The sequence below is a fragment of the Melospiza melodia genome, chromosome 14 (assembly GCF_035770615.1).
Source record: "Melospiza melodia melodia isolate bMelMel2 chromosome 14, bMelMel2.pri, whole genome shotgun sequence".
Classification (NCBI taxonomy): Eukaryota; Metazoa; Chordata; class Aves; order Passeriformes; family Passerellidae; genus Melospiza; species Melospiza melodia.
In genome coordinates this window covers 19,514,032-19,583,193 of record NC_086207.1, presented here as the reverse complement: position 1 = coordinate 19,583,193, position 69,162 = coordinate 19,514,032, and the positions used below count along the sequence as shown (strand labels likewise).

Genomic DNA, 69,162 nt, shown 5'->3' with positions numbered 1-69,162 from the left:
AATACACAGATTGTTAATTGTGACCTGTGTGCTCTTGCTGAGCTGCAGATCAGCTGGTTTTTTCTCCCTGAGGAATGATTCAGGTGTTCCTTGGCCTCCACTGAGTTCCTTGGGTATCCCATCTCCCAGGAAAGCGGAATTTGATTCCTGGCAGGGAAATGTGCAGCGTGACTGAAGGGAATGTTTAATTCCGTGTTTAGTGACAGCTTTGCAGCCCTGCACGAAGGGTTCTGCAGGATGGAGAATTCAGAATGGGCCCTGCTCAAAGAGTTTGACCCACAGCTCCAAAATTCAGCCCGGCAACCACGGAGAAATTTGGGTTATATCCAATAAACAGCAAACAAGAGCAGCAGGGGGTCAGAATCTTAACTGGTGGTGGCTTTTCTTCTTCCCTGGAGCTTGTTAATTAGCAAATGAAAGTGCAATGAGTTAGCAAATCCAATAACCTGGGATTTCTCTGAGTCTTTGTGAGTCCTTCCCTGCTCCTGCCAGGCTTGGACTGGCTCCACACTCCAGGCAGGAGAATTTCCATGGGAATGGGCTGCTGTTGGCTGGCTCTGACAGCACTGAGCAGCTGAGATTAAAAACTTCTTAAATCACAGCAGAGCAGCAGCAGAGGAAACAAAGAAACCTCACTATAAAAACTCCCTTGTTGTCCTGTTGGGTTTTTTTAAGTCTGAGATAAATTGAAAAAATTAAATTTCAACACCTGACAAGGAATTTGGTCCCTGTCTCTCTTGAGCTCTTCCCGCTCAATTTGGCAAAACATTTTGGAGATCAGTGTGGTTCTCTCTGCCCACAGAATGGCAGGAGGGCTCAGGCTGGGAGGGACCCACAGGTGTCAGCAGGGCCATCCCAGAGCCCAGGGACAGGATTGTGTCCAACTCTGGGACATCCCAGAGCTCAGGATTGTGTCCAACATCTCCAGAACATCTCAGAAATCAGGGACAGGATTGTGTCCATCTGCTCTGGAACTTCCCCACCGAAGAACACCTCACGGGGCTGATTCAATTCTATGAAAGAGCTGTAAAGTCCTGTGGGAATCTTCCAAATTCCTCCCCAGGATTTCAGCAGCAACGAAAGGCTGTCCCCAGCAAGGCTGTCCCAGCACACCTGGGGCGTCCCAGCAAAGTGTCACAGAGTGAGCCAGGGCTGGCTCTGTGCCTGCAGCAGGGATGGCACAGGGATCACACACACTCATTTTCCTGGCCTCATGCCCAGAGATTTTTGCTTGTTGAAGGCTCCTCTTTGTTCTTGCTGAATCCCGGAATCCCAGAATGACTGGGGTTGGAAAAGAGTCCCAGCTGTGCCCCATCCCGACCTTGTCCCCAGCCCAGAGCTCTGAGTGCCACCTCCAGCCCTTCCTTGGACACTCCAGGGATGGGGATCCAACCCTCCCTGGGCAGTTCCAGTGCCTGAGCCCCCTTTCCATGGGGAAATTCCTGCTGTGCCCACCCTGAGCCCCCTTTCCATGGGGAAATTCCAGCTGTGCCCACCCTGAGCCTGCCCTGAGCCCCCTTTCCATGGGGAAATTCCTGCTGTGCCCACCCTGAGTCTGCCCTGGCCCAGCCTGAGGCCGTTCCCTGTCCTCTGTTCCATCCCCACCTGAATCCAAGCTCCAGGTCCACAAGCTCAATTAGCACTGGCCTTAATGAACCTGCAAGGAGGGCTTTTCCTTCCCTGAGATTTCAGAGCTTCCTTGCTTCAGGAAAGCCACGGAGGCTGTGCCTGGCTGGACTCTCTGAGAGCTGCTACCACAGCCTTTGCTGCTTCAGAAACTTCCCCAGTTTCACGCTCAGAGAGTAAAAAAGAAGAAATGTTTCCCTGCTGCCTGAATGCAGAGGCATTTGAGGGCAATGAGGAGCTGAATTCCCAGCATCCATCCCAGCAGTGATGGATTTTCAGGTGAGAGGTGATGGCAGCAATCACTTGACTGGAGCAGTCAGATATGGTTTAGCACCTGCAGGGATGACTCAGGAGCACTCCCAGCTCCACCAGCTCCTCTCATTTCCCCCTGGAATGCTGGGGATGCTCTGCTGAGGAGGTGCCAGCCCATGCAGGGGCTCCCAGGGAGCTGTGGCAGCCCAGGCTCCCCTGGACCTGAGCAGAGCTCGGCCCTGCTGCACTTGCAGAGGGGCTCTCTCCTGCCAAAATTCATTTTTTAAGGCCTTTTCTGCTAAGGCCAAGGCTAATCCAGCAGTAGGTCCTGGTGGGAATAAGCAATGATTCTTCATGAATAACAATAGCACAATCAGGCCCTAAATGAGACATTTATTCAACCTTTCTCATCTCCTTCTGTAAATCACCTTCCCCGTGCTGGCACCTCGTGTCCCTGGAGGGAAGGACTGACTAACCACAGCTTTATTCCAGGAGGCACCGGCAGGAGGAAGGAGGATGTTAGAAATGATATTTCAGGCTCATTGTGACAGCCCTGCTTGGTCCATCCCAGCAGGAGTGGCAGTGTCCTTCAGACAGGGTCAGTGCAGTGCAAATGCAGACAGGGAGGGAGAGAGGAGCCTCTGAGCATCTCCAAAGTCCCTGTCCAGGTTCAGCTCTGCAGTGTCTAAAGGCACACAGAAGTGCAGATTGCTCCTCTTCTTTTCCAACTGAGATGCTCAAACTGAGATTTTTCAGTACCTCATCCTGTATTAATGAAGAATTCAAAGTCTGGTATTAGCTCAATCTCCTCCTGACTCCAGACCTTCCTGCACTTCCCACAGCTTTCCATTTGTTCTTCCCAAATGTTCGCTCCCTCCAATAGGGAAGGAATTTTCTAGGTTAAAATCACAGACAGGTAAGACCCCACTTATCACCCCAGCCTCTGTCTGGGCCATTTCTTGGGGCTCTGCTCCTCCCTGATGCACAAAGCCCAGCAGGTTTCAGTTTCATGATCCATCTGCAGAAGTGTGTGAAACTTCCTGGGTGCAGAGGTTGCACTCACCAAACCACGACTAAAAGGGCTTGAAGGGGAGAGAAATTCCCAGGAAAAAAATCCTTGGGCACAAGGAAAAAAATTCCTGTGTTAATTGAGCTTTCCAAGTGGTGCCAGCAGCCCTGAGAAAAATAAAAATTTCAGGATGTCCCATAAAGAGCAGAGGAAGAAGGAAGAGGCAGAAACCCCTGTGTGGCTCTGGGATGAGGGTGGGGTTAGTGGAGGGATGGAAAATGTACATCACTTTTACATCAATGCCCAAAATACACAGCCAGCTATTTTCTCAAGTGACTAGGAATAGTTTAGAGGGTTTTTTTTCCCAATCAAACAGCACGAGGGAAAATAGTCTGCAGGGGCTGGTGAGGAATGAGGGGATTTTGAGGGAGAATGTTACAGAACATAACAACTGCTCCTTTCTGCCATTTCTGTCCTTAAAATCCAAGCTGCTTTCTGTGGTTTTGGAAGAGGAGTGTCCATGTGAGGAAATTAAAAGCTGACAATGCCTTTGCTCCCTTTGAGCTGACAGGAGCTCAGGAGATAACAACAAACAAACCAAATGAGCCCGAGGAGAAGGGGAGCAGAGGAATTGCTCAGCACCAGCTCCAATTTCTGCAGCTTTGCCTTAAAGCAAAATGCAGATTTTGAGAGAAAAAGCTGAAGAACAGAACCAAATGAACCAGAATAAGCAGAAGCAGCTTTCCCTGCTTCCTGGGGGGGAATTCAACAGCTCCAAGTGGGTTTTAGATCTTGTGCCATTCTCATTCATCTGTGGCCTCCCTCACTTCACACTGTCAGTTTTGTTGAGCTGCTCTGCATGAAAAGTGCTTTTGATGTTTGGCAGGGGACCAGCAGGAGAGAGAGAGATGTCAGCAGCTCTGCCCTGTGGGGATAGAGCTGCTGGATGTGGCTGCTGCAGCTGGGAATGTCCCTGGGCTTCAGAGCAAGCAAAGCCTGCTGTGCAGCCCCCAGCTCTGAGAGGGCTCAATGCAAGCAAACCCTCCTGTGCAGCTCCTGCTGCCCCAGCTCTGAGAAGGGCTCCATGCAGGGAACAAAGAGAGAGAGATCCTGGCCAGGGAGCTGCTCCTGCAGGGATGGGCTGGGCCCAGGGAAAGGAACAGAGGCTGGTGTGGGAGAGAGGGAGAGGGCGCAGGGACTGAGCACTGAAAACAGGGATTGATCACAGGGCACAGGGACTGAGCACTGAGAATGAGGGAGAACACACAGGGATTGATCATAGGGATTGATCATTGAGCACAGAGATTGATCACTGAGCACAGGGATTGATCACTGAAAACAGGGACTGATTAATAAGCACAGGGATTGATCACTGAGCACAGGGAACAAGGGACAAACACAGGGATTGATCACTGAGCACAGGAACTGATTATTGAACACAGGAATTGATCACTGAGCACAGGGATTGATCATTGAGCACAGGAACTGAGCACGGGAACTGATCACTGAGTACAAGAATTGATCACTGGGCACAGGAACTGATCACAGCACAGGGGCTGATCAATGAGCACAGGGAACAAGGGACATCACACAGGGATTGATCACTGAGCACAGGAATTGATCACAGGGATTGATCACAGGAATTGATCACTGAGCACAGACCAAAGGAGAAAAGTCACCTTCACTTGCCCCTCCTGGCTTGGAGTGCTCATCTAAAGAGGAAACTCTCTGGTTCCCTTACCCCACTCCCTCTGCAAGGCACCAGAGCTGCTGGGGATTCCTGCCAGGGGATGCCCCAGCACAAGAGAACCTTCTGCCCATCTCAGCAATGCCAGAGAAGCTCCCCTGCGGTGTTTCTGCTCCCCAGGGAGCTCCTGTGCTGGGGTTAAGGCCGTGTTTCACCTGTCCTTGGCCAGCTTTTCCCTCACTAGAACAGCTCAATGCTCCTTGTCCTGCCCAGGGAGCCACGTGAAGGAACATCCCTGTTCCCATCCCTTTCTTGGGAGAAGCAGAGCAGCAGAAAACACTTCCGTGTCAGATTTCTAATTTTCTGGAGAGGAATGGAAAGGAGAAGGAGACAAACTGCACCTGAGAAGCTTGGTGGGGCAATGCCAAGCCATGAGCTGTGATTAAATGAGAGAAGCTCTGCATGAATGCAGCCTGAGGTTTCTATGGGTTCCACAGGAATGCTGCATTTATTCCCTCTGAAATTCATGCAGGTGGGGCACTAGAGGATCCCTCAGCCCTCCAGGGGCAGCACTGAGGACACCACTCCAGGCTGCTCCTGGGGCTCACAAACACACACAGGACAGATGCTGGGATGTTTGGCACAGGCTGCTCCACTCCAGCTCTGTGGGGACAGGAGGAAACCAGGAATTCATCCCACTCTGCTCAGCCTTGGATCACTCCCAGTTTGGCCAAAGAGAGGTTTCCTTCTCCTGGAGCAAGGTTTCCTGCAAAGGAGAGGAGCTGCAGCCCTGGGGGGACAGTGCTGGTCAGGGACCTGGAGCACCTCGAGCTTGGCACCAAATCTTCTCCTTTCTTCTCCAGTCAGGGAAAATGCTCAGGATTCATTCCCTGCTCCCTTTGCACCATTTTTACCAGCTGACCATTTCCCAGAGCTTCAATTTCCTGCTGAAGATTTAGGTTTTTAAATTTTTGTAATGAAGCTGGTCCCAGAGGTCCAGAAATTCCTAATTAACTTTACCCGGTTTTCAAAATAACCAAATACGTTTTGTCACTGAACTCTGAAGTTTGGAAAGAAGGCCCAGCCCCAGCTGGAGAGGGTGAAGTTCCCTTTTCCCTGATCTTACATTTCCCTCTAGTGGCTGAGCCCTCGAGCATCAGCAGCCAAAGGGAGGAATCCAAGGTTTTCCTGCTTTGCCCTTTTATTTTATTAAACTATTCTCTTTAACCTCATTGTACCCTGTTTGTGTTGCTGTGTTCTGTGTTGAAACTCTGCCCTGCATTTCCCTTCCCAGGGCTCAGGGATAACAGGACACAGGTGTGCTCCAAACCCACCCCGTCTGGGGGAGGTGAACATCCTGTGGTGCCCAAATTTGGGGCAAAGGAGGAGTTAAAGGGGAGTGTGAGGAGGGATAGTTTTGGTTCAGGGCCCTCCTGAGACTCTCAGACCCAAAATGTTGTTCTGGTTGGCCAAGACCCAAAATTTCCTGTTTCTAGCAGAGCTCCCTCCTTGGTGCTCTGCCAGAGAAGTTCCCCAAGGCAAGGCTGGACTTCCAACCTGGGTAAGTTGGATTTCAATTTAGTAAAAAGCAGGAGAAGATTTAAGAGAAAGGATTCACCCATCAGTGCTCCCCTGCCCCGTTTCTCCACTTCACGACAAGCAATAATGTGAAGAAATTGAAGCTTTAAAAAAATACCGTTAAATAAGTTATTTTGGTATTTTAAAGCCACTTTTGGTTATCATACCTTCTAATCAAAGGTTGTTGGGGCAGAGAGAATATAAAGTGTCAATGTCTGGAGCCTGTGGGATGCACCAAAAAAGCTCCAGAGTCATTGCAGGCTGTGGTTCAGGACATGCTGGGCCTGGGACAGCCACCTCCACACTGGAAAATTTTATGGGACAAAATCTGAGCTCTGAGGATTCAGAACATGAGAGTTCATTTCACTCTCTGTTTGAAATGAGTCTCCACAAGAAGCTTTTTCAATGAAAAGGGTTTCTTTCTCATAAACCCTTGAGAGCAGACATGGAATTTCTGCTCACCTCAGGAAGATGATACCATGGCTTTGTGCTCGTGTGTGTATGTGGGTTTTTCTCCTCCTCAAACCACGCTGATTTTGTCAGAACTGCCTGAGCCTGGAAACATTGCAGAACTGAGACTGTGCCTTGGGAATGCTGGGGGACAGGAGCTGAGCAGGGCCTGAGCTGGGGGATGCAGAGAGCAGCAGGGGAGAGATGGGGAGGGTTAATTACATTAACCCTGGTGAGATTTTCAATGGTTGCAGAGATGTTCTTGCTGGGAAAAGCAAAGCTGGGGATGTGTTTGTTTGGGATGTTCCTACTGGTAAAAGCAAAGCTGGGGATGTGTTTGTTTGGGATTTCTTACTGCTAAAAGCAAAGCTGGGGATGTGTTTGTTTGGGATTTCTTACTGCTAAAAGCAAAGCTGGGGATGTGTTTGTTTGGGATCTGCTGCTGGGCGATGAGAAAACCACAACAGCTGACCCAGGGCTGGCAAAGCAGGGCCAGCTTTAACTGGGGTGGGTTTTAGGCAGGGGGATAAAGGGGCTGTGAGCAGGAGGCAGGGGGGAAGGAGAAGCCTCTCCCGTGCAGCATTTCCAGAGCAGCCCTTGCAGATGAGGGCTTGGTGTGCCTGGCTTGGGGTCAGGAGCAGCAGGGAGGGAGCTCGGGGCCTGCAGGGTTTGCCTGAGCTCTGCAGGAGGAGCCTTCAGCACCCCCAGAACAGGGAACCCCAACCTCACAGGGCTTGCTGTGCTTCCAGCAGCCCCCAATGCTCTGAGGGGGATTGCAGGGCTGGTTCTGCCCTGGTGCCACCCCAGTTAATGGGGAAAACCCCTGGGAAAAGGAGGAGATGCTGGCTTTGCTCGAGCTGTTGTTTTGTGCCTTTGATTTCTCTCGGAGAAATGGAGTTAAGGCCACATTGTGCACACATTTTTTGTGTTAACACAAACCACAGAACCCCTGAGGTGGGAAAAGCTCTCCCAGCCCATGGAATCCCAGCTGTGCCAATCCCCACCCTGTCCCCAGCCCAGAGCACCAAGTGCCACCTCCAGGTGACACTTCCAGGGATGGGCACTCCAAACCTTCCTAGGCAAGGCCTAAGCACCCTTTCCATGGATAAATTCCTGCTGATCCACCCTGAGCCTGCCCCAAAAAAATAGCAAAGCCAGGTCTCTTGAGGCTCTGGCTCCTGGCAGCCCTTTGGGCACAGAGAGCTACAGGGTGGATGCCCAGCAGAGCCTTGGGAAGGGGCACAACTGCCCAGAGGCTTCTGATTCAGCCAAAAACCTGAACTGAATACAGGGAAAATAACAGAAAGGGGAAGTAGACTGAAGAAAATGACTGATTGTACATTTTTTTAAGGAATTGCTCTGGAGCTTGTTCATTCTGAGATGAATTGGGAGCTTCAGCCTTGCCAGTGAGATCACCCTTGGTCTGATCTCTAATGGGGATTTATCCATCAGAGAGTGCCCTGAAGCTGCTGCACTTTCTGTGAAGCTCCCCCTGGCAGCTTCATCAAAGCTGGGAGTGAATTTCTGACTCAGAGGTAAAAGACACAATGTCATCCTCAATGGTGGAAACTCTTTGTTGCGTTTCTTTCCCCTTTTGAAAGTTATTTGCCTAAAAGAAGAGACTGAGGTTGTAACTGGAGCACATGACAGAAACAAATGGTGTGGTTGTGTTCCTTTAGTCAGGTATCTCAATCTTTCAGTATTTTAATTGTGCAATATCAAATGCCCTGGTAAATCCCCCTGGGACTGTGGGAGTGTCGATGTGAAATTCTTGGAGGGAAGGTGAAGATGATTGAATGAGGTTATTAAAACAATGAGGGGAGTTGCAGAAGTGCAAGAGGGAAGTGGTGCCATTTTCTGCTGTAAATTAGCTCTTGATGCACTGAGCTTGGACAGCATTGATGCTTTGGGTGTCTCTGAATGTCAGAGCCCATCAGAGGAGCCTGGAGTGCCAGGATGAGGGGGAATGGCTGAATTCTGCCTGGCAGTGCTGGATGGGACATTGGGAATTGGGAATTGTTCCCTGGGAGGCCCTGGCACAGGGTGCCCAGAGCAGCTGTGGCTGCCCCTGGATCCCTGGCAGTGCCCAAGGCCAGGCTGGAACACCCTGGGACAGTGGAAGGTCCTTTCCCTTCTCCTGTGCTCCCCATTCCTCTCTGTTTCTGCCTATTCTTCCAAAACCGCACATCTGCCACAATGAGAGAAAATCTCATTCCATCTTTACCACGAGTGCAGGCTTTCCCCTCTTCCCAGATCTCTTATCCCAGAGGTCCCCCCGCCATGGCTGGGCTGTGCAGGACAAAGAGCAGTGGGATAAAAAGACCATTTTAACTCCTGGCATGAACTGTGTGCCCTTTGCAGAGTGCCCAGAGCCAATCCCCTTGTCCAGAGCAGGTTCCTGGGGTTCATCCGCCCAGTTCAGTTCTTTTGGTCTGAGGCTGGGCATGAACAATTTTTCATTTCCTAAAAAAAGCCTTGGCAGGACTTTGTTTTGATGTCATCTCAAGGCCCTGCAGACTGGCACTGGGTCATGTGAGGTTTGTTGGGACCAGGAGTGAGACTTGCAGTCATGGTGGGAAATGCATTCATTGCCCAATTTGAATGTCAGCAGCACAGCTGAAGTTTCTGATGGCAGCAGTGACCTCAAAAGTCTTAATGAGGTCAGAGCTTGGAGAAAATATTCAAAGTTTGGATAAACTGCAGCTTCTCTTGGGCTTTTTTGGAAATCACCCAGCTTTGGGAGGGTCTGGCGGAACACTGCAGATGAAACACAGGGTAAACCAAAGCCTGGCATTAAATACAAGGAAAAGTTAAAAATGGGTGTAAAGTATATAAGTTTCAGGCAATGTACATGATTCAAGTCAAGTGTTTCATGCAACTTTATTTTTATTTCCTTCACAACAAAGGAGGTTGAGCTGGATGCCCTTGAGGGAAGGGAGTGTGGAGGGAATGGAAAGGAAACACAGACTCGGTGTGGTTGGGAATTTCAGACATTCCACGTGGGAATGGAGGCCAGGCTGTGATCAGAGGGATGAGGAGGGGATGGGGACAGGGACAGAGTGGGCACAGGGAGCAAGGCCAGCCCAGAGCAGGTTCCTGTCAGGGAGAGCACTCAGGAACAAAACCTCTCATTGCAGGGGTGGCCACGGCTCCTCCCTGCCCTCTTTGCTGTCCCTGTGGTGGCTCTGCCCCCTCTGGGGTGCCCAGAGGCTCCTGGTGACACAGGGACAACGTGACCCGCTGGGACTTCCGTGCTTTCAGTTTGGGTTTGCTTTGTGAAAGTGCCGCGAGCTCCCGACACAGCAGCACCAAAACTGACTGAAACCACAAGCCCATTACTGACTGTGGGTAAAGCCCAAAGGAATGACTTCCCTTGGAAGGGCTGCTGAGGATGTGGGGGATGGAAGCCACACAGCTGCAGTTTGTAGCAGAGAACTGGTGCCTTTCTGTCTAATTACAAATTCTATTGAAAAAATCATCTTCACACTTTATTCTGATGTTTTACTTTGCCACCAGCTAAGCACTGATGAGAATTTTGAGTTGTGTACATTTAGCTTTGCTTCTTATGAAATTAAATCCTCCTTGTTTGTATTTAATCTCCACTTTAACTCCCACGGCCATTCCCCAAATCTCAGGTATAAATAACAGGAGGGAAATCCTGACCTGGGGAGTTAGACACAGAGGTTTTGTTCATTCTGAGTTAAATATTCTGTTATTTAAATGAGTAGAAAGAGAACTGCAATTCTTCAGTACCTGGAAACCAAATCAGCCAAATCCAAAATTCGTGCCAGTCACCATCCATCGATACAGGACTGTGCTGACGTGGAAAATATGTGACAAAAATTGATTGATCAATGTCCAGTGGAAACGTGGTGGGGATTTATGTCAAAGGGAAGCATTGGGAATTCATATTTGAAAAGGTCTCCTTAACAAATAAAGAAAATCAGTTTCTTTATTGTGGTCTGTAATGGTAAAACCAGTGCTAGCTATGCAGAATGTGGCTCAGGGTGGGCATCAGCAGGAATTGCTGCATAGAAAGGGTGCTCAGGCCTTGCCAGGGGGTTTGGAGTGCCCATCCCTGGAGGTGGCACTCGGTGCTCTGGGCTGGGGACAGGGTGAGGATCTGGCACAGAATGGACTTGGTGACCTTGGAGGTCTTTTCCCACCTAAATCCTTCAGAAGGCGGCAGCAGCACAGAGAGTGACTGCTGTTTTCCCATCAGTTTAGTGGGATAACTGGCAAGCGATGCCTTTTTTAGTTTCTGGAGTGCCTCTGTGTGGCTGTTGGGTATTTATGGGCAGCCAGGTTAGGGGAGAATGGCACGTGATGAGTTTCAGGTGCTCTGTTCCTCTGGAGATGTTCAGGTAAAATGCCTTGGCAGAGAGAGCAGTGACTGCACAGCCCAGAGCTCTTTCCCCAGAGATGTTTGAAGGTGTGATGGGCTGGGAGGGCAGCACAGGTGCCCACCCTTGGCACACACAGTGACAATGACAAGCGCTGCCTCTGCTGGGACAGCAGCCAGGGTCAGCCTTGTGGCTTCTGAGGTCAGGCCAGCTCTCCCAGCCCGTTCTGGGGGAAGTTGTGCAGGCAGCATAACAGAGCTGCCCTGGGAGCCTTGCCTGCCCCTCTGCCACCCCAGCATGGGCACAGAGCTGCCCTGCCAAGGAGGGGCAGCCAGGGAGCTCAGCAGAGCAAGGAGAGAGCCAAACTGGGGCAGGATTCCCAAACAAACCCTGGGAATGGCAGGGCTGGTCCTGGGGGCAGTGCCAGGCTCAGGGGGGACCCCACACACAAACCCAGGCTGGGGCTGGGGCTGCAGCAGCACCTCCCTGCAGGCAGCCACACGTGGGTTGTCCAGGGGCAATGCCAGGGTTATCAAGGCAGCAATTCCAGGGTTATCCAGGAGCAATTCCAGGGTTATCCAGGCTGCAATTCCAGCATTATCCAGGAGCAATTCCAGCATTATCCAGGAGCAATTCCTCCCAGGAATTCCAGGAAAGGATGCCCAGGGGGTTCTGCAGCCCCCATCCCTGGAGGTGGCACTCAGAGCTCTGGGCTGGGCACAATTGGACTCCAGGCTCTGGGAGGGCTTTTCCAGCCCCCTGGAATTGCTGGGATCTCTGGTCCTGCCAAACCATCACAGTCTGGGCTGTTCCTGGCTGAGGACACGTGGGGTTACCTGGGAAATGCTGCCTCTGCTTCCTCTTTCCCTCTGTGGTTTCAGCACAGTTTTACATCTCCACAGGTTTGTAACAACCAAAAATGCTGCCGAAACTCAGAGCCAGGGAGTTTCTTTTCAGTGAAATTGTGAGTGAAGGTGGAATTTTCTGCTTTTTACCAAATGCTTCATTACCCCAGAAAGTCCTCTCTAAGGGGAAAGGAGATCCAAACATTTGGGAAGAATTTTCAATCAAAACTGATCAAGGTTGGAACCACAGGCAAAATGGATTGGAATGGGTTGTGTTAGCAGATTGCTTTTAAGTGCCTAAAAGTAAGATTGCTCAAAAGTAGATTTTGAAGTTTTACATAAATGTTTCTACTTTTCTTTCTTTCTGTTTCTTTCTTTATTTTTCTTTCTTTTTTTTTTTTTCTTTATTTCTTCTCTCTGTTTCTGCTTTCTCTATTTCTTCTCCCTCCCCAGATCTGTCAGGACAACTTTGAGTGCTTCATGTTCTAATAATTGTGGTGAGACTATAAACTGTTCCCCAGGAAATCTAAAATCCTTCGTGTCTCTGCATGGCCATTTCAGCTGCCCAAACCTGAACTGATTTGAGCAAATTTCAGCACTTTTCCCTTTCAGCCCAGCCCAAACCTTTCTGAAGGGCAGAGTTCTCCTGGATGTTTGTGCATCCACACTGCTGGGATTTATTGATAATTAATGGAAACTTGCAAACAGCCTGAGCATCCCCTGGAATTTTAAATTAATTAACTTAAAATTAATTTAATTTTAAAGGAATTTAAATTATTTAATTTTAAGTAAATTATTGGGATAGTGCCTGTTTTATTCCCCATGTGCTCCAGTGGGATCCTGGGGGATTCCAGCCCAGCTCCCAGCCTCCTCCAAGGGCTGCAGGCGCCCCTGGGATGGTTTTGCTTGCGGCTGGGATCAGGGTGAGGAGCCCTCAGTGCCACATCAGCCGTTCCTGGAGCACTCCCAGGGATGGGGACTCCACCCCCTCCCCAGGGTACAACAAAGGGGATTTTCAATTTTATTTTTTTTTCCTTTAGTTTTGACCAGGATTCCCCTTCCAACTGAAAATCTCAGTTCTTTTAAGAGAAGTGGCTTGAGATTTTCCTCCCCAGACACTGAAGTGGGTGGTGAGGAAGGTTCATTGAGCTGCTTTGAACTCTGCTGGATTTCAACACCAGGGCTGGTGGGGCTTTTATATAAAATGAGAAGTGGAGGTGAGGAGTCTCATGGTTTGTCTGCAGTGACGACAGAGGCTGCACAGGATCCCACAGAGCTCTCTGCACCCTCTCACACGTGGTGTTACACCAGGGACTTGGAGCTTTGTTCTTCCAGCCACATTTCTGCCTTGCAGGGCTCTGATTTCCCAACCCAGGTGCCTCTGCTGAGCTCTGAGCTGGGCCAGTGCAGTGTGAGGCAATGGCACCTTCAATCCTCCATAAAAATCAAGGTTATTTAGCAGAACTTGTGGGTTTCTTCATCCCCATCTTTCCTTTTCTTTGGTTTATTAAATAGAAATAAATCTGCAGTGCAAGTGAGTGAAGTTCTCTCTCCCCTGCTCAGCCACAGATGCTCGAAGGAGACATTTGTGCATCAGATTTTGCAACATTTATGGGGTCCCTTTCTCCCCATTTCTCTCTCCATGAACAATTAACTGTCAGGAAGGGGCAGTGCAGGTGCAGCCCCTGTAATTAAATGGTAATTACAGAGTTGTGCTGCTGGGAACCCAGGGCTGCTCAGGATCTGCCTGTTCCCAAATCCTGGCTGTGCCTTTGTGAACAAAGGTGTGGAGCCACCTCCCCGCCCGGAATAAACTTTGCCCTGGGTTATTCCCATCCCTGCTGCAGGTCAGAGCTTTGGCTTTCCTTGGAATGCCACCCCTGGGGCAGGATTCTGGGCAGGGCTGGGAGGGGACCCCAGGGATGGGGTTGGCTTGGGTCACATCCCATATCCCGGGGCTGTGGTGGTTCTGGCTGGGTCCCTGGAGCAGTTTGGGGGTCCCTGGAGCAGTTTGAGGGTCCCTGGAGCAATTCCAGATCCCTGGAGCAGTTTGAGGGTCCCTGGAGCAGTTTTAGCCCCCTAGAGCAGTGCCAGGCTCACCCAGCCTGCCCTTGCAAGGGGATTGATTCCCTGCAGCCCCAGGTGGAAGCGCCCTTCCCTGAGGATGCTCAGAGCCCTTGAGCAGAGTGTTTGATCAATTCAGCTGGTTGAGGAAAAACTTCTCCTCCCCACGTGCTCCATCCCCTCTGCACAGCAGGAGCTGGTTTGTACTGGGCTGGTTCAGCCTTTCACTCTCTGGTGAAATTGTTTTCTGCTGAGCTCCCCAGGACTGATGTCAATCAGGATTGAAGCTGATTTGCTCAGAGCAAACAAGAATTCCTTTGCCAAAGGTATTTATGGCTGCAACTGCCAGACCAGAGCTCTCTCCAATGGTTCCCAATCTCAGGCATTAATTACGGGTGCAGGAAGCTGACCCAGGACGTTTGAAGTTGACATTATTTTTATTACAGGTGCAAACAAGTGTTGCATAAGAATATCAATGTTTAACTGCTGAGCTTGTCCCGGGTGTGTTCCTGGGGAGGTTCTGCAATGCAGGGCTTTTCCTGCTGCCTCTCCTGGCCTCAGGAATTCCAGAACTGAGGGAGCCAGCCCAGCTTTCCCTGCAACGGAAACAGATGGGACCCTTGATTTTGTTATGTAGGAAAGCTGAATGTTTATTGCACAGCTCATGTTTTTATAGGAATATTAGAAGGATCTGTGTTAATCCAATTGGTCAAGTGAACTCCAAAAATGTATATTTCATAACAATTCACTGACAGTTTATTGCTCAGTAAAGGGGCAAGGTGCATGTTCCTTAAACCCCTCTATTTATGGTTAGTTTACATATTTTCTTCATGGATTCTTATGGGGTTTTTTGTTTTTCTGTTAGAATAGGTTATTTAATTGTCATTCTCTTAATTCCTTCTCAGGGTAACTTAAGCTGGTTACTAGCTGTACTGAGCTGAAGCAAGGCTTGAGCTGGGGTTTTACAAAGCTTTTCTTTTGTAAGGTCCGTAGCATCAGAGGAGTTTGGGGTGTGGCAGTGGCAGGTGAAGCCAAGGCAGGTGCTGGGCTCACTCTGAACCCCACGGTGGCTGCCACCACGGAAGGAAGTCGTGTCCCTTGTGGTGGAAGCCACTCTTGATTGACTCCCTGCTGCTGGGGAAGCTCTGGTGGAGATCCAAGGGAGTCCCCAGCTCCTGGGTCACTCCTGAGCTCTGCGCACAGGCACTGGGGCTGTTTGCAGCACTGCCAGCACTGTCCTGGCCAATTCGCCTGTAGGAATAGGCAGGAAAAGCCAGAAACATAGGGGAAAGTGGAGTGATGAGTTTGTGGCTAAAATAGCTCGTAAACAAATGGATTTGGGGGCAAATGAGTCCTTGTGCTCTGCAGCTGTGCCCTGTAAGTTAGAAAGAGAGTTTCATTCAATTTCCAGCTAGAAATTGTGCGGATTGTCCCCCCAGTCCTTCAGAGCAGTAGGAAGTGACAGAGCAGAGCCCACACTCGCTGCGTGAGAGCTGCAGGGCTCTCACATTCATTTACTGGCCAGGAAAAATCCTCCTCCCCCTGCAATCTGCAAGTTCCAGTTTCATTCCTTCATAACCACAGTGAGAGCAGAACCCAGCAGAGATCTCCTCTCCTGGCACGAGATCAAATGAGCTCCCAGATGTGCAAACAGCAGTGAGGTTTACTTGAATTGTGTTTCCCTAGCCCTGTGTACAGGATCATCCCAAAAAAAAGGCATCATGTTCAATTTTTTTGGCAAAAAACAGTCCAAAATAGAAATCCATGAGCATTTCACATGTGAAACACTTCCTTTACTTGTTTGTTTGGGGTTTTTTTCCATATCTCCTCAGGCAAATCACAAAATTCCTGCTCAGCTCCAGGAATTTACTGGCATGAGTCAATTATTCCACCTGGGTGAAGGACACTTTTCTGTGGGGCTGTTGGGGTGTTTAATCAGGGCGATGTCAGAGCTCAGGGAGGAGCAAGGCAGCACAATTCCCAAAATGAGCAACTGCAGGCACATCCTCGTGCTGGCTGCCCCCAGCAGGAACAGATGTGCTCACTCCAGGCAGGAGTTTCATCATTCTCCTGGGAAAGTCCTTGCTGGAAGTTCCCTCATGCAAAGCCTTCTCCTCACTCTGAATTATTCACAGCCTGGTGCCACCGAGCTGCAGGAACAGGGATGTGCTGCAGGAGCAGCCCTGGGGCACCCCAGGACAGGGAAATGGGAGAAATGGATTTGTAAAATTCTCAAAACCTGACTGGAAGCTCAGCCAGCCTTGTACATGTGTGTGCAAACTCTGAGGTGAGCTGTGCTGCCTTAGGGAGGCCATGGAATGGAGATCACATTGTTGAGAGAGAGAGACTGAGCTGGAAACAAGCTTCAAAAGATGGCCTTGCAAAAAAATCAGATATTCTGGAGAATTAGAACTGTGAGAGATGCATTGTAGCAGATGTGGGGTAAAAATATAGGTGATTGGTGTTAAATATAGGTTAAAATACAGGTAAAACTATAGGTGATTTGTGTTAAATATAGGTAAAAAATATAGGTGATTGGTGTTAAATATAGGTTAAAATATAGGTAAAAAATATAGGTGACTGGTGTTAAATATAGGTTGAAATATAGATAAAAATATAAGTGATTGGTTTTAAATATAGGTTAAAATATAGGTAAAAATATAAGTGATTGGTGTTAAATATATGTTAAAATATAGGTGGTTGGTATTTAATATAGATAAAAGTATAGATGATTTGTATTAAATATAGGTTAAAATACAGGTAAAAGTATAGGTGATTGGTGTTAAATATAGGTTAAAATATAGATGGTTGGTGTTAAATATAGGTTAAAATATAGGTAAAAGCATGGGTGATAGGTGTTGGAAGTAACAGCAGCATTGTGTAGCAAAAGCTAATAGGCTGAAAAACATTTCTAAGGTTTTGTAACCAGGAATAGAAGAGATAGAATGGTGTTAAGTTTTACATCTCTAATGTCTCACCCTTCATTGAGACTGATAATGGAATAAAACCTTTTAAATGCATCTCAGTTCCCTGTCTCTGTAAAAGCTGGGAAAACCAACAAGGGGCCATGGGGATTGTCCCAATTCCTGAGGTTTTGGCACCAAAATCTGCCCTGTCCCAGTCAGAAATGTGTGGCAGCACCAAAGTGAGCTGGAGGAGGATTTGCCATTGCACAATCTCCCATTTCTGCTGAGGGTCCTGGAAACCCTCCCCTGGCAGAGCTCCTGATTTTCAGTTTTAAGGGGTTGGTAATAGCATTGTCCATTTGTTCCATGGCTTAGAGGGGTTACAGCAGTGGGTGTGATGTCACAGGGCAGCCCTGGAGTAATTCCAAAATTTTCTTTGGCTTTCAGAAGTTCAGGAACAAATCAGTGGCTCACTGGTGACAAGTTTTTGCTTTCCAAATAGGTCTTGTATGATCTCATTCCCTCAGTCATGGGAGGCATCAGAGCTCTTATTACATTATTTAAAGTTTCTTTTCCCCACCTTGAGGAACTTGGAATTTTCTGACAGATAAAAAATGGTGTAACAAGATGCCTGGATCCTGCTGGGCATTGAGTGTTCCTGTGAGCTCCTGAATCCCTTCTCCTGGTATCCCATCCTCAGCTGTGTCCTCAGGCTTTAGCATGAGACTATTGATGCATTAATAATTAATAGCAAAATAGGAAATTGTCACAACTTCCTTTTTCTTCCAGGTATATCCCTGAGAGCTTTAATTACAGAATAATAGAACATTCTGGGCTGGAAGGGACCCTCAGGGATCATCAGTGCAGCTCCTGGGCACCCCAATGGCCCCAGCCTGTCCTTGAGAGCATTGTCCAAACTCTCCTGGGACCCAGAATGGCCTGGCTGGGCTTTGTCTGAAAACTCCTTTTCTAGGAGCTGTCAGACAAAGAAAATGCTCCTTGAATTTCAATGAAATGAATTTGCTGGGCTTTTCCCTTGACTTTCAGTTTGCAATGTTATTTCCCCACCCCCAGCACTGTAACACAGCCCAAGCAGAGAGCTGCTGGTGGAGTTGAGAGTTACAACATCCCCAAGAAATGAGTGCAGCTCCAGAGAAGAGCCCAGCTTGCAGCTGGTACCAGAGGAGCAGGGATCTGCACTTTGGAGCAGCACTGAACCATCTCCCTGTGCATGCCCTGCGAGGAGCCTCCTCAGTTCCTGTGCCAGAGAGGACTGATAACTCTAATTCTGCAATAAATCTAACAGAAATACCAATTGCCCTTGGATCCCTGCCCCACGTTCCCGAGCACCTGTAAAGATTTGCAAAAGCATCTCGTGGAATTAAGCACCCAAACCCCATTGACTCTGCAGAGTCATTTACTGCAGAAAATGAGATTTAGCTCTTAACCCCTTTTGGAAATGTCACACCTTGCTTTCCCTCTCTTTAAAATTCCTTGTGCAAGGCACTCCTGGCTCTTCCTGCTCCTTTTTCCCCCTGGGGCTGTCTCCAACCCAGGGGTTTGTGCAGAGACCCCCAAACTCTGGGGGTTGCACTCTGTGGGCTCCTGGGGCAGCACCATGAGCTGAAATCCCCTTTTCCCTTCCCTCGGGGGGCACCAGCTCCTCTCCATGGATCCCAGGTGCCATCCTGGGCTGGGCACAGCTCCCACCTGGGTTTGGGAGCTGCATCAGCCTGGGCTTGGTTAGGGCAGAGCTCAATGGTGTCCTGGCCATCCTCCTGTCCCCTGACCCCAGCAGGGGGAGAGTCCCAACATCCCCATCCCGGCCGGCTGCTCCAGTGCTGCCAAAACCAAATCCATCTCTGGCCCATAGAGCTCCTTGGAGCTTTAAGCTGGATATCTTTTTTTTCCCGTATTTTGTATTTTTCTGAATTAGTTTTTCTCACTCGGTTAAGTGATTCCATGGAGTGGCTTAATGGGAATTTTTTAGGAAAATTCATTGGTGCGCTAATATAACACAGTATTTCCTGATGAGTTCATATAAATGGCTGAATTACAGATTAAGAATTATAGAATAATATATAGATTACAGATAAAGAGCAGTGTTCCCTTCTCAGTGCTACTGCATTAAAAATCCTGGGAACAAAAGTTGATCTTTGGCATTAATCTGCCAATGGATGTCCGTGGAAAATGGACTCCAAATAGAGGAATCATACAGATTATACCCTTTTTATAATTATTCCTTTTCCTTAAGTTACACGGGGTTTTTTCCTGGATTGGGGTGATTTCTTTGTCATTTCATAAAGCAAAAATGCTAAAAAAGGAAACCTCTTTTCAAATGGGCCTTTTCTGCCAAAAAGGAGTTTTTCCTCAGCATTAACCAAAGCACAGACAGTGTTTGCACATTCTCTGTCAGTGTCAGAGGGGAAGCAGAGTGAGGAGATGGGGAGAAGCTGCTCCCCTCCAAATTTCCCCTTCAGAATCAATGAGCTCATAGTGGAAAACCAGGCTGTCATCGAAAGAGCTTTTCACAATCTCTGTGTTTTAATATTTAAAAATTCCTCTGGTGGATCACAGGAAACCATCCCATCATGGGAGTTCCACCCAGATCTGTCTGAGCTCCAGGGCTGGTTTTTGGGATCCTTAGCATAAAGTTTGGGCACCAAGTCACTCCACGTGTGCTGGGACCAGAGCTGAGCCAAGGGAATTAGGAGGGCTTGATGCAAACACACACTGAAAATGTGCATTTGTTTGTATGAATGATGAGGTGTTTATTTGTATTTGTCCATGTTCCAGCAGTGAGCAGGCACTTGAAGGGCTTTGCTGAGCTCTGCATTAGTCACTGTGACTACAGAGACGTGCAGCCATGGAGGCAGAAAAGGGATGGTGAGCAGGAAATGTGCCCACGAATTCACTGCTGCCCTTATTTGAATCTGGGACTGACCTCACTCACTGCCTGTCCCTGCTGGCTTGCTGGAATCCCAAAAGGGGTTTTGGGTATTGCAAATTGTCTTAAATGGGGACAAACCTGTGCCCAGCCTGGGCTGTGTCTCCCTCGTGCCCAGGCTGTGTTTGCAGCACCAGGGATGGGGTCCCTGCCCCCTGAGCTGCTCCTCGCTCCACAGTGGGCTCTGGGCATGGGGACGAGCAGGGGAGCTGGCAACGGTGCCCAGCACAGCCTGCTCTGAGCTGCCCTCAGAGGCGACCAGGGTGACAGGGGACACCTTTGGCACCTGCAATGCTTCGGGAGTGCCCAGAGCTCCGTCCTGCCCATTCTGGCACTGCCACAGAGCTCAGGGGGGCAGTCAGGGGCTGCTGCTCAGTTCTGTGCCAGGAATGGCCCCATGGCCCCCTCTGAGCCACATTCAGCATTTGGGATGGAAGGGAGCAGTTTTTGGGATAGGAAGGGAGCACTTTTTGCGTTGTTCAGCATTTGGGATGGGAAGGGAGCAGATTTGGGGTTACTCAGCATTTGGGATGGAAGGGAGCAGTTTTTGGGATAGGAAGGGAGCAGATTTGGGGTTACTCAGCATTTGGGATGGAAGGGAGCAGTTTTTGGGATGGGAAGGGAGCAGATTTGGGGTTACTCAGCATTTGGGATGGAAGGGAGCAGTTTTCTCCTCCCCTCAGCCCCGGTGCTCCGCCCGTGCCCAGCTCTGCCAGCAGCTCTGGCGCAGGGAATTCCCGTGTTTGAGGAGCAGGCTGGGCACCCTGGGATGGGCACGGAGTCCTCAGGGCCACCTGGGCATGCAGGGCCTGGGGTTGTGTCCTGGGGCATGGCAAGGAGTCACAGATCAGCCCCAAAGGTGGGTGTGACCCCGTTCAAGCCACGTTTCTTCCTGGCCCCACCTGGAGGGACAGGACAGGGGAATGGATCCCCGTGCCAGCGGGCAGGGATGGATGGATGGGAGATTGGGAACTGGGAATTGTTCCAGGGACACATCTCCCAGAGCAGCTGTGGCTGCCCCTGGGTCCCTGGCAGTGCCCAAGGCCAGGCTGGGCAGCGCTGGGAGCGCCTGGGACAGCAGGAGGGGTCCCTGCCATGGCAGGGGTGGAATAGATGACTTTTAAAATCCCTTCCAACCCAAACCATTCTGGCATTCTCTAGCAAAGGAACAGGATTCTGGCACTACAATCCCTGCACTGTGGGAATCCTGCCCTGGAAAGCACCTGGAATTGAGTTGTGTCTCTCCATTAATTCCTAGAGTGAGTGTGTCAGGTTGAGTTTAAACCCGTTTTTTTTAAGCAGTGTTTGCCTGGCAAATAATGAGAATTGTGTTCAATTACTTCACAAACAATAAAAGAAAAATCCACACAGCCTTTCCTCATTTTCAAAGGCCATGTGGAGCACAGGGCTCTTCTTATGCCTGAGGTCTAAAAGGAACACCAGGTTCAGGTTATATTTTAAATCTGCAGCAAAATAATGTGCAAATATCAGGTGTCTCTAAGCTAGAACTAATTGTTTATTTTCTGGTTGACTTAAGTCTCAATTCATAGAACAAACACAAGTCAAAACCAGCAATTAAAAATTAATATTCCTTTTCCTGCTGATTGATGTGGGAGCTGGGATTAGAGGTCATGTAATTATCTCATGCTTATCAGGTAGAAAGAGTTTTAGTTCATTGAACTTTCTCTTTCTGTCTCCATTCTGTGTTTCCCATCAAACATTTGGGAGTTTATTATCTCCTCACTCTTCCTCTGTGGTGAAGAGACAGAATGAGAGACAGAAAACCAGCAAGGAAAGGAAATGACTCTGGCAAACCACTAAAGGTCGCTTTACAATCTCATAATTTCATTTCCTCCTTGAAGTTTACCTGGGAGTCCCAAATAATTTTTTTTTTTTGGCTGTAGCTGTGGCCCAATGTGAAGTAGGAACTGCAGCCATGTGTTGCAATCCTGTGGTATTGTGGTGACAGGAGGGTTTATAAACTCCCCTTTCCTCTGCAGACTTTGGGACCAGAACTTTGTTTCCTCCACATCTCAGAGCCGAGCTCCAGCTGCAGCTCCAGCCAGAGGCTCCCCAGGAAACGGTGAGAACTCATTTCTTCTTTGTTCTAATGCAAATTTAGCATTATTTAACTGAGAGTGGATTGAAATAGTCTTGGGGACGTTTTCCTCAGGGCAGTGTTTATGACCTGATAAAGTTTAGCACGTGCTGTGCACCTGTAAATTCTGCTGGGGCTGTACCCTGTGTCACCCTTGGCAGTAACAATCTTTTATTGACCAGGGTTGGTGTTGTGGGCTGGCAGTGCTGCCAAACTCCTTTACCTGGCTGCTCTGTCCCATTGGCTCCTGCCTGAGCTGGGGCTGGCCCAGGTGAGCTCCAGAGGTTCCTTCCTGACAGGAATCCTTTGGAGATCCTCAGTGAAGGAACCTGGGCTCAGCCCCAGCCCTCGAGCTGCAGAGGGGACACAGAGGGGACACCGAGGACGCTCTGTCCCTGTGCTCAGGTGGGACCCCACCTGCAGAGCCTCCTGCCTGGGGTCTCCAACATCAGCAGGACCTGGGGCTGCTGCAGAGAGCCCAGAGGAGCCCCAGAGCTGCTCCAGGGCTGCAGCCAGAGCTGGGAATGTTCACCTGGAGAGGAGAGGGATCCAGGGACAGCTCGGGGCCTGAAGGGGCCCCAGGAGAGCTGGGGGGGCTCACCTGGAGAGGAGAGGGATCCAGGGACAGCTCAGGGCTTGAAGGGGCTCCAGGAGAGCTGCGCAGGGACTGGGGACAAGGATGGAGGGACATCACACAGGGAATGGCTCCCAGTGCCAGAGGACAGGGATGGATGGGACATTGGGAATTGGGAATTCCTGGCTGGGATGGAATTGCCAGAGCAGCTGTGGGTGCCCCTGCATCCCTGGCAGTGGCCAAGACCAGGCTGGACACTGGGGCTGGGAGCACCTGGGACAGTGGGAGCTGTCCCTGCCATGGCAGGGGGACACTGGGGGGGATTTGAGGTCCTTTCAACCCAAACTGTTCCATGACTCTGTGATTCCCTGATTCCCTGAACATTTGGAGCTGGAATATTCTCATTTCTGAAGTGCTCGGGCACTCACTGGTGTTGTTCAGAATCTGAGCTTACTTCTGATTAATTTTTCAAGAAAATGTTGAGATGGGGGAGGGATCCTCTCCCACATCTACAATGTGAATCATTTCCATGCAAATTGTTGACTGTTTTCATCAAAAACCTGAATCATGCAGCTTCTCCCTCAAAGAGGAGAAACTTTTCTGTTTTGGAGGCTTTAATTGTGATGAATGGAAGAGAAGGCACAAGTCCCACTGCTCTCCCCCAGTCTGAGCTGCTGTTTTGATGTTTTGATGTTCAGTTTCAGGTTTATGAAGTGTGGTGACCAATTTCATGTTTCTGTGACAGAAACCAGCAATTTTCAGAAAGTTGCCAAATGAATCTTTCTGTTGGAAATTCCAGCTAATCCTGCCTGAAGTCTAAGAGTGTAATGAAGCAGTTATTGGCACTGCTAATAGGACATGATAGATTTTAGAGCTTTTTTCCAAACCTAAACTATTCTGTCATTTCTGTCCAATAATAACTGGCTTTTCCGTGAGCCTTGTGCCCCTCTCTGAGCACAGCAGGAGCTGCTGCCTCTCCTGGGCACTCTCCAGACACTTTATTGGAGCTTCTGGTCCCATTAAGAGCTGGGTAAAATCCAAAGGGCACTGGATGATTTGTGACCAGGATTTAGGATGCTCAGAACAGCAGGAGCTGCAAGGAACTGATCAGGTCAGGAAGACACTGTGCTCTCCAGGAATCAGGAGGGCTGCTCCTCTTTCATTACAAAAAGAGTGGTTTGGGAGGAAAAAAAAACAACTCAAATCACTTAATTATGTGTTTTTCACCTGCATTCAGCCTTTCACTGTAGTTAGAATAGGCTTTGAAAACGACATTTACCATCTCTTTCTTGAAGAGATTCTATTTCTGTTAATTTGGTTTACTCTCAGTTTGAAAGGTCTAGAAGTGCATCTAAATAACTGATTTTTAGAGTTAAAAAATAGAATTTAAAAAAAATAGAGTTTTTATGCACCCAGTAGTTAGGACAATATTTGGCAAAGGTGTTTGGTGTTTTATGGAGAGTTCTGGTGGTATTTGGGACGAATTCAGGAGAAATATCCATTTGTATGTTGGACATAGAGCAGCGATGATCTCCACTCCCAGCCCTTCCTGCAGACAGAGCTGGGCACTGAACCCAGCAGGAATTTTGCCTGGAATGGTTCACAAGCTCAGACTGTGAGAGCTCAGGAGGATCCCAGAACCAGGAGCAGAACTGGAGCTGGCCCAGCTCTGCTCTGGGCACTGGCCCTGCTGTCACCTGCTCAGAGATGGAGACAGCGCCCAGCAGAACCTTCAGCAGCTCCTTGGGCTCATCCTCAACCCTTTGCTTTAGTGGAACTGCTGATGAGCTGGGCCAAACTGGGCTTTGGGTGGGTGGAAGGTGATGCCTTTGATCCTTCAGGGCAGTGCCCTGGCCATGGGGAATCATGGAATCACTGGGGCTGGGAAAGAGCTTTGGGATCCACAGCCCAGGCTGTGCCCATCCCCAGCCTGTCCCAGTGCCACCTCCAGGGGTGGGGATCCAAACCTGCTGGGCAGCCCCTGATCCTTCATCCAGTGCCTTTTCCTTGGGATTGGCCTCACTGGACCAAGCAGGGCTTTTCCTGCACGAGGAGCATTTAACAAGGGACCAGCCCAGAGCCACTCACACAATTCCCCTGGAGTGATTCCTTCTCTGAACTGCCTTGGCATCAGAATCCCAAGTGGATCAAAATCAAGGCTCCAGCTCAAATCTGAGATTCCCTTTTTAAGGGGAACCCGGAGTTCTCAGAATGGGAAGATGCTCCTCAGCTCACTGGACTCATTTTGTGTCCTTGTCACCCTGCCCAGCCCCAGCCTGACTTTGGAGCACACTCAGCCAATCTCAGTAAAGTTTAATAATTGTTTTTTTCTCCCCTACAGATGTCTCACCTCTTCTGTGCCTTACTGTCCCTGTTTTCCTTTGCTGCCCTACTGGAAAGTGCCCAGTGGAAATTGCAGGAAAATGGTAAGGAAATCTCTGCTTAGACCTAAAACTTTGGAATTATAATTGTGGCCACTAGCACAGGATCTGTGAACTCCAGTATCTTAGGCTAAGGCCATATGTTTATTTCTTTGACCATAATTAATTGGAGTTCATGGAAAAACATTTAAAAGTCCTAAAATGTCTTCCAACAGCGTATTTGCAATATTTGCATTAGCAACTGTTTTATTTCCTATTCCTTCTCCTCATGTTCAAAGTCTCAGTCACACAGCCTGGATGCAAAAACTGTGACTAAGGGAACAGCCCTAAAAAAAAAACAAGGGAAGAATTAGTTGTGAAAAAGAAAATATATTTATATATTTCTGAGTAAAACTTAAAACCTAGAAATAGTTTATCAACCTCTCTGGTAAAGATATAAATATAAATAATAAATATAAATAATAAATATAAATAATACATATAAATAATAAATATAAATAATAAATATAAATAAACAAAATTATTGTTTATTACCTACCCTACATTTTCACAAATGTAAATCCATTTGTGAAAATATAGGGTAGGTAATAAACAATTATTTTGAATAATTCATCAGAAAATTGGGCTAAATTCAGATTGTCTTCTCTTTCAATTACTTATCTTCACATTAAAAAGAATATTTATCCCGGGGGTTCCCTGGCAGGGATTTGATGCTGAAAGCAGCAAATCTGTTACTCTCAAGCATTGAGAGTAAACTCTGAGTTTGAAGATTCCCTTTGCCCGTGTCCAGAGGGAGTTTGGGAGACTCCTGAACGTCCTAGAGCTGAGCGTTCCCTGCCAGTTGGGATGCCATGCTGGACAGGTTTCTCAGGGTTTCTCCTCTGTGGAAAAGCCTCCCTGGGGAGCTCAGGGGCGCAGGCAGGGCTCAGCCTGGTCAGTGTGAGCAGCTCCTGACGTCTCCTCTGCCCTGCCCAGTGTTTGTCATCGACTCGCGGTGGGACGCCGAGGCCCCGGCCACCGCGGTGGAGCTGAGCTGCAACAGCCCCGAGGAGGCCGTGCTCTGGAGAAAGGACTCCAGCCCCTTCCAGGAGGGGAAGCAGAGAGGGAAGACCCTGAGGGTGGCAGTGAAGGAGCTCCCGGACGGCGGCAACTACAGCTGTGTGAGCCAGGAGAGCCTGAGGGTGCTGAGCTCCAGCCTGCTGCTCATCGCCAGGATCGGCCCTGACGGGACCATCCTCAGGGACATCCTCAAATCCTTCCAGGGTACGGCCCCAGGGCTAGCATTGTCCTGCTCAGCTTGTGGGAATGGCCTTGCAAAGGTGCTCTCTGTGCTGGCAATGCCAGAAAATCATCCCTCCTGTGGCTCTGGGCAGTGCAGCGCAGGAACTGGGGCCATGGGATTTATTTGGGATTCTCCAGGCTGATAGGGTGGAGGGATGGGAGGAATTCCTGGTTTGGAAAATCAGGGCTATGTGACAGGACACAGGGAAGGGCTGGGGCTGGGCCAGGGCAGGGTCAGGGTGGATTTTGGGAAAGGTTCTTCCCCCAGAGGGTGCTGGCACTGCCCAGGCTCCCCAGGGATGGGCACAGCCTGAGGCTGCCAGAGCTCCAGGAGGGCTTGGACACCACTCCAGGGATCCCAGGGTGGGATTCTGGGGCTGTGCAGTTGCACTCCATGATCCTTGTGGGTCTCTCCAGCTCACGAGATTCCAGGATTCTGGGATTTGGCAAACCTGGCCCAGGTTTGAAGTGCTGCCACTTGGGCCTCTCCATTCAGGAGACAAACCTGGGATGTTTTGCATTTTCTGCATCAGCCTCACTCATCTGAGTCTCGTTTTTGAGTCCCTCATGGTGCTGGCAGGGAATCTGTGAACTCAGGAATTGTTTCTCTCTGCCTTGGCCATTTTGGCAAACAAGAGTAAATAACTCCCGATTTCTGTCTGTCTAGAGCCCAAAACATTTTTGAAGTGTGAGGCAAGGAACTACTCTGGAGTTTTCACATGTTCCTGGATGACAGAAAATAATCCACATGTGAAGTTCACCATCAGAAGCCTGGAAGGGTAAGAGTTTGTACTTCCCTTCACAGGGCAGCCCTTGGTGTTATTCTGTGTAGGATTTCAGGCTGTTAGGGGCAGGCAGATGGGGGGAAATCTCTTTTCCAAGTTTGAACATCCCCAAAATGTTTTGAGTCATTACTGGGACAAAGTTAACTTTGAAAGGCCATGGAAGTCACTCAGAAATTATTAAAGCCTTGAAAAAGGAATGAGTCCAAGTGGGCTGGAGTAGCCACTGGGTAACTTAAGCAATAGCAAAAGAGTCGGTGCAGGGCAGAGAGGAAGTGGAGCCAAGGCAGAAAGAACCACAGCTCCCAGGGCAGGAGGAGTGGGAGGCTGCCCCCACTGCAGAGCACATGGCCCCGACAAGGCTGGGCTGAGGAACCCTGCAGAGACCTGTGCTGGGAACCCTGGGGGGATTTCCTGCCTCCCACTGCCCCGGGGCTTCTCCAAAGCAGGGAGTGCTCCAGCAAAGGTCACCCCAGCCGGCTGGAGGAGAAACAGCTGGCTGAGAGCAAAACAGGGCCAGCCTCAGGTGGTGCTTTGCAGCTTTTGGTGTTTGCCCTCCAGTGGAGACCCCTCAGGCCTCATTCCTTCAGCAGGGTTTGGGAGAGGGCAAAGGGACTAAAGAGGAAACTGGAGCTTGCCATGGGATGGTGGAAGTGGGAGATCCTGGTTTAGGTTTAAATATTAATTCCTGCTGCTGAGGCTGAGAATTGCCATTAACCCATCCCACAGCACTGGGAGTGTGGCAGCTCCCACTGACCCTTTTCTGCAGCGGACAGACTTCAGGCAAACCAAAGCATTTCCTCAGCAGTGCTGCTGCTGTGGCAGCCACTGCCCGGACAATCAGCATTCCCTGAGCCTGCCCCTGCTCTGTTCCAGCCCCCAGGGAGATGTGTCCTGCAGCAGCCCCGTGGCTGTCACCGAGGGGGCCCTCACCACCTACACTGCCCAGTGCCACAAGGAGAACTTCTGTCCCTTTGCTGAGGAGCACCAGCCCATCGACATCCTCCTGGAGGCCATTGATGAGGTGTTGTATGAGAACTACACCGCCAGCTTCTTCATCAGGGACATCAGTGAGTACTCAGCAGTGGGGGCTGATTCTGGGCTTTGTTTTGTTGGGAGTCAGGGCTCAGCCCAGCCCTGGGAATCCCTGCCCCGTGCTCTGTAAATGTCCACCAGGCCCCAGTTACAGGAACAGGGGATGCCAGGACAGAAAAGGATGAGGAAGTGAAGCAGCAGCATCTTCCTGGCTTGTGACCTGCAGTACCCCAACACCCACAGGTCCCTGAGTGTCCCCAAAGGATGGACGAGCTTGGGAAGGGCCAAGGCAGAGAATAATCCAGCAGGCTCCTCTCTGAGAGCTGCTCAGGCTGTGGGTGTTTCCCTCCTCAGCCATTCCCACATGGGCAGCCAGGGCAGGTTCACAGACAGGCACAGGAATGAGAGGGCTCTGAGTGTGGCCACAGGGCACAGGAAAATGAGACAGCATCCCACAGAAACAGAGCTTTTCCTAAATGCATCAATGGTCAGCAGGTGCTGAAGATATTCCTGTGTGACCAGCAGAGCCCTCTGCAACCCTCCAGGCCAAAAAAAAAAGAAGGATCTTATCCAGATTGAGTCCAGGAATGTACTTAATTTTCCATAAAAAGCACCCAAGGCAGCTATCACAGCTCAAGGCTGCTTCTCTCTTAACCCTGAGGCTCCCAAAGCTCATTCCCATAAAAGTCTCACCAGTAACACGCCAACATTCAGTTGTGAACATGAATTAATCCCCTCTGTGTTTTCTCCTGCAGTAAAGCCTGACCCCCCCCAGTGCCAGCACGTGGCCACCAATGGAACAGTGACCTGGACCTACCCCAGCACCTGGAGCACCCCAAATTCCTACTTCCCTTTGACTTTCAAGGTCAAAGTTAAAAGCACAAGGAGACACAGATACCAGGTAGAAACACAACATTTGAGACACAATTTTCTTGCCTGAACAGTGGAAATAATTTTTGTATGCAAGAATAATCAACAAAAATTTAAAAAATGGTGCTGAGCCCCAAAAGTGGCAAATTGTATCCTGGCAGAAAAAGCCTTTCCCAGGTCCATGAGCAGGAAGATCCTTGAGGCAGCTGAGGACAGAAAATCCTGTCCAGCATTGCATGGTTGTGTTTACTAATTCATGAGGAGGCTATGCAGGGCCTCATGAGGGAAAATCCCAATTTCCAAACCCAGAATTCCAGGATCTGTGACACAAATTTCCTCCTGTGTTGTTCATGGGCAGCCAGCAGCTGTCTGGGCAGCTCAGGCTTTATAGGTGAATTGGAAATCAGAGCTCAGTGACTCATCTGGAAGCATTTCTATGGAAATCTGGTCTTTGCCCCCTGATTTCCAGTTAATTAATGGGATTAATTAACTGTCTCAGGGTTAAATCTCCAACGTGTGCCCAAATTACCTCAGACACACAATGGCCTGCCTTAGAGGCAGCGTCTACAATAACAGAGCTTTTCCTAAATGCATTCATGGTCAGCGGGTGCTGAAGATATTCCTGTGTGACCAGCAGAGCCCTCTGCACCCCTCCAGGCCAAAAAGCGAAGGATCTTATGCAGATTGAGCCGAGGAATGTGCCTAATTTTCCATAAAAAAGGGAAAGCCTCTTGCCCACAGGGCAGCTGGCAGTGCCCAGTGCTGCCCTTCCTGGGTCCAGCACTGCAGGCTAGGCAGCAGGAAGGGTTATCCCGGGTTAGGAATGGTTATTCCGGGGGAATCCAAAGGCACCAGGGGATGTTTCCCGCTGGGATGTGTCCAGCCCGTCCAGCAGATGGGGCCGTTCCCCCGGGCTCGGTCCCGGCTCCTGGAGGTGAAAATTCCTGCAGCCCTTCGGGAGGGGCTGGGGGTGCTCCTGAGCAGGAGCAGCCTCTGGATCTCGGGGCTCCTGCTCTGGGAGAAGCAGGAAAAAGAGAAAAACCCAGATTAACAAACCACCCCTTTGTTTAATGAGTGTTGGCTTTGGGGTTTGGGTCATTTACAGCACCAAGCTCAGGGGGTTCGGGTCATGTAGAACATCCAGCTCAGTGGGTTTGGGTCATGTAGAACATCCAGCTCAGAGGGTTTGGGTCATGTAGAACATCCAGCTCAGTGGGTTTGGGTCATGTAGAACATCCAGCTCAGTGGGTTTGGGACATTTAGGACACCAAGCTCAGTGGGTTTGGGACATTTAGGACACCAAGCTCAGGAGGTTTGGGTCATTTAGGACACCAAGCTCAGTGGGTTTGGGACATTTAGGACACCAAGCTCAGTGGGTTTGGGACATTTAGGACACCAAGCTCAGTGGGTTTGGGTTATTTAGAGCACCCCCTTCAGTGATTTGGGTCACTTTGGGACACCCCCTCAGTGGCACCTGAGCTTCCCAGCTCTTTCTGCTGAGCTCAAGTTCTCCCAAGCCCCGGGACTTTGGGGCCTTTGGGACCCCAGGCTCTGGTGGGGGCTCAGGACCCTCGCTGGTGCCCTGTGGGGGTCCCGTCCCCCCTGAAGGAGCTGTGCTGTCCCCAGGTGTACGACACGGAGCAGCAGTCGGTGCAGCTGCCCCCGGGGCCAGCTGAGGTGTGGGTGCAGGCCAGGGACCGCTGCTACCTCAGCTCCTGGAGCTCCTGGTCCTCGCTCTGCAGGTAAGGACCCAGCCAGGCTGGGCAGAACCCAGAGTTCTGAAGGAAACCCACGTGGAAATGACATTTCTGATGTTATTTCACAGATAACCTGCAAGGAGGGTGGTACAGTGCTCCCAGAGAAAGCAAAGAATGAATTAGCACAAGAACAGAAGCACAATTAGAAGAGAAATTTCCATTTGAGATTCTTAAGAAGCCATAACTTTTTTATTTTTTGTGACAGTTGAATGTGGTCCTGACTTTGGCAGCTTCCCAGATTCAAGTTACACTTTTAGCATCCATCATGTTACATGAACATGATTTTGACATGTTGCTGGCAGCTATTATTGTATGTCCTTATATGATTATTGCGCCTTTATTTACTGTATGTCCTTATATTATTATTGTGCCTTTGTTTATTTAATATTTATTTATTTATATGCTATTTATCTATTCAGTATTTATTTAGTATTTAATAATTCTTTATTTAATTTTATTTATTTATTTATTTATTTATTTATTTATTTATTTATTGGCTTTGCAAGGCCAGTGGATGGCAGTTGCTGTTCAAACCACTGCATGTGTTAACTTATTTGGAAAGTCACTTCCTGAAAGAACTGTTTAAACCTTCCATTATTTAATGATTTGTTTGTTTATTTGATATTAATTTGTATTTTTTTTTTTCTGTGGGGACAAGCACAGCAAGCCCTGGCTGCCTGAGCAGCTGGGTGTGGGGTGCCCAGGCCACCCTCACCCTCCAGGACATTGGGGTAGAGAAGGAACTGCAGCAATTGCAGAGCCCTGGGGATGGCTCCTGCTGCCCTTGCCAGCTCTGTGTGCCCACAGCTGCTGATGCCCAGCTGGGGAGCTCTCCATGAGGGATCCGTGGAGCACTGGGAGCACTGGTGTGAAGGCAGCTCTGAGCCTCCAGGAGCTGCATTTCTCACCTCCCAAAGAGCCTCCTCTGCTCCCACTGCTGGGCCCTTTCCTGATCCACCTGTGCCCAGGGCATCTCCAGCTGTGGGATTCAATCGAGCTGTGCCCAGGGCATCCCCAGCTGTGGGGTTCAATCCAGCTGTGCCCAGGGCATCCCCTGCTGTGGGATTCAATCCAGCTGTGCCCAGGGCATCTCCAGCTGTGGGATTCAATCCAGCTGTGCCCAGGGCATCCCCTGCTGTAGAATCCCACAGGAGCAGCACAGGGCACAGTCAGGACCCCCCCAAGGCAGCTGGGGCTGCACCCCGGGGTGTGAAACCCTGCAGAGTGTGTGTGAATGTTAATGATGCCATGAAATCAGATTTTTAGAGCAGAGATTTCTGTAGCCCACGTTGCCAGTGTGCCCCACCCTGTGTTGGTGTGTTCCCAGAACCTCAGGGAAACTCCTCCTGGCACAGCCAGGGCCCAGCTCTGGGAGGGAGCAGAAGCAGGAGTTGAAAGTTTTGTATTTTCCATGGAATCCTGGTATTGTTTGGGTGGGAGGGACCTTGAAGCTCATTTATTCCAGGGCAGGGACACCTCCCACTGTCCCAGGGTGCTCAGAGCTCCACCTGGCCCTGGGCACTGCCCGGGATGGATCCTTTCCCAAAACACTGAGCCCTGACTTCCAGGAGGACAAAATACTCTGAAATATCTTTGAGGATTCAGGCCTTAGCCTCTGGTACAGAATCACTGACATGAAAGTCTTCCATTGCAACCATGTCTTTGCCATGGGTGGTGATTTAAGATATTTAAACACTGAAATGTGTGAAGTATCTGATATTTCAGAAAACTGCTGATAATTTATTTACAAGTCCTGTTGGTATTTATTAAGTTTACATGTCTTATTTTGGCTAGAAAGGCAACTTATGTGCTTGTTTACAAAGGAGCTAATAATAAACACACCTGAAAACAAGAAAATTTGGTTTATTTGTGGTCTTTCAAGAATGGTTTGTGTCAGTATTCACTTTTGTACCAGAGGATCAGACACTATTTCCGTCTCAGTGTCTGCAGGGCAAATGAATTATTACTAATTAATAACACCAAATTCCCAGCCTGTAAAAGTGCAGAGATGGCCCAGCCAAGGGAGCAGGGTGTGCCAGCAGCACTGCCTGCAGGAGGGGAGAGCTCTTTGTGCTCTCCAGCTCTGAACTGAACCCACCTGCCCCAGATCTGAGGTCACAGAACCCTCCTGACCCTCAGGGTTTCATCCTTGGCACCCTTGAAACCAATCCCTGAAACCTCTCCCGAGCTCGGGCCCAGCCCAGTCTCCATTCTTGGAATATTCAGCTAAATTTTAAAGCCTAAATTGATCTTTGCCTTTCAGGATTGCCTTTCTGTGGCAGAAGATGAGAGAGGCTTCAGGGGGAAGGCACTGGCTGGGTTTATTCAGGAAAATAACAGAGCTGAGCCTGGAGCTGCCCCTCTCTCTGCAGGAATCAGCTCACTGGCAGCTGGCTGCTCCCTAGGGCATAAATTGGCTTTGATCCCCAGTTTTCCATTCCCTGGGCCTTCCATGGATCCAAGAGCCTGGGAATGTCTCCTGTGGAATTGTCAGGTTCCCATCTCTGCCTAGATTGGATAAAAAGCAAAAAATATTCCCTGTGGTGGCTCCACACGCAGGAGATCACTTCCTAACATGCTCCATCCATCCAAGAACATAACAATTGATGTGTCAGTCAGCCCCTGGGCTTCTCTTCTTTCTTTCCTCTCCTTTTGCACTGTAAATTATCTGGAAACCTCTGTAAAGTGCACAGACTCAGGCTGCACAATGTACAAAATTCCTCCCCCTTGCCCAAAAAAAACCCCTTTGGACTGCAAAATCTGAGCTTCTGACATCAAATTTTAGATCTGATTTATTCCTGAGAGAGGAGAGTCATTGACAGCATAAACCCCAGATTTTTCTGCTTTTTTTCCCCGCTCCTTTTCCCAGGCCCCACCGTTGCCTGGGAAGGGGCAGCTCCTCCAGCTCTCCCTTCATCCCCATCACTCACCCCTGGCTTTGGGCTGGGTACCACACCTGCCCTGAACAGAGCCTGACTAATTCCCCCCAGGCCTTTCTGTGGGTGCTGCTGGCCCAAGGAATGCTGCCAGATAAAGACGCCGTGTCCTTAATGAGGCACTAATTGGTCACGGTAGGAATTTGCTGTTCTCCAAGAGCTTCAGCCCCTGAGCTGGGCAAGCAGGCACTTGCTGAGAGCAAAAGGGGGAAAAGCTAATGTTTAATTGGGGGTTCTGGGGGAGAACACAGATTTCAGCTCCAAATTCTTCATATCCACCCCTGCTCCATGCTGGTCTTCCTCCCACCCCTCTTCTTTGTAAGTTGTAGCTTCTCTTCTAGAAAAGTTTTATTTTTAATAAAGGGAAAACCAATGCACATCCTCCAACCCTGCTGTGAGCCATGAAAACATTTCTTGAAATGTCACTTTGATTGACTTTGGTGTGACAGAAGGGCAAAGTCCAAACACCAGGAAATTGCATCTTGAGGCGATTTCAGATCTGTCCTTTTCAAAGCCCATTCCGTGGAGGTGTTAAACCATTAATGCTTTGTTTTTGTGAAGAATCAGCTCAGAACATCAATGGGTTGATGTCTTGTGAAAGCTGAGCTAGAACAGAGACCAGACAGAGCTTCTAAATAATAGAGCAGGGATTTATTAGAAGGATCTCTTCCATGGATGCACCTTGGGCAGCACAAGAGCCCAGCCAGGCCAAGATGACCCAAAATGGTCCCAAAATGCACAACTGCTCCAGGGTCTCTCACTTTGGTAAGTTCTGCTCCATTTGCATCTTGGTGTTAATTGTCCAATTCCAGCTTTAGGTTATCAAGTCCCATCCTTCTTGTTTTTCTCTCTCCAGCCCACGGGGTTTGTGCTCCTGGGCTGAGATTTGGATCATTTGTCCTTGGTGCCCAGCTGGAGCAGGAATTGTTTTGTGTCCCTGCTCTGTGCACAGAGCTCACCATCCCCTGATGTGAGCCCAGACCCACACACTAAAGCAGCACAGAATGTGAAAAATAGAAAAGCTGAAACCTGAGGCATCAACAGGACACAGGAATCACAGGATCCCTGTGTTGCCTGCAGGATACCGGAACCACTCCTGGCACTGTGTCCCAAAGAGATCAGCAGGGACAAGGGAAACAAACATCAGCTCCAGCCTTTGCACAGCCTGCTGGGTTTACTTTTAGCTTCTGAGACAACACATGAGGCCTTCAGCAGGGCTCTGGCCTGGCCTGACACCCCCAGTGCTGAAGGAAGGCTGTGATCTCCCACAGGGGTGGAAACAGGGAACTCACTGATGCCTTCAGGGGCTGCCTGGAGCAGAGGCTGGGCAGAGCTAAATGAATAAATAGACTTTTATTAAAAGCCCTTTACAGGATCCACCTTGGGCAGTGCAAGACCCTGACCCAGATGGATCCTGGCCACGAGTTCTCACACTTTGATAAGTTTGGGTCCATTTCCATGCTGGGGTTCGGTGTCCAATCCCAGCTCCAGGTGATGCAGTCCCACCCTCCCAGGTTGCTCCCCTCCATTCCCTGTTGTTTGCACTTCTGGGGCTGAAGCTGCAGCGGTGTCCTTGGTTGTGGGGCTGGGAAAGGATTGTTCTGTGGGACTGAGCTGGGAGCAGAACTGCTGACACTTTATGTGGAGTGCAGAGTCACACACTAATGCAGCGCAGAGTCTGGGAAATAGGAAAGCTCAAACTGAAGGCATCATCTCCTTTCCCAGGCAAACACCCAAAGGCTGTGGCACAGCCTGAACAAAGGCAGCCCTTGCTTCTCAAACCCTGCATTGAGCAAGACTTCAGAATCTGATGCTTTAATTGCACCTGGGCGGACAACCCTGAGCCACCCACCCTGGCTGGGGCTGGGGATGAGCACGCCGGGGATACCAGGGAGGGGAGGGCCCCCGTGACTGCTGCAGCCCTGGCTGGAGCCTCCCTCCTGTGACAAAGGGGCTTTTTCACCTTTCCCACGTGCTGCTCGTCATCTCTGTGGATGCCCTGCATGGGAGGCTCTCCACGCACGGGTGGGAGCAGGTTCCTCCTCTGGAATGCAGCCAGGGAACATCCTGCCATGCACTTAACTCGTGACCTGCTGTGGCAGCATTTTTGGCATCCCAGCGGTGCTCCAACCAGGCCTCCAGAGCTGAAAGCAATCTCAGATTTGGAATAAATAGTAATTGGGAAAATTTTCTTACCCTCAGAAAAATGCACACTAATATTTTAGCACATGTAACACTGGAATTGCTTTTTCTGTTTCAACAGATCAACTTGGAGGGATAAGAATTTGGGAAAAATCCAGGATATAATGGCAAAGGTAGAAAATTACAGGAGTTCCACAATTAACTTACAGGTTTGCTGATGAGGGCAAAATTGCACTCACAATTCTTCAATATAAACAATTTATTTACCATATTATCTTAAATTTCAGAATGAGTTCAGCAATTATTCCTTACTCACCCAGCTTTGGGAAGCAGCTGTTCCTATACACATCCCAACATTTGTTTTCCAAAGAACTTTTTTTCCATGGTGGCACTTCATTGCCCATGTTTGCTTTGTCAAACGTTAATTTATGAGGACAAAGACACCGCAAGGTCCCTGAAAATGCCAGCAACACTTGACATTCTGCAGTGGGAATGGCAGACCCAGTTCCACTGGGACGGCCCACGAGGTGACCTGGCTGCCCACACCCTCTGTGGCCCCTTTAGGACAGACCCATTTTCACAATCTCTGGGATCTCTGTGGGTAACCTGCCTCCATGGCTGACTCCTCTCATGGTTGTGAAATTTGTTTTGCTCCCATCTAATTGGAATTTCTCTCCCTGCAATTTGCTCTGTCCCCTCTTCCTTTCACTCTGCAGCTCCAGGAGGGCTCTGGCTCCCATGCTTTGTGTTTCCTCCCTCTCCCAATGGAGCCAACCCCTTCTCCCAAGTTTTCCTCTGAGTTTCACCCCCTCGGCACCTGGTGCTCCCCCATGGGCTCTGCGCCAGCATTTCAGTGCCTTTCCCTGCCAGGGAGCCCAGAACCGTCCCAGGGCAGCAGCTGCAGCCTCGCCAGGGACACCTGGGGAATTATGGACTGAAATTCAAGTGCTGGAAAATCTCCCTCCATGAACTGGGCAGGAATTGTGTTCCCTGAGAGGGATGGGATGGGATGGGATGGGATCCAGGGGATGGGATGGGATCCATGGGATGGGATGGGATCCATGGGATGGGATCCATGGGATGGGATGGGATCCATGGGATGGGATCCATGGGATGGGATGGGATCCATGGGATGGGATCCATGGGATGGGATGGATGCTGGGGCTGCATGCCCGGGGACACTGGGAGCCCTGGGCTGGGCCCTTTCCTCATGGATCAGGGTCAGGATCTCCAGCTGCAGTTTCAGTGCCAGGACAGCCCCGGGGGCTGTGTGTGCTCCAAACCCTCCGGAGCAGGAGGAATTTCCGGCACACTTTGGGTTCTGCTCCTGTTTCCTAATTGCTCATAATTGTCCATCAGCCACGGACGTGTCCTGAATCCTCCCCACGAGTTCCTGCAAGCTCCTTGCCAGGGTTTTCTCCAGAAAAGCTCCCCAGAAATCAAAGTCACTGACAGCCCCAAGCAGGGGGGTCCAGACCAAGGCCAGAGCAAACCCCACCCTGCCTTTTGTCCTCTCAGCCCTGCAGGAACACATGTCCAAATTAAGGAAAAAGAAAAAACTGAAGGGCGTTCAAAAGATAAAATTCCAGGCCTCCAGCTCCAACTGGATCTTTGCTCATCCTGGAATTTGGATTTGATGGCATTTATGTTTTTTGTCCTGTTAAGGGACAAGAAATTCAACATTTATTGATTACCTATATTCTTTAAAGACAACATTTTTCATATCCCTCTTGGGATGAGTTAGGGGGGCCCAAGGCTTACCTGACCTATTGAAATCTTTTCTGTAGGAGCCTCCAGGCCCTTTTTTACTGGAATGAGCACCTCTGGCCCCAGTCCTGCACAAAGAAAGGCCTGGGCTGCCCTGCAGTGAGGGAATCACTGAAATACTGGGAATTGAGGTGGTGGGCAGGGATTTTTCTTGTTGAGATTTTTGCACATTTAGATGGTAAATCACTGAGAATGCAATTCTGGAAGGAGGGATTGAAACCAAGCTGTCCCCTCCAAACTCCACATCACTGTGGATTTATGAAAGTGGAGCCCCAGACCTGAGTGTCCCATGGGGACCTTGCCATAAAAGACAGAAATTGCTGCTTTTTGGTTAAGCCACCAATAAATGCGAGTTTGTTAAAGGAATCCCTCCCGCTGTGTGGAAACAGAGAAATGGGAGCACAGGAACCTCCCCTGTGTCCAAGGCTGGGCAGGAGCTCAGGGGATGCTCAGGGATGGGAACTCCTGTCCTGTCCTGGCCAGGCAGTGCCCTGGGCTGCTCTGCTGCCCCTCTCCCAAAACATCGGTTCTGACCCCAAAATGGGCATGTTTGAAAGGAAAAGGAGCCCTGGGGATGCTCTGGGCTGGGTGTGAAGGGTTTCTCTCCCTAAACATCACTTCTGACCCCAAAATGGGCACATTTAAAAAGAAAAGGAGCCCTGGGGATGCTCCGGGCTGGGTGTGAAGGGTTGCCAGCAGAACACAGATTTCCCAGAGCAGCTGGAGGGCTCAGTGCACGGCCACAAGCAGCTCAGCTCAAACCACAGCTCAGAAGCAGCTCCAAAACGCCCCAAAGAATAAGAATTAAGCCCTTCTGGGATGAATGCTTTGGCAAACACCCAGCCAGGATGATTCTTCCCTGGGAACTGCATTCAGCTGTGAGTCCCCACGGCAGTAGCAGAGCAGGCAGCCCTGAGTCAGCCCTGGCTGCTGGGGCTGGAACAGTTAATTGCATGAGGCTGGGCTCCGTGCAGGCAGGACCATCCCTGCCCCATCAGCAGCGGGACACGCAGCCCTGCCCGTGCCAGGACAGCCCTCCTGCCCTGCCCTGCCCTGGGCACCTGCAGGGCATTGCATCACCAGCCTGGCTATAAAGGTGCCATGGCCACGCTGAGAGCCCTGGCGCTCTGCAGGCTTGGGGACAGCCATGAAGGTCGCCCTGGTGCTCCTGGCAGTGGCAGCTCTGTGCCTGGCGTGTGAGTAACCCCCGGGCTCCTCAGCTGGTTCCTGCACTGGGTGGGAGGGAGGGAGAAAATGGGATTTTCTGGCTAAAATCCTATTATTTAGCACCATAATAGCTTAGAACCCAGCTGGGGCTGGGGTGGGTGGGAGCTGCTCCTTGCTGGGTGTACTCGGAGATCTGTTCTGTGGTGCCTCAGAACCACCTGGTTTTATCTGTTTGTTTTAAAATTTCCATCTGAGAAGGGAGCTTGGAGCTGGTGAGGTCCTGCCCTGCCAAGCTGACCGAGCAGGGGACAGCTGATGATGCTCAGGCCACATAAAACAGCTGGGAATGCTTTTATAATCTTATTTTCCCAGGCTGCAGGGAGATTTGAGGGACATGTTGCTCTAAAAAAGAGGGATCTGGGAGGAATTTCTTCAGCCTTTACCTGGCAATTTTATTTTTACTAAAAACTTGCAGTAAAAATGTATTTTTAGAGAAAAATAAGTGCATTTAAAAAGACTGAAAGACTCCACACCTCTGCAGGTAGTATAGAAGTTTAAATGCATTTTGAACATTAAAGATGCAAAATAATGCAGCATTATGAAACAAAACAATCTTTTGAGTAGCTCTGAAGAAGCTGCTTTGAAATTTGTCTCAACCCCAAAATTTTTATTAGAAACAGAAGTTTAAATGAAACATGGTGGAAATAATTCATTGTGTTTCACTAACTGCAGGGAAATAAAGAAATGTTCCTTCCATTAGAATTCCAGGAAATCTCTTCCTTGAACTTTCTGGTTTATCTTGTCTGCTTGAAAACTTCATGCATCAGCACTTTCTGAGCCACACCTTTATTGCATTCACTCCGTTTGCAGAGCGGCTCCCAAAAGTTCACCAGAGAAAAAATCAGATGTGAAGGGTTGGGAGAAGAGGAATAAATCGAATCCAATTCCAGAACAATGAAATCTCAGTCAGCCTCTGGTGACAGAGATAGAAACCTGACATGGAGCTTTTTTTCTGCTCATTTTCTTTACACTGAACAACTGTATTTGATGTGAGGGTGTAAACAAGTTTATGAAAGGAAGTTTTTGTGCAAAGTTTAACCTTCGAAGATCAAAAAAAGCCAAATTTATTCCAAAAGACAATTATTAGAGCTCTGCTCCAGAACACATTTGGAAAGTTTAACCTTTAAATATTAAAAAAAAAATCCAAATTTAATCCAAAAAGCCCAAGTGCTGGAGCTCTGCTGCAGAACAGATCCCTGCTCCTTCTGCACAGAAATCTCTCCCTGGTACTGTTACCCCTGGAAGGCCCAGGATGTGATTATGGGACAGCAGCGGGGCAAACACATTCCTGAGGAAAGCAAGGAATGTGTCAGCAGCGTGGAGCCACGCCAAGGAGCTGATTGCTTTGTGGGAGGTGTAATTAGCATTGTTTGCAGGGAGCTCCTTGAAGCCCCACCTGAGGACAGGGCTCTGCTCCAGAGGAATGAGGTAAAAATAGGAGCCAGCCACCTTAAAATCCACATTGAAACAAGGGAAACACTTCCTACATGGGATTATGAGCCAAATTGTATTATCGCTGTTATTTACAGTCAATATTGTATTTAATTCTCATTATTGACAGGAAACACAGATATAGAAGGGATTTGTGGTTTGTTCACAGCCACATGCAGCACTTGGTAAACTCAGGATTAAACCCCAGTCATGCTCAACCACCAGTTAATCCAGGACAATAAATATAAAATAACATGTTGAACAGTAAATATAATATTGACTGCTGGGCTGCCAGAGGTTTTGTGGTGAACAATGGCTCCATTCCCTCCTCCAGCAAAGGCTGTTCCAGCAGGTGACAGAAGTTTCTAAGGTAAATAATGCACCAAAACCCACTTGGTCAATAGGGTCTGACACCTGGGCCTCACTGAACACTGCACAGCTCTCAATATTGACATTGAAGGAGGTAAAAGATTCAGTGCTGCTGAGTGAAATCATCCTGGTTTGCACCTGAGTGTTCATTAACTGTGCATTTCCATTTTCTCTTTTGGGATTCAGTTTCCACTGCAGATGCTGCCACACAGAATGAGGTGAGTGATTTCCTTTTTCCTAAATAAAAATATAGACTATGAGATAAAAAATTATAATATAATAATAAGGTCAGAAAATAAGCATGATAAACTTTAATTAAATGCTGCCAATTTATTGAGGTTTCAGTCAAAGTTCCTGAGCTTGGGATATGGGGTTTCCATAGAGTTGTTCTGACAGCTTCCAGATGTCTTTACCTGTTTGGCATTATGGGCAAGAAATTAGACAAGGAGAAATTTTAAGCCAGAGAAATCTAGATTTTTTTTTTTTTAATTATTTAATGATGACCCTATAAGGATTTTCTGATTAGTTTTAGCTCCTAAATCAGGTACCTGGAGATTTTCACTCTCTGAGTACTCTGGGGTCAATGTCTGGAAGAAGGGGGGAGGTGGGAGTCCATCCCTGAAGGGTCCAAGGAAGGGCTGGATGTGAATTGATCCCACCTGGATTTACTGATTGTTGTGACCAGATAATAAAATCCCCACACTCTGCTCCTCTGGGGCTGTGCTGTTCCTGCCCATCCCTGTCACATCAGCCCCACTCTCGCCTCTGAGCAGAAATATTTCATTTCTGGGGCTTAGCCTCTGCCCAGAGAGGTGGTGCCCCCTCCCTGGCTGTGCTGCCCCAAAATTGGATATATTCATGATTTCTGTACATGGAAGGTGTGTCACAGTAAAGCAGACAGGGCTCCGTTTCTTCATGCAGAAAATGCCAATTTTTATTCAGTTATCTCATATTGATAGGAATTCAAAAGGCACTGTGTTAAACTCCATTGGATAACAATACACTGTCAGTCCATTGGTCAGTAAATGGAATTTTGTGCATCCATCAAACCTCTTTATTCTTGGATTGTTTACATATCTTCCTCACTGATTCCCATTGCACCAATTTCTTGGTTTTGCAGGTGCAAACTTATTTTTCTCACCAGAATAAATTGTTGTGCTGACTTTTCATTCTTCTGATTTTTCTCACGGGAACAAGCAGATTGAGGAGCTGCCCCCAGCCCCAGCAGCAGGCCTAAGCCATGATGTTATAAATCCTTTATTTTGTGAGCTTTTTCCCCGTGAGGTCAGGGGTGTGAGACTCAGGGCTGCCCTCGTTGCAGGTGGACTGCAGTGAGTACAAGAGGCTGGAGAGAGGGAGGCCCATTTACTGTGAGAGGCTCTACCAGCCCTACTGTGGCTCTGATGGCAAAACCTACAACAACAAATGCTCCTTCTGCAAGGCTGTGCTGTGAGTACTGAGCTGCCACGGGCTGAGCAGCTGGGATTCCCACCCCACAAACTGCTGGGCTTCTTTAGGGTTGGCACTTCTCTGCTCCTGTGCTTTACCTTTACACCATCATTGTTCCTCCCACTGATAATGTCCAACTGATCTAAAAAACAAATGATGGTGATGTTTGGGTGAGAACTTCCTATTCTGGTAGGAAGTGTAAAATAGGCAACTAAAAAATGACCCAGATATTCAGGACTGAACTTCCTATTCCAGCAGGAATTGTGGAGTTGGACACTAAAAAGTTACTTGGATATTTGTGTGTGCAACTTCCTATTCCAGCAGGAAATGTGAAATTGGACACTAAAAAACAACACGGATATTTATGTGAGCACTGTCCTATTCTGGCAGGAAATGTAAAATAGTGAACCAAAAAATGACCCAAATTGTTGTGTGAGCAACTTGCAGCAGGCACTGTAAAGCTGAACACTGAAAAATGATTCCTGTTTGTGTGAGAAACTTGCTGCAGGTGCTGTAAGATTCAGTCACTAAAAAATACTCTGACATTTGTGTGAGCAGCTTCCTATTCCAGCAGAAACTGTGAATTTGGACAGGAAAGAGTCCAATGAGCAGCAGAGACCTGACAAAGCACCAGCAGGTCACACAAAAATTCAGAAGTGGCGTTGGCAATGTTTTGGGTTTTTGGATGAAATGTGTAATTTTGCAAGGAAAGCTGTTTAAGGATAAGTGCCCCGATGTGTGCTGTGAATGTTTCGGTGTCTCCCCTGTCAGCAGAGGGTTCCAGAGGTTTGGTGCAGTGCTCTGTGTGCAATGCCGTGTTTTCCCTTGCAGGAGGAGCAGAGGGGCCCTGCACATGAAGCAGGCAGGGGCGTGCTGAGGGAGCTGTGCTGAGGGCAGCTCCCCTCTGCCTCTCCTGCCTTTCCTCATCTGCCCTGCCGAGCCCAGCCTGGCGAGAAGAGCCAGCTCTGCCGTCCTGCTCCGGAGCTGGGGCTGACCCTCCTGTCCTGTGCCTTCACCAGCCCTTCCTTGGATGTTTGTCTCCGTGGCTGGGGTTCAAATCCCCTGACAATGCCCCCAGTCTCCCCACCTCCTTTATCAAATGTTTTCTTTCCTTTACCCAGAAACTTTAGCAGATATTTTTTTTTTCCTAAAGGTTTTCAGCTTTCCCAGGCACTGCTCTGACTCTCCCAGTTTTGTAGTTGAATTTTAAGTGCTTATTTTTCATCCCTTTCTGTACAATTCTGGTTCCTGTATGTTGTTCAGCTACCCAGCATGCTTGTTTATTAAAATAAACCTTCACTCTTTTTTTTTTGTCCATGGTGAACTTTCTAGAGAATTTATTGCATCCAAGACTAACAAGTATTTCCCAAATTACAGAAAACTGCAGTGGAGCAGGGCTGAGTCCAGAGGTAAAAATCCAAAGCTGGGATACAAAAGCTGTATATACTGGAATTTACCCTCCAGTCTGGCTCTATTTTACTTTAAATGAGACCAATCTGGTAAAATGTAAGACTGTAGCAGTCTGTTAAATCCTGTCATTTAAATGGGAACATTCAATAATCTTTTCACTTGACAAATTTCAGAACCTAAAGAAATTTATGTCCTGCTCTTAAATTCTGATTATCTTCACTGTTAAAGAAATTTATGTCTTTTACTCAATACTTGGTCATGGGAATGTATTTTCCCAGAATTAAAATTGTGAATGATTGACCTTATTGGAGGACAATTTTGGAGCAGGTGGACACAGAACAAATCCAGCCCTATCCTTAATTCTGTTTATCTGGAAACCAGGTCCCAGCAATTAGGCAGCAAGAATGAAAATGAGGAAGGTAATAGAAAAGCTCCTCATAGTTCAGAGGCTTCAGTAAAGAAGTTCCTAGAACAGATCACCTTGATTAAAAGAGATAAAAATGAGAAAACACAGGGAATCTCTGAGGTTTCCTCATGGTGTCAGAAAAAGCTGATTTGTGGATATTTGCTGCCTTCCAGCCTCATGGATATTCCCATCCTCTGCTTTTTGTTGGGATATTTAATGGGCTGTGCTTGTGCACCAAACCCAGGACACCAAAACTCTCCTGCAGCCCAGGAGTGATGCAAGGAGCTGCAAGTCAGAGGTGTAAAGCACCGCTGCATTTCCCTGGCCCTGCAGTCTGTCCATGTCTGATCATTCCTGACACGGAATCCTGGGCAGGAGCAGCAGGAGAGCAGGACCTGCCCACCCGGGACCTTCTGCCCACCCGGGAGCTTTCCCTCAGCCCAAAGCTGGCAGAGCCAGAGGCACAGCAGCTCCTGCCACATACCAGAGCACAGAACATCACCTGCAAACTGGTGCGAGTGACACCTGGGGAAAATGCTGGAGAGGCTGGCCAGGCCGGCCAGTCGGGTCTGTGGGATGGAGCAGAGCCATGGAAATGTGGGCAAGGGAAATGAGCAGAGCCTGAGCGAGCTGAGCTCGGGTTCTGTGAAACAGAAAATAAAATATTGGTGTGGAACAGGAAACAGAACAGATCCTGCACTCAGGGAAGACCAGAGTGCAAAACTCTGCCCTGGAAGGGTTCCTAAATACCTGGTGTGTCTTTATAACTGATGTATTTACAGCTGAGGGACAAGGAAAGGTTTTCCTGAGGTCCTACAAAACATTTATTTTGTTCTAAGACAAAAGGTGATGAAATCTGGAGATCAGCCAGTGGGATCCCTGCAAAAGTACAGCCAGTGCCTGAATAAAGCTGGCTGGGGTTAGCACAGCACCACTCTCACCTGTGCTCGTGCACCTGAGGCCTTTGGCTGCTCAGATCTTCTCTTAGAAGCTTTAATTTTGGAACACTGAGGTTCTGCTCCCTGCAGAATTAATTGTTGTGTAATTAATGTCTCCTCTGGTGATCAGGAGTGCCCAAGGATGGAGCTCTGGGACCGTGCGAGGGTCCCTGCCCATGGCAGGGGTGGGTGAGACCTCTGAGGTCCCTCCCAGCCCAAACCATTCCATGATTTACCATCAGCTGGGATGGAGAACATTCATTCCCTCAGAAGGTAAAAGGTTAAAAACATCTCCTAGGGATGCTGCTAAGCACTGACAGTTTGTGGGGTGCAGAACTTGGGTTTTTAAAGGAAGGCATTAATCCCTCAGTCCTTTTATTTTTGATTCAGCAATACTGTGTGGGAGAACCAGGGTTCTGAAACCTCCCTGAAGTACAAACTGTGTATGTCCAAAGAGCTTCCACCAGCAGTACATGAGAAACAAGAAATGCAACGTTCTCTTTAGTTTTGCAGCTGATCAAGACCAGAACAGAATTGTTATTGATGACTGTTCAGCATCCCTGATTGTTTTCCTTTGGGCTTCAGTTCAGATATCCTTGGGTGACTCAAATTCTAAATTTTCCCACATATAGCAGTGCAGGGAGAAAGAAATGGAGCAACCCAAAACCCTTCAAAGATTCACAAACCACTGATCTGTGGGATAAATCACAGGGTTTCTGTTAGGAAAAAATGGGTGGTTTTGGTTTCTGCTGTCTTGTAACCACTTCACCATTCACATTCTGTGACTGTTTCAATGACAGCTCAACCCAAGGCCCTGCCCAAGTTCCTTAATTCCACTCAGGTCTCCTGTGTCCTTCAGGCAGCCTCCTCCTGCTGCCACCTGTGTCCCCTGCCTTGGGCCGAGGGAGGGCAGGACAAGCTCGGCTGGACCTGGCTCTGCTCCTCCCACAGGAACCCTCACCTGTGCCATTTTTGGGGCTGATTTTTTGGATGTTCTGCTGTTTTTGATGCTGTGTTGCTGTCACAGGTTGGACTCAGTGACCTCTGGGGCCTTTTCCAACCTCAGTGATGCTGTTGACACATCCAAAATCCACAGGGATTGCCAAGAATTTATTTTGTTATTCCTACTCTGCTACAGAGCGTTGTGGATTCCTCTGGGATTGTCACTAAACAGCAGCTGAGTCTTTGCACACCGTCATTCACAAAAAATAACTCACCAGCAGTCTGCTGGCTGATGAACCAGCCTTGTCACCCAATCCCTCGGGGCTTGCATGAAACATGACTTCAAAACGTTGAGGGAATTGTGATTTCTGCTGGGATCCACCCAAACACAGCCATTAAAACAAGGTTAAACTGCAGACCTGCACAATGCAGCAAGTACACGTGTGGGGCCAGGGTGAGGACTCTCCAAGGAAATCACTTACAAGCCTTGCAGAGCCTCCAAAGGAGGGACACGGGGATGGGGAAGGGTCTGGAGGGGCCATGGAGGAGCAGCTGAGGGCACCGGGATTGTGAAGCTGGAGGAGGCTGAAGGGAAACTCCTTGGGGGCTCCGATCTCTGGGACAGGGACAGCACCCAGGGAAGGGCTGGGGCTGGGCCAGGGCAGGGTCAGGGTGGATTTTGGGAAAGGTTCTTCCCCCAGAGGGTGCTGGCACTGCCCAGGCTCCCCAGGGATGGGCACAGCCTGAGGCTGCCAGAGCTCCAGGGATGCCCAGGGTGGGTTTTTGGGCCTGTGCAGGGCCAGGAGCTGGGCTGGATGCTCACTTTGCCGTGCAATGGTTTGGGCTGGAAGGACCTTGGCGCCCATCTCACCCCGCCCTGCCAGGGGCACGTCCCGCAGCCGCGGCGCTCCGAGCTCCATCCGCTGTGTCCCTCAGCTCGGCACAGGCGGGGCTGCAACCGCGCCAGCACCTCCAGTGACTCCCCTGGCTGTCACTCTGTGCTGAGCGAGCCCAGCCCCGATCGGAGTCCCGAACGGAGCCCTCAGAGCCCCCGGGTCCCTCAGAGCCGCCGGAGCCCTCAGCGCCCCCGGTGCCCTCAGCGTCCCTGGCGCCCTCAGAACTCGCGGTGCCCTCAGAGCCCCCGGAGCCCTCAAACCCGCGGAGCCCTCAAACCCCGGTGCCCTCAGAGCCCCCGGAGCCCTCGAACCCGCGGAGGCCTTCGAACCCCGGTGCCCTCAGCGCCCCCGGAGCCCTCGAACCCGCGGAGCCCTTCGAACCCCGGCGCCCTCAGCGCAGCCCGGGCGGTGCCGCCCCCTCTCCCCCCCAGCCGGGCGGGGCGGGCCCGGTCGCGGCCGGAAGCGGAAGCGGCGCGCAGGAAGCGGCGGCGCTGGCGGAAGGGGCCGCGCAGGAAGCGGGGCCGGGCTGCCCCGCGGCCGCAACCGGGGCGAGGGCGGCGAGCGCAGCCAGGGCAGGTGAGGGCAGCGAGCGCCGGGGGCGGGCAGCGAGCGCCAGGGGACGGGGGCGCGGCCGGCTCGGCCCCGGGGCGGGCATTCGGAGGCCGCCGCCGCCTCCCGGCCCCGCGGGCTCGGGCCGGCCCCGCTGTCACAGGCCCCGGGGGCCCCCGGGAGTGACCGGCGGTGCCGGGGCTGTTGGGGAACCTGGTTTTCCTTGGCTCATCTCGGCACAAAGCACCGGGTCCCGGCGTTTTCCCCGCTCCGGGAGCGTCCCTCGGTACCGGCGCTGCCAGGCCGGCCCCGGCTGCTCTCGTCGTGTTTTTCCGCATTTCTCGCTGCTGCGGAGTCTCCCTGTGGTTCTTTAGGCTTTTTAAGGTCCGTGGGGTGTTTATTCATCAAAAACAGAGCACGTCGAGCTGTTGTTTCGTGTGACGTTCATTGTCGGAGATAAATTGAGGTGGGGGCCGCAAAATCCCGTTTAATTTACTGACTGTATAAAGCTCTTCCTGCGGTGGAGATTTGTCTTTTATGTTTAAATGAGGTCAGCTCGCTGATGCAGAATGAGGTGTTACAGCTGTGCTCATTAGCTCAGAATAACCCCAGGAGGAGCTTTAATTGTGCAGAAACTGCAGACTCATGGAGACAAATCCTTCTTCTCCCCCTCCATGGCAGGGGCGGGTTGTGTTGGTGTCATTTGTGTCTTTGTGCAGGATTTTTCCTGTTTGGCCTGTTAATATTTTCATTTCTCTTGCCTTTTGCCCCAGTGCTTTGCTGTTCTCTTTCCTGCTGGATTGTTCCCAGCACGTGGCTGTGCCAGCCTGGAAGGTTTTGGGTTGTGTTGCAATGCTCTGTTCAATCTGAGTTATCCCAGGTGACTGGGGATTGATGTTTTCCTCGGAATTCAGTCTATAAATAGGTAATTTTGGGCTTTACGAGGTTGATCACCCCAAACTTCCAGCCTACCTCAAAAAGAACAACAAACACAGGGTCTTCACTCCTGGCTGGAGAATTCCCCCAGTCCAGAGGAGCAGAGATCCAGTCAAACAGTAAATCCAGGTGGGGATTTATAGTTTAAATATCCCCCTGTAAAATAAAATCATGGCAACGTGCGGGTAGTAACTTAAAATGCGCCCAAAATGTGTGGCACCATGTGTTTTGCAGTAATTAGATCACAGTGGAGCTGTCAGTATTTCAATTTTTGGCATCACAGGGAGGCTGCAACAAGGCCTTGCTAAAAGCTTTTCCAAAATCTGCCCTTTTTTTACCAGTTGTTTTTCCTCAATCCCCTGAATTTTGGCACCCAACCTGTTTAACAGGTTCACTGAGCTGGTGATGCTCTGCCCTCCTCATTCCTGTTCTTCTGTTAGAATAAAATAAATCTTTGCCAGGTACAGTCATGAAAGGACCTCTCAGCATGTGTAGAAGGTGATTTTCTGTGAGCAGTGAGTTCATCTTTGTTTAGTTGCTGACTTGTTGCTTCCATGGTAATTGTGGGTGTTTTTACACGAAGCATTGGAGCCCCAGAGCCTGGGAGTGCTGCAGAGGGGGGACACAGCTCAGGGAGAGGATCCTGCACGCTGCTTCCAGTGCCCCCCAGCTTCTCTGTGCCTTTGATCTGTAACTCAGCACCCTGAATATTTTACCTGCTGTTCTCACCTCCAAGAGGAGCTGGTTTGAGGGCTTTTAATGGGGCATTTTTGGAGAGTGATCAGCTGGAGCCCGTTTTTTCCAAAAGGAACAATAAATCATTTTTCTGCTGGGCAGACGTTGGAGTTTTATTTTGCACTGAAGCGTTGTAGTTGGTGCTGAGCTGGTGATCCCTGCGCAGCTTCCCTGTGACTGCCTTGATCTCAGGGTGGCATCTCTGAAGGTTTTTTATTCATAAAAGGAGCTGATCTCTGGTTAAACCTGTGGTGACATTTCTTCATCACTCCCTCAGCTGGGAGGGTTTGTCTGATAATCCTCAGGTTTTGTGTGAGCCCTTGTGTCTAATGAAACCACAGGTTGTTTTTTGCAGCTTTTGCTGTTCCCTCTGTGTTTCAGGTGCCTGAATTTCATGACTCTGTGCCCGTTTCCTCGCAGCAGAGATGGGGCCCCGGCGGAAAACTGTGAAAGCAGTGAGCAGGGAAGGGGCAGAGTCTACCAAAGCTGAGGAGCCAAAAGATTACATGAACCAACTCTCCCATGAAGTGCTTTGCCACATCTTTAGGTGAGCAGCCCGGCAGAAATCAGTTCACTTCTTATTTTAGAGTTATTTTTTCACCTGTTTGTGACACAGTAAACAGTGGCCATACCATGGGTGGAGTGGTGGATAAAAAGGGATGACAAATGTTTTTTTCAGCCTCCAAAATTCATTTGTAAACTGAAAATTGATTTATGTGTCATGAATGTTAGAAGGAAGAAGAAATAAATAAGTGATTTGATTCTGTTGTAAATACTGATTTTAGAGCAGAAATACACTTTGGGTAGGGCACAGTTGAGATGATTGTTTTGGAGTTGTTGCATCTGCAGAAGGGATCTGGGATGAGGATGTGACCTCCCCTGCAGGAAAGTCCTTCTCCCAGATGTTCACTCAGCCCTGTTATCCAAAACATAATGCCTCACCCACAAGTTCCTGGTAAACAGCAGCTCTCCAAAACATTTGGGAATTGAGCTTGCAGTATGTGCTAGAACAAAAAAGTAACTTAACCAAACCTGTTGATGGAAATGGCTTGGTCAGCAGGGTTTGGGTTGGTTTACATTAACTTTAAGGAAGAAATTATTCCCTGTGAAAGGGGACAGGCCTTGGCAGCCCAGAGCAACTGTGACTGTCCCTGGATCCCTGACAGTGCCCTAGGCCAGGCTGGAGACACCCGGGACAGTGGAAGGTGTCTCTGCCTGTCACAGCAGTGGCACTGGATGGGCTTTAAGGTCTCTTCCAACCCAGCCATTCTGTGATTCTATGATATACCAGAGAACCAAGTCATCTGTGCGTTTAATACTCCATTTATGTGACTGTTCCATGTTTAGTGTCAGGAATGCTGAGTCACTGCTTAGCAGAACTCCGGATTGAGCTCCAGGCAATTCTGTGTGAGAAATGCCCCAGTGCTGCAGGCAGGCTGTGCTTGGGCCAGCTGGGGCTGTCTGTGTGTCCCCAGGTACCTGTCCCCAGGTACAGGCCATGCTGTGGGCCAGCTGGAGCTGCTCAGGGCTGTCTGTGTGTCCCCAGGTACCTGTCCCCAGGTACAGGCCATGCTGTGGGCCAGCTGGAGCTGCTCAGGGCTGTCTGTCTGTCCCCAGGTACCTGTCCCCAGGTAGCCCAGGTACAGGCCATGCTGTGGGCCAGCTGGAGCTGCTCAGGGCTGTCTGTGAGTCCCCAGGTACCTGTCCCCAGGTACAGGCCATGCTGTGGGCCAGCTGGAGCTGCTCAGGGCTGTCTGTGTGTCCCCAGGTACCTGCCCTTGCAGGACATCATGTGCATGGAGTGCCTGTCGCGGAAGCTGAAGGAGGCGGTGACGCTGTACCTGCGCGTGGTCAAGGTGGTGGATCTGTGTGCGGGGCACTGGTGGGAGTACATGCCCACAGGTGAGCTGCTCCCTGCCTCTCCCCTCTGCTCAGTAACCCTGCACTTGCTTGGATCTCCCCTTCCTTTGCCTGGCTGTCCTGGGGAATGTCTTGCCAAGTCTGTCTGTGTGTAAATACAAATTTGGCATTGCTGGATTAGGTCATAGGTTGGACTTGATGATCTCAAAGGTCTTTTCCAAGGCAGTTCATTCTGTGATTGTGTGACTGGGAGTGCTCTGTAGGCACCTGGCAATACAATCTGTGTTTGTCTGATTGCTGGAAGGGAGTTTATCCAGGGGTTATGCCATGAAGAGGGTGTTTGCATGCAGGCAGCAAAAAATACAATGGAGTGAGAGAGCAACTCATCTGCCAGCACTTAACAATGTAAGGATAAGATTTGATGTCACACCTTGAGTCACCTGCATATCAGTAGATAAATTTGTCAGTCTGGGTGAGCCCTGTACCAGGATTTCTGTTGGGTTTAAATTGCACTGCTGAGATTTTGTGGGGGACACAGCTAAAATGAGGGAATTCTGAAAATGAGAGGATTTGCAAATTGAGATTGACTACGGCTGGTATTAAGCAGATGTTTAGACCTAACCTAAAATTGGTGTAAATGCAAGTAACTTAGCCAGTTAAAATTCTTTTCATATGCTGTCTTTCACTAGAATAAAATAAACCTTTGCTTTAAGAAACCATCCTGTTTCTGTGAGAAATGTGAGCTTTGGTGAATAGTGAACTGGAATAAGGGATCCAGCTGAAATTTTTTTGACCTATGGAGTTGATAAATGGAATTCCAGGAGAAATAGACCCACAAAGCTGCATGTGAGGAGGGAGAGAGCCCAGTGAACCCTGGAGCCATGCAGCTCCTGAAGGAAACCTGTAGCAAACCTGCAAAATTGAAGGCAGAGGAGTATTTAGGTCATAATTTCTAGAATGTGGAAGTAAAAGAAAAGCTATTGCTTCACCAAGTACATCTTTTCAACACCGCAGAACTTGTACTGCCACATAAGGAGAGAAGTGTGTTTGGCTTCCCCTTCAGAGCCAAGTGTCTGCTGCCACACCAATACCAAATGTGTTGTTGTTGTCTTAGGTTTCACTGATTCCAGCTTCCTAACCCTGCTGAGGAAGATGCCAGACATTGAACAACTTTATGGTCTTCATCCCAGGTATCTGGAAAGGCGCCGAGTCCGTGGCCACGAAGCTTTCAGCATTCCTGGAGTTTTAGAGGCTTTGCAGGCCTGTCCAAATTTGCTGGTGAGTGGCTGGACTTGGGAGAGAACCTCCCTCAGCACTGTTAAAAGTTGTGACAGGGACTTGGTGCTTCCAGGGCTTTGGTTTAGGCCTGGCTGCACAGGGAGGAGTTAATTGTGACCCTGTTTGCTGATCACAACTATTTTTAGTTGCACCACTGGGAATCCCAGGTGCTCTTAAGCCCAGCAAGGAATTAAAGCTCTGATCCCTCTGCTTTGAAACAGACAAGTCTTGCTAGAAATGAAAAGTGAAATAACGTTGCATTCTGTAGTTTACATGGTTAAGAGGATGTTGTTGTTGTTGAACTGGTGTTAGAGCATTTGCTTTGCTTCCTTTTATCCAGGGTGTTGAGACCTCTCATTTAGAGCTGGTGGAAGCTATTTGGACATACATGCCCCAAGTCCACATTTTAGGGAAGTTTCGTAATCGTAATGGTGCTTTTCCAATTCCTCCTGAGAACAAGCTGAAAATTCCTATAGGAGCTAAAATTCAGACTTTGCACTTAGTAGGTGAGTGTGGTCGTGGTGAAGTAGTTGGCTTCAACACAGGTGGCTTTAAAGGCTTTGAAACTCTGCAGATTTGTAATTATTTGGAGGAGAGGGAGTTTGGGCTGTGGCATCTTGGAGATCTTAGTTGGATATTTGATAGCAGGTGCAGAGGGCAAATTCTAAAGAATTATTGACAAACCAAGGTGAAGAACTTGTGTTTCAAGGGTTCACAGCTTTTCTCACTTGCCACAAAGCACAGAAAAGCTTCGTTTTGAAAGCCAGGAATTTGTCATGCAGAGGATTAGTTTGAAGCTTGTTTAAAATGTTTGTTTGTTTTGTTTATGTATTATTAGGGGTGAATGTCCCTGAGATTCCTTGTATCCCAATGCTGAGGCACCTTTATTTGAAGTGGGTGAGACTCACCAAACCACAGCCTTTTAAAGATTTCCTTTGTATCAGCTTACGTGCTTTTGTCATGAGGAACTGTGCTGGTAAGAGGGATTCTTCCTGTCTGAAGGGGATGGTAGAGCATGGAGGCAGTCTGGTTCTGTTAAAGTCTTGGAATTTCACATTCCGAGAGCAGCCCTTGTTTGATTTGTGGTGTTGGGCAGAAATCTCCCCCTGTCCTGTCCCTTACTTGGTGCTGTGTGCTTCTGTTGACTTCCTGCTCTAGAGGGATTTGTGTGGATGTGTTTTAGTTTTTAGTTCTTCTGTGGGATAATTCAGGGAGAAGTGAACAATCTGCTCTGTCTTTCTGGCCTTGTTGTGTGCAGGACCCACAAACTCTCTGAAGTATGTTCCCCTGGTGACAGGCCTGGCTTCTGCCAGGAATCTGGAGCACTTGGAGCTGGTCCGTGTTCCATTTCTTGGAGGACTTATCCAGCACGTGGTAGAAGACAGCTGGAGATCTGGTGGGAAACTCCTACTCCCTCATAAATAAAAATAAATAAATTAATTAAAGCTTTAGCAAATTCTGGGGGCTTTTTGTATGTAGCATGTTCTTTTTTGATTGTTTGAAACTATGGTCATAGTGCTGAACATGCTCTGTATTGGGTGGAATTGTGATATTCTAACTGCAATTAACTCTTAATGAGCTACATTTGTTGATGAGCAGAACCAGAATTGGAGGAGTTAGGTGCAAATATTTGTTTTCTTCATTTGCTGAAAAAGGTTAAGACAACACTGGTGAAAATGTGTAGGGCTGAGGGCTGTGATGTGAGGCTGGAGTGTAAGAAGACTGTTCTTTATTTGCCAGGTGGTTTTAGGAATTTGCACACTATAGTTCTGGGAGCTTGCAAGAATGCACTTGAAGTGGATCTTGGCTACCTCATCATAACTGCTGCACGAAGGTACCTCCCTTCAGATCTCTCTTGGCTTCCTCTTTTTCAAAATAAATGTCTTAGAAATGACATCCAAGAGCCAGAGCAACCATCAGAGTTTAAGGAATACCCATACAAACTTTGCATAACAAGAGTGTTCTGTGATTAAAATAACTGCAAATACCCTCTGAGTCCTGCCAGAGTCTCTGTTTTATTAGAACAGGGCACCTTCTGGAGTGTTTTCTGTCTTTGGCCTGAATTTTGATAGGAGCAATTCTGAATTCCCTGCAGGTTGCACGAAGTGCGGATCCAGCCTTCCTTGACCAAAGATGGTGTTTTTTCTGCTTTGAAGATGGCTGAACTGGAATTCCCACAGTTTGAAACTCTTCACCTAGGCTACGTTGATGAGTTTTTACTACAGTGTATGACACTTTTTATATCCATAAATAACACAAGGATTTCAGAAATTGCTGTGTTTTCCATCATGTTCTCAGTGATTAATGACAATATTAATGTTGCATGTGTTGAGGGTGCTGATCTCATACAGCCAAATCTGGCTTTCCTCACTCCCTGAAACTGGGAAAGCTGAGCTTTGTTAAAGGAATGATCTGATCAGTAGGGAGTTAGAAAATCCTGCTATAAAATACAAATTTACTGCTGTGTCTGCTCCTCTCTTTTGTAGGTAAAATGACGAGTACGGACTTGGTGAGGTACGGCTTGGCTGATGTGGTTGAAAACCCAGGAATTATTACAGATATTGGTATGAAAGCTGTAAATGAAGTTTTTTCTTTCATCAAGTATCTGGTCATTTACAACTGCCCACATCTACATAACCCAAATAATTGGATCACAGGTATTGCACACCTTTGAAATTTCAGAGCTATTATATGAATTTCTGTGCTAAACCAGAATTTCTCTGCTCTAGTACTGCTTGTTCTGTTGTTAGTAAGTACAGTAGATGATGCTTGCTTTAGGGCCATGGTGGTGCTGGGAGCAGGATGGAGATCCAGAGGATGCTGCACTCAGATCTGAAGAGGGGGTGATAAACAAGGACTGAGGTGGGAATCCCTCAGGAAAGGCCTCTCTTGTGTTCCAGACCACTCGAGGTGGACCCGCCTGGTTGACCTGACTCTGGTGAGGTGCCATGCCATCAAGCTGGACTCTTTCAGTCAGTTCATTGAGTTACTGCCAAGCTTGGAGTTCATTTCTCTGGACCAGATGTTTAGAGAGCCTCCAAAGGTGAATTTCAGGGAATGGTTTGGCTTTTTCTCATTGCGAGGGTTTTTACTTGTTTCCATTTCATTGACAAACCAGTGTGCATTCTTCTCAAAGCTGTCATTAATTGAAGGGATTGGTAATAAATGCCTTTGGTTTGCAGTTGCTTTTAGCATGATATGCTGGGGACAGTGGTGCTGCTTCTGCAAATGGGAGCAGTGGCAGGGAATGAACATGTGACCAGAAAATAAAACTCATTGATTCTATTAAAAGTAAAACTCACTGATTCTCTCAAGGTCTCTGCTGATATTTCACTGTGCTGCAGCTTTTTGTATTGTTTTTTCCTCTTAGGCCTCTCTTTGCAATACTAAGAGGTTTTTATGATTTTTTGCTGGGTGAAATGGGGGTAGTATTTCCCTTTTGAAGTGCTTTCAGAGCTTAGGAATTTTATTTCTTCACGTTGTCCCCTCCCACAGTGTAACACAAATCCTTGGTAAGCTGCTGGCAGGCAATGCAGAGTGTAAAACCTGCTTCTTTTGGCCATTAGAGGTACCTGGTGTGCTGGGAAGGCTCTGATCTGCTGTTTGTATTCATGTCATCATCCCACAGCAAATGAATAGATTAACACAATTAATAGATTAAAATGAAGTGCTTAGAAGACTTTCCCCTTCATTGGGAGTTGAACAGTGTAAGTTCTGGGTTGCCAGCCTGAGGATGGTCCTCTGCTCTCAGGAAATCTGAGGGACAGTTCTGCTGTCCCAGACATTCCAGCAGAGTGGTTTTCCTGGTGCCTTTAGGGGATGTTGAGATAACACCTCCATCTTCTCAAATCTGAATTTCTGCCTTTGTTTCAGGGCTGTGCTCGTGTTGGCCTGAGTGCAGGCACAGGAATTGGGGTCTCCTCTGCCCTGGTGAGCAATCAGAACTCCAACAATGACAATGACAACAACAACAACCACCAGAACAACAACAACAACAACCCCAACGTGCACCACAACAACCACCAGCACCCCAACGAGCAGAATGAGGAGAACGAACTGCGCCAGGAGGGCCCCGCTGAGGAGCAGCAGATTGGGGCTGAGGGTAATCCTGGGGGGCTTTGGGGGGAATTGCAGCTGAGGGGAATCCTGGGGGGCTTTGGGGGGAATTGCAGCTGAGGGGAATCCTGGGGCAGCTTTTGGGGTAGGATTTTATCTGCATTCCCACTCACATAGGCTCCTGGTGAAGATAGGAATCTGTCCTGAAAGCTTGTTGCTCTTTCATCTCCTGGTGTGGAGCTTTAATTTGAGTGAGCTAAGCCCTAAAAGTTAGGCTGGGCTTTGGCTACAGAGATGCAAACAAATCTGATATAATTTGTGAAACCCAGGGGTTCACCAAAGGAATCAAGGCAGTTTTCAGTTATTTCCTGTGGGTGTTTGAGGGCTCAGTTTGTTCTGTTTCCTGTTCCTGACCTCCTGTTCCCTTTGCAGCCCTGAATGAGATGGAGGAGGTGGCACAGGAGGAAGGGGAGGCTGCTGGGCAGGGCCAGGACGAGCTGCCAGCTCCCAGCCAGGCTGTTGTTCCCATGGAGGTGGATGAGGAGCAAGCAGGTAACTGGGTTTGGGAAGAAATCCCTTCTTGGTATCTCCCTGAGGGATTCATTCTCCACTCTAAGTCTGGTTTTGGATGTTTGGCTTAAGCAGGGTTGCCTGATTTTGAATAATGATGTTAGCACAGCTTAGTTCTGTGAAGGAATTTATTCTCTGGTACAGCCCAGAGCTTTCTTTGCATGTGCAGGGAAATACTTGACCTTAAACCTGATTTTTGTGCTCAGTATAATAAAGGTCAGAAGGCCTCAATGAACTTGTCCTGTTGCTCTCTTGGTCTTCATGGCCTTAGTTCTTTCACTGCAGCACTTGGGTTGTTTTTGCCTTTTCTCAAGCCACACAACTTGTTTCAGTGTTAATTTAATTTAATTTAATATAATTAGTGACACAAGGCAGTCTTGATTCTTTTATCGCCACTTTTAGCTGGACATTATAATTTTCTGCTGAATATCCCAACAACCTGAAGTAACACTTCATTGTGACACTCCTCCCCTTCCAAACCAGAATCCTTCAATGCTGACATGCAGTATTTTGCTCTTCTCCCATTTAGATTTTAGTGAGGGGCCCCACAGAATGGGTGACTAAATTGACTCCAATTAATTTATCAGTTTTTCAAGCAGTGCTAAAAGATTTTCAGCCCTTTAATCCATGCCTGGTTAATTTTTACATGAAATGCTGATATTCTCCTTCTCAGGACCAAGTGGAATTCAACCTGCTGTAAAAGCAGCTCCTATTACCATCCATGATTCAGACAGTGAGGATGAGGAGGAAAACATGGGCACTTCCAGAGCCTGCATCTCCAGCAGCATTGCACAGAATTACTCAGATGGGGAAGAGAAGAGCAGGGATCCAGTGGAAACCAGGGAACCTTCAGGTGTGCAGCATTCCTGCTTAAGTTTCAGTCTTTCCACGTGGTTCAGGTTCATTTCCAGCTTGGTTTGGAATGTGGAGTGAAGGTGGAAGGAGATGTTTGAGCTGCAGCCACAGCTCTTGTACAGAAACACAGATAGTGGTGCTGCACTGAACAGAGACCTGCAGCTCCCCTTTGGGATTCCCAGTGGACAGAATTTATCACTCCTGTGAGCCCATAGTGTGGATGTCAGTTCTGGCTTCAGGGGGGAAGGAATCTGTGTTTGGAGAGAATTGACATCAATTTTGTACTGCCAATATTGGGGATTTGGGGCTTGGGGCAGCGTAATGAGCTGAGAGGATTCATACAGACATTCAGGAGGAATTCCTGCATGGAAAGGGTGCTCAGGCCTTGGCAGGGGCTGCCCAGGGAGGTTTGGATCCCCATCCCTGGTGGTGTCCAAGGAAGGGTTGGAGGTGGCACTCAGTGCTCTGGGCTGGAGACAAGGTGGGGATGGGGCACAGCTGGGACTGGATGGGCTGGGAGGGCTTTTCCAACCTCAGTGATCTTGGGATTAAGTTCTGTTATGACTTGTGTGGGTTTTTATTCACCTATGAGCTGAACCTGCTGTTTCTGCTGGCAGCACTGCCCAGACCCAGGAGGGGGAGCTGAGCTGCTGAAATGTGAACTTCAGTCCTGTCTGTTCCTGTTTGATTCCTCAGATGTATTCCTCTTATTTAAGAAAACAGAAGCCTCTCTAAATTAAATATTAGAAAAAAAATCGCTCCCTGGGAGGGTGTGAGGCCCTGGCATAGGTGCCCAGAGCAGCTGTGGCTGCCCCTGCATCCCTGGCAGTGCCCAAGGCCAGGCTGGGCAGGGCTGGAAGCACCTGGGGCAGTGGGAGGTGTCCCTGCCATGGCAGGGGTGGCACTGGATGGGATTTAAGGTCCTTCCAACCCAAACCATTCCATATTCTCTGATTCTGTTATCAGTGTGTCTTTCATTTTGCTGTGCCTGTGTGAGCAGTGAGCTGCTCTGGACAATCTGGTGGATTTGTGAGGCAAACCCTCCAGCACGTCATTCCAAAAATACCTGCAGATGTTCCAAAGGTGCAGCAACAGCTACAAATACCAATAATTGCCATTCCTGGGGAGATTGTCATGGGCCTCTGGGCTGCCCTGTGTTTCAGTAGCAGAGGAGCACTCGGGTTTGTTGGGGTTTCTCACTGCTCTCCCTTCACTCCTGCAGTGAGCGGCAAAGGCAAGACCCCCCTGCGGAAGAGATGCAGCACCAGCCACGGGGGCCAGGCCAAGCAGTTCCCTGTGGAGGAGAGCAGCTGTGAGAAGGGCTGCCAGGTGACCAGTGAGCAGATCAAAGCTGACATGAAAGCAGCCAGTGACATGCCCGAGAGGAGCAAGAGCAAGGATTCCTACGGCAGCTGCAGCAGCGCCCCGGCATCCACGGCTACACCCAGCTCCTGCAGTGCTGCTTCCCCCAGCCCTGACTGTGCCCAGGCCGCCCAGAGGCACTGTGCTGGCAGCAGCCCAGCAGCTGGAGAGGAGTGCAGGCAGTGTGGCTGCTCTCCCTGCAGGAGGGAAGGGTGCAGTGAGAGGGAGCCCGAGGAGAGCTCCGTGTGCTCCCGCTGCTGCTCGCGGGCACAGCGGCGCAGGACGAGCAGGGGCTGCGATGGGGAGAGCCCCTCCACCAGTGGGGCCTGCAGGGACGGGCCAGACTTTGCACTTAGGACACTGCCAGACTGTGGGGCTGCGGGAGAGCCTGGGCATGACAGGACTAGTGGGAGTGCCTGTGGGGCTAGCAGCCGGGAGCAGAGCACGCAGCCCCCGGGCTGGCAGCTGGACTGCAAGGAGGAGTACCCACGGAGACCCCTGACCAGGGCCAGGAGCAGGCTGTCCCACGTGCCTCTGGTGTCAGAGCCAGGTAGGACTCACAGCCAGAGTAACTGCAGCTCCCCAGGAGCTCTGATGTGCAGCTTGTTAGTCGGGGGTTTAAACCTGAGTGGTTTCAAGGTCAGAGCTTGATGGCACAGAGGTGCCATCACCAGCTTTCTCTGAAAGTGCCACTGACTTTTTCCTCCATGCAGCTCTTTCTTTTTGTGTTCTTCATAGAACATAGAACTAGTATTTGCTTCACTCCATTGAAAAGCAAATGCAATTTTTTGGTACTCTGCCTGCGTGTGGAGGCTGTGATTCATTGAAACAGAAGTTGTCTCTCCATTAAAATCCTCCCTGCAAAGGCAGCAGCTACACTTAGATCTGAACAGGAAGGCAAAGGTTATAACTGGTGCTTTATCAACTAATGAAGTCATAATTACAATTGAGCCAGGCTTTGGACCTGCATTGGGTTCTGCTTCCAAGGGTTTAAGGCAGGGTGATCAAACTTACTGAAAATTGCCCTTTTGTTGAACACCTTCATGCTTCACATGATTGTTTTGTTCACCTGACATAAAATAAAACCCCTGAAGGGCTGGAATGAAGGGAGGAAACAACAGATGTGAGAGGGGAACTTGCTGTTTCTTCAAATATACTTGGTTTCCAAAATAATCATCTTAGTGTTTACAACCTCATATATCCAGGATTCTTTGCTGGGAATGTCTGGCAGGTAAAATGAAACTGAAGTTGAAATGTGCTGCTTACACAACTGTGAGTGGTGGAGGTGGGGATGATTGAGGGCAAATTCCTGCCTCTGTTAACATGGAATGATTCAAACATTTCATATCCTGGTGTTCTTCCAGTTTATTTAATGCTCCCACGTGTTAACAAAACCTAAATCACCTCAAATGTTCTGCAGGTAGATGCAGCTCAGGTTTCAAGAAGAGATTTTGCTAATAAATTTAAAATGTCTGGTTTCTGCGTTAGGACCAGTAATTAATTTGGGGATCTTTGTGCACATGCAATATGTTTTAATAAAGACAGCTTAGTTTTAGTAAAATAATTTCTCATTTTGCTGTGTTAATGACAGAAAATTAATTCTAGGGCATTTTTTTCCTCTTTCTGTTGGAAGTAATGCTTGTGGTGATTTTTTTCCAAAGACTCATCTGTCAAATCAAGCAGGAATTTGAGGTCCCTGGTGGAGCTTGGGAACATTAAAGGATTTTATACCTGGGCATCCTTTGCAGTATTAGGAAGAACTTTGTGACAGTTACAAAGAACAGATTTTCCAGAAGTTTGAGATAATTTCTGCTATTTAAACATTAAAGCTATTTTGGGTCTTGTATCTGTCAAGGATGTTCTGTTTCCTGCAGAGATTCAAGTGTAACCTAAGCATGAATCTTTTCTTTTCCTGGCTTCACATCTTGCTGTGGTGTAGGTTCAGCATTCCTGGGTTTTCACTATAAAGTTATTTATTTAATAATTCTGAGCACCAAGCTGGCAGTGGGGTTTGGGCAAGCAGAGATTTGTTCTGAAGCCAGGCAGGGGTTTGGATTTACCTGGGTGGGAAAAGTTGTCATGGGCTGTTCTCAGCTGTCCTGACGTGGAGCAAAGATTTTGCCATGTTTTTGTTTCCAGAAGTAGCAAAGCCAAAGCCAAGGCAAACCACCAAGAGGAAAAGGACAGCTGACAAATCCACCAGCACCAGTGACCCTGTGATTGAGGATGATCATGTTCAGGTAAGGGCTTTTCCTTCACCCCTGCAGTCTTATCACATAAACACCTGTTGGGAACTGAAGCTGTATTGTATTAATTCATATCCTCCTGTATCTCATAAAATTCAATTTATTGTTCTTTCATTTTTAACCTTTCATACTTTTTTTTTCCCCTTTTCTCCAGGTACTGACTTTGAAATCCAAAAACCTTGTAGGAATCACATTGACCAACTGTGGAATAACAGATTTGGTGCTGAAAGACTGCCCCAAAATGATGTTCATCCATGGTATGTGGTTCATGGCAGGGCTGCCTCCTCCCTCTGGCATTATTGGAGATTCCAGAAAGAATTCAAGTCAGGCCACTGCTCATTTTGTATTCATCAGCTGCATTGCTGATGAATTAGAGCTCCAAATATTGCTGCTTCCCACTCTGAATGGCTCTTATAACAGCTTTAATAAAGATTAATATCTGAAAATCAACAGCTGAAATGATCTGACAATTAGGGAGATGAGATGTTTATTGAAGAGTGGTAATACAGTAATTAGGAGTTGATGAAATGAGTTTGAGTACCTTGTTTTTCTCTCATTTCTTCATTCTCCCCTAGGTTTTTCAGCTGACAGGATGATACTTCTGCTTCTTGACATGATAAAAATCTGTTTGCAGTGCTGGCACTTAGGTTGCATTAGTTTCACATGCCAGGGTGTGACTGCTCCTGGATTGGGTCATTTATTGTTTTCTGCACCATCCAAATGAAGACTTTTTCTTCTGACATCAAATCTGTCTACTTAGCAGAAAGAAAGGAATTGTTTCTTTATTCCAGAATACTTAGAGCACACATTGATTTTGAAGACAATTTTCATTACAGGAGCAGTGTTGCTAGAAAGAAAACAATTTTATTTTCCATTGTGTGGCTCCCCAATCCTCTGTGTTTGAGCTGATTTTGGAAGTTGTGGCAGTCCTCAGACCATTTCAGTGAAAGGAAACAGAGGGAGGAAAAGGTTATTAGATGAAATTTGACATGGCCTTTTAAAAGGCCACTTCTGGCAGGGTCACAGTTGAAAAGTTTGATGATAATATGGAGAAAATGAAGAACTGGGCTATATCTGATGTAATTATGTAATCTTTTGGAACTTACATTGCTTGTTTGCCTTCTTTTGAACCTGCCAGCCTTGAAATGCACTGACAGGAGGCTCCTGAGGTGTTTTATTTCCTTTTGCAGCCACCAGGTGCCGTGTGCTGAAGCACCTGAAGGTGGAGAATGCCCCCGTGGTGAATCGCTTTGACTACGCCCAGTGCAAGAAGCTGAACATGGATCAGGTGCTGGATCAGATCCTCAGGATGCCCCCAGAGAGGAACAGGATCATCTACCTTCGTCCCATGCAGCAGGTACAGAGCCAGCCTGGCCTCCTGGGGCTCCCTGCAGCTGGGGCAGGGAATGGGACAACAGCACAACCCTGAAATTTGGTGTTTGAGCCCAGCAGGGCTTTTATTGCAGAGCCTGCTGCTTGGATTTTAAGATTCTCTGCTGGATTAAATATTGAAGTTCACTATCTCCAGTATTCACTGCATTAGAGGGTATTATAAACTGCACTCTTAAAGGTGCAGAACTTGATACCCAGCATAAACAGAACAGCTGATTGGGGATACCAGCATCACCCTAGGACAGATGCACTGAGTTCATTTCAAACTGAATAACTCAGACTGTGAGAGCCTGGCTGCTCCTGGTAGCTGTGTGTGAGCAGAGCATGGCACAGGGATCTGGAATCCTTGACCCATGTCCTGTTAGACTGACGAACAGCAGAGTTTGGGGTTCTGGAGGCTCCATCCCCTCCTGATGCTGGAGTGTTGCAGAACTGGTGGGACTGGGAGCCACCCTCTCCTCCCCAGGCTGTGTAGGAGCTGGAACGGGGACATTTAGGGAGTTGTTTAAATCATCTGATGAGGATTTATGAGAGCTTCATGTAAGATCTGGAAGGTTGGGAAAGTTTGATTTTATCTCTCTCTGGTGCTGCTCCTCTCCTGCTTTCCTGTCTTGGTTTGCCAACAGGGGAAGGTTGATTGTACATAAAATCCATAAAATCAGCTTTGCTTTGAAGCCACATCTCTTAAATGACAGTGGTAAAAATATTACATGGGAATAAAACCCCAAATCACTGATCTCCTCCTTGTAACAAAAATTCTGAGGAAAAAATGTAGTTTTAGATCATTCTGTAATTTTATGGAGTTTATTTCCACATTGCAGTTGGGAAAGACATCAGAAATTAGACATTACTTATCCAAATCCAGGACTCAAGAAGATAAACTGGCAGAGCTGCCCTGGGGAGGTTTCACTGCCCTCAGTCCTGTATTTATTTGTGCTGTTAAAGTTCTCTCCCATTGCTGCATTTCCCAGGGATTTGGTCAATACCTGTTTGCTCTTGACTCTGCAGCCCATGGCAATGTTTGTGGTGCTCACAAGTCTTTGTCCCCAGGTGGACACGCTGACCCTGGAGCAGAAAATCTTCAGTGGCCCCTACCCCTACCACATCTGCATCATCCACGAGTTCAGCAACCCCCCCAACGTGCGCAACAAGGTGCGGGTGAGGAGCTGGATGGACACCATAGCCAACATCAACCAGTGAGTACTGCTCACATCCAGTGAGTACTGAGACACCACAGCCAACATCAGCCAGTGAGTACTGCTCACATCCAGTGAGTACTGAGACACCACAGCCAACATCAGCCAGTGAGCACTGAGACACCACAGCCAACATCAACCAGTGAGTACTGCTCACATCCAGTGAGTACTGAGACACCACAGCCAACATCAACCAGTGAGCACTGAGACACCACAGCCAACATCAACCAGTGAGTACTGCTCACATCCAGTGAGTACTGAGACACCATAGCGAACATCAACCAGTGAGTAACTGAGACACCATAGCCAACATCAGCCAGTGAGTACTGAGACACCACAGCCAACATCAACCAGTGAGTACTGCTCACATCCAGTGAGTACTGAGACACCACAGCCAACATCAGCCAGTGAGTACTGCTCACATCCAGTGAGTACTGAGACACCACAGCCAACATCAACCAGTGAGTACTGCTCACATCCAGTGAGTACTGAGACACCACAGCCAACATCAACCAGTGAGTACTGAGACACCATAGCCAACATCAACCAGTGAGTACTGCTCACATCCAGTGAGTACTGAGACACCACAGCCAACATCAGCCAGTGAGTACTGCTCACATCCAGTGAGTACTGAGACACCACAGCCAACATCAGCCAGTGAGCACTGAGACACCACAGCCAACATCAACCAGTGAGTACTGCTCACATCCAGTGAGTACTGAGACACCACAGCCAACATCAACCAGTGAGCACTGAGACACCACAGCCAACATCAACCAGTGAGTACTGCTCACATCCAGTGAGTACTGAGACACCACAGCCAACATCAACCAGTGAGTACTGCTCACATCCAGTGAGTACTGAGACACCACAGCCAACATCAGCCAGTGAGCACTGAGACACCATAGCCAACATCAACCAGTGAGTACTGAGACACCACAGCCAACATCAACCAGTGAGTACTGAGACACCATAGCCAACATCAGCCAGTGAGTATTGCTTACATCCAGTGAGTACTGAGACACCATAGCCAACATCAGCCATTGAGTACTGAGACACCATAGCCAACATCAACCAGTGAGTACTGAGACACCATAGCCAACATTAACCAGTGAGTATTGGTCACATCCAGTGAGTACTGAGACACCATAGCCAACATCAACCAGTGAGTACTGAGACACCACAGCCACCATCAGCCAGTGAGTACTGAGACACCATAGCCAACATCAACCAGTGAGTACTGCTCACATCCAGTGAGTACTGAGACACCATAGCCAACATCAACCAGTGAGTACTGAGACACCATAGCCAACATTAACCAGTGAGTATTGGTCACATCCAGTGAGTACTGAGACACCATAGCCAACATCAGCCAGTGAGTACTGCTCACATCCAGGCAGCCCTGGCCCTCCTCAGGGAGCATTTGCCCTCCAGGGACTCTGCCAAGGTGTCCTGGAGCAACTGCAGCTCCAGACTCACTCTGTTCTGTCACCCAAATTTAAAAATAACAAAACCTTTTGTTACTACTGAATGCTGAATTCTTGAGTGCAGTGTGAATCCAGTGTCAAGATGTATTTAATATAAAGCAGGCTGTGAACCCATATGGAAAATCCTGTAAATTCCCCAGCAATAACCTTACATTCATCCAGGAATAATGCAGTTGTACATTGAAGTTGTTGGAATACTTAGGAAATGTCTTCAAAGCTGAAAAACAACTCATTTTTAAAAGAGTGGTTTGCTTCAGGAAATATTGCTAGGAAGGTGATGTTCAGTGAGTATCAGCTCCTGAAAGTTCCCAGCAGCAGGGAATTGTGTCAGTGGATCTCATCCAGCAGTTCTGACTGTCCCTGTTGGCTGTGGTTGCTCTCCAGAGTGAAGGGATGAAGGCTGAGTTGGTCTGAGGCTCTTGGGGCAGTTTTTCCATGGATTTAAGCTCATTTGAGGGAAGGTTGTGTGTTAGGATTTCTCCTTTGCTTTTTGTCCCTGCCACCTCCCCATTTCCTGGCTGTGACCTCTCTCTCCCTCCTTGTCCCCAGAGAGCTGATTAAATACGAGTTCTTCCCTGAGGCCACCAGGACTGAGGAGGACCTGAAGAAATACCCCAAGTACCCCTGGGGCAGGGACATCTACACCCTGGAAGGTGAGAGTTTGTGGGGAGCTGAGGGCTCCTGCTCAGCCTCTTGCTGAGAGAAGAGCTTTGCAGCATCCCCAGAGAGGTGGAGAATATTCCTTGTGAGGAGGTGGGGAAACAGCTCAGTGGGGGAATAAGTGAGGAGCTGCTCTGTGCTGAGGATTTGGGGGTGCTGGTGCTGCAGGGGTGCTGTTTTCCTCTTGGCTGCTCACCTGTCCCTCTGCAGGCATTGTGGATGGTGCTCCTTACTCCATGATCACTGACTTCCCCTGGCTGAGGTCCCTGAGGACAGCAGAGCCCAACAGCTACGCCAGATACGACTTTGAGGATGATGAGAGGAGTGAGTACCCTGCTCTGGTTCTTCACAGATTTGCTTCTTTGGCAGTGCCTCCCTTTCCTTCTCAGTTTCCTGCTCCTTAGGCTGGCTTTGGTAGATCTGGTGTTAAGGTGGGCTGGAGAGAAGTGAGAAAACTCACAGAAATTTGATATAAAAGTTGTAAACTGGACTTGGAAACTCTGGCACAGAGATGATGTGGGTTAGAATTTATTGCAGATGTGGCTCTTTCTATTGAGGAGCTTGTCTGCTCAGATATGATGGTAGGCAGGGCCTGGGGCTCAGTTAAAAACCTTCCTTGGTAGCAGAGAAAAATAAAGTTCTTCCATTACTTAATTAGGAACATCCTGGTTAAAAATACCTCTACCTCTACCTCTGGTTAAAAATACCTACCTTTATTAGAGGTATTTTTAATTGATCCTAGTTTGGATAATCTTCCCCAGCTCCAGTTTAGGAATCTCAAGAGGACAAGGAAGAGATTTTTTTTTTTTTTGGCTATACTTTTCCATGGTTTTATTTTTTAATTTCTTTTTAAAATTTTATTTTGGACTGATGTAATTTAATTTTATTTTAGCTTGGCTTGATGCCTGTAGTTGAATATGAAGACCAAATTACCAAAGAATTGATAAGTATTTAAGAGTCAGGATGTTAGAGTCATGATGTTAAAGCCATGAAAACTCAGGAGAGCGCTGCTGCTTTATTTGCAGTTTTCCACAATTACTGTTGTTTATAAAACATTTAAGTAATGGATAACCTGGAATTATGTCAGAGAGGACTCAGGGAAAGGCCTTCTGGTGCTCTGAGGCTCATTCCACTCCCAGCATTTGGAGATGAAAACTAGAGCTGTGGGAAGCCCTGAGGAAGGCAGGAGAGAATGTCCCTTAAACGCGGCCGGTCAAGGGAGGCTTTTCCTCTCTGAGTGTGAATGCAGGCCCAGCCTGGCTGGGGAAGCCTTTCAGGAGAAACATCTCCTTTTCCTTGCTGTCCCTGCCCAGCCACCATCTACGCCCCGAGGAGGAAGGGGCAGCTCTCAGCTGACATCTGCATGGAGACCATCGGCGAGGAGATCTCGGAGCTGCGCCAGGTCAGGCGGGGCGTGTTCCAGAGGGTCGTGGCCATCTTCATCCACTACTGCGACGTCAACGGGGAGCCCGTGGAGGATGACTACATCTGAGGGGTGTCCCCAGCCTGCCCTCCCTCCCCCTGGCGCTGCTGGCCAAGAAAAAGCAGGATTTCTTTTCTCCAAATGCAAAGCATTTCCCACCGAGGCGCCCTCGGCTCTCCCCGTGGCCAGGAGGATGTAGTTAAATGTAAAATGGAAAGTACAAATTGTATACTAAGAGTTGTACATAGAGGAAACAAAAAAACAAAAACAAAACTTCCTAATACTGAGACTTTATTTCATATGTTTATACAATTTAATTTAAGTTCCATTTTAATGAAGGCCAATAATCAGGAAAGGGGAAGAAGATTTGAACTTTTCAACCCATACAATTCATAGCAGTATTTTTTTTCCTTATAAACAACAATTCCATTTGCTGTGTTCAAAAGAGTCATCAGAGTCTCTTTTAATCTGTGCCTTTTTCTTGAGCATTTAAGAGTCCAGTCTGAGTAAACCTGGTGAGCACAATCTTGGTGTCTTGTGTGCATCTTTGGAAGGGTCAGAATATTCTCCAGCTGTTGCAAAGAAGGCCAGAAGCAGGAAAAAAAAAGTAGAGAATTTGGTGATCTGTGGTAGTTTCTAGAGATATTCAACCTATTTTTTGGGGGAAAGGAAGCCCCCATGTTTAGCACCTTGGAAACAGAATGTTCTCAAACATTTTGTACTTTTAGATTTAATTTTCTTGGTGTATTTGACTCTGTACAATGGAAATCAAGTTGCTGTTTGTGGGTTCCACCCTCCTGAGCATCACTGTGCCCATTGTGGCTGGCTGGAAGCTGAGCTGTCCCTCCAGGCAGGCAGAGCAGGGGCTGTGGGGCTGCCTGGTGTGTGTGACACAGCCAGGGAGCTCTGGCTCTGCTCCCCCCTGAATGCACATTTCCCACTGGTCAGTAAAAACTGCTGCTGATTGCCCCAAGTGTGTGTGTTGTGTATTGAAAGGTGCTCCCAGTGCCCACAGGTGTTTGGTGGGGATTTGCTGCCAGTGAGGTGTGAAATGCACATTTTGGTGTGGCACTCCCAGGGTGCCAGACCTTGCAGCTCTGGCCTGGTCTCTCGTCCCTGCTGGTTTAAAACTGGTGTTACCAGCCTAGAAAATGACACTTCCTGAGGTAAAAGCTGTACAGTTTAAACCATTTTATCCAGTTTTGCTCATCATCCTGATGGTGATTTTCTGAATTTGGGGTTGATGTGGCTAATGGGGATTTCTGTGATGTTTAGCTCTGTAAAACTGAGGTGAGGCTGCTCCACACAGCCAAGGCAGTGTTGGTTTTCTCAGGCTCTCTGTGGGAATTCTTGGGATAATGTGGATCTAGAAATATGTGGGATAAGAGGGGGAGAATGGTGCCTAATGGGAGCATTTCCTCATCCCTGCTCTCTGCTGACTGGAGGTGGAGCACTAAACACCAGAGAATAATGTGAATGTTACTAAATTTGCTTTAATGCAGGATCACAGTCAATGGTTTATTATAACTCTTCTATTTAATTAACCGTAGATCATGTATTCAATGATATTCAGCCAAAACAATTGTGACCCTTTCTAGAAGTGTTTCAAGTCCTCTGAGTCATTGATTCTGTCAGATTTACCATTTTAGTCCAGAAAATGTTACTGAGTTTCTGGAGAACTGCACCAGTCTCCAGCTGGTATCTCCTCACTGCAGCCTTTTGCAGAAGTATTTACACAAATAAAGTGTTTGTTTATATTCAGTATCTCTGGAAGTAATTGAACCTTGCAGTGATTTTGCCCTCTGAAATGTGATACCCATTTTACACCAGTGCCTGAATGCCCTGTGTCCATCTCCTGAGAGCTGTGGGGAGGGAGGAGCTGGGATCTTCTGGGGGTTTGATCTGTTGGCTCTGAGCTTCCTCCTCTCTCCATTTCCTGGCTGTTTTGGGCATTGTTATTCAATCACCATGGCAGGGAGGGTTTTCCTGGCTCTGCCCAGCTCAGATGTTTCTGTGCCAGGCTTCCCCTCCCTCCTGTGCCTGGTGTGTGGCAGGAGGAGCAGCTGCTGTCCCTCGGGTCAGGGGACAGTGGTGCTGCTCCTGCTGCAGCACAGGAGGTGCAGCTCTGTGGGGACAGGCTGGGGTCCAGCACAGCCCCT

At 48.6% G+C, this 69,162-nt stretch overlaps 3 protein-coding genes across 5 annotated transcripts; all 3 read left to right on the top strand.

Moving 5' to 3' along the window:
* Positions 1-24,720: 24,720 nt before the first annotated feature.
* IL12B (interleukin 12B) lies at positions 24,721-30,474 on the top strand. Its single transcript, XM_063169091.1, has 6 exons — positions 24,721-24,805; positions 25,736-26,023; positions 26,709-26,820; positions 27,700-27,893; positions 28,614-28,759; positions 30,355-30,474. The coding sequence occupies exons 1-6, from the start codon at positions 24,721-24,723 to the stop codon at positions 30,472-30,474; spliced, it is 945 nt and encodes a 314-aa protein (XP_063025161.1).
* A 7,938-nt stretch (positions 30,475-38,412) lies between these two features.
* Positions 38,413-43,110, top strand: LOC134424908 (ovomucoid-like). Its single transcript, XM_063169083.1, has 4 exons — positions 38,413-38,526; positions 40,544-40,575; positions 41,679-41,806; positions 42,638-43,110. Exons 1-4 carry the CDS (start codon positions 38,478-38,480, stop codon positions 42,681-42,683), a joined length of 255 nt encoding a protein of 84 aa, XP_063025153.1. The 5' UTR covers positions 38,413-38,477; the 3' UTR covers positions 42,684-43,110.
* A 3,779-nt stretch (positions 43,111-46,889) lies between these two features.
* On the top strand, positions 46,890-68,767 carry FBXO38 (F-box protein 38). 3 transcript variants are annotated; one of them, XM_063169077.1, is made up of 22 exons: positions 46,890-46,974; positions 49,000-49,165; positions 50,387-50,520; positions 51,593-51,756; positions 52,097-52,262; positions 52,595-52,732; positions 53,015-53,152; positions 53,497-53,590; positions 53,852-53,982; positions 54,243-54,413; positions 54,657-54,799; positions 55,630-55,858; positions 56,245-56,364; positions 57,056-57,235; positions 58,460-59,149; positions 60,739-60,839; positions 61,000-61,102; positions 62,036-62,202; positions 63,288-63,433; positions 65,470-65,573; positions 65,791-65,904; positions 66,894-68,767. In XM_063169077.1, the coding sequence occupies exons 2-22, from the start codon at positions 49,044-49,046 to the stop codon at positions 67,070-67,072; spliced, it is 3,534 nt and encodes a 1,177-aa protein (XP_063025147.1). In that variant the 5' UTR covers positions 46,890-46,974; positions 49,000-49,043; the 3' UTR covers positions 67,073-68,767. The 3 variants fall into 3 exon arrangements, with proteins under 3 accessions (XP_063025147.1, XP_063025148.1, XP_063025146.1); XM_063169078.1 differs by lacking the exon at positions 46,890-46,974 and adding an exon at positions 47,273-47,413 and having other exon boundaries at positions 54,243-54,320; XM_063169076.1 differs by lacking the exon at positions 46,890-46,974 and adding an exon at positions 47,273-47,413.
* Positions 68,768-69,162: the final 395 nt, after the last annotated feature.

Bases quoted from the DNA above. Each gene is read 5' to 3' on its own strand.
- IL12B (XM_063169091.1), top strand. From the start codon at position 24,721: ATGTCTCACCTCTTCTGTGCCTTACTGTCCCTGTTTTCCTTTGCTGCC. The intron at 24,806-25,735 runs GTAAGGAAATCT...TGCCCTGCCCAG, and splicing joins GTGGAAATTGCAGGAAAATG to TGTTTGTCATCGACTCGCGG. The intron at 28,760-30,354 runs GTAGAAACACAA...TGCTGTCCCCAG, and splicing joins CAAGGAGACACAGATACCAG to GTGTACGACACGGAGCAGCA.
- LOC134424908 (XM_063169083.1), top strand. From the start codon at position 38,478: ATGAAGGTCGCCCTGGTGCTCCTGGCAGTGGCAGCTCTGTGCCTGGCG. The intron at 38,527-40,543 runs GTGAGTAACCCC...TTTGGGATTCAG, and splicing joins GGCAGCTCTGTGCCTGGCGT to TTTCCACTGCAGATGCTGCC. The intron at 41,807-42,637 runs GTGAGTACTGAG...TTTCCCTTGCAG, and splicing joins TCCTTCTGCAAGGCTGTGCT to GAGGAGCAGAGGGGCCCTGC.
- FBXO38 (XM_063169077.1), top strand. From the start codon at position 49,044: ATGGGGCCCCGGCGGAAAACTGTGAAAGCAGTGAGCAGGGAAGGGGCA. The intron at 54,800-55,629 runs GTGAATTTCAGG...CCTTTGTTTCAG, and splicing joins TGTTTAGAGAGCCTCCAAAG to GGCTGTGCTCGTGTTGGCCT. The intron at 55,859-56,244 runs GTAATCCTGGGG...TTCCCTTTGCAG, and splicing joins GCAGCAGATTGGGGCTGAGG to CCCTGAATGAGATGGAGGAG.